Consider the following 72,089-nt stretch of genomic DNA (forward strand, 5'->3'; position numbering starts at 1 on the left):
TTTTCAGGGAGGGACTTCAGAGCATAAAAACCGGCTAACCTTTGCAAAAGCTGGCTCCCTGTGTGTGACACCAGGCGGGGAAAATCCGCAAAAGTACACCGGCCCAGTGGGGCTCAGCTGTGAAAGACTGTGAGTGTGACCTGTCTATGTCTGTCTACTGTCCTCTTGCGTGAAACTCTTGCGAGTGGGGCAAAAAGAGCCTCCAGAAACCTCGCTTGCCCAGACGCCATTTTCAGGGAGGGACTTCAGAGCATAAAAACCGGCTAACCTTTGCAAAAGCTGGCTCCCTGTGTGTGACACCAGGCGGGGAAAATCCGCAAAAGTACACCGGCCCAGTGGGGCTCAGCTGTGAAAGACTGTGAGTGTGACCTGTCTATGTCTGTCTACTGTCCTCTTGCGTGAAACTCTTGCGAGTGGGGCAAAAAGAGGCTCAGAGGAGCACGGACACGTAGCGAAGCTACGCGGCCGTGCACTCTTTCTAAGGAAAGAACTCCATTGCAACAAGAAGGAAAAATCACACTAAGAACGGCGCTATATCACAGAAGCAAACATTTCTCTCTGGACTGTCTTCTCTGTTGCATGCTCGGGCCTAAGATTTGACCCAGTGTGAGGCTTCATCCACGGAGGACTCCCCTCCCATAGAGGCAAGTCAGCCCAGCCAGAAAGGGAGGAGCCAGAGGAGTGTGCTGCCTACATCATATAGACAATGAATACCACTACAACATGTAGAAAAACCCACAATACAAGTGTGACAATGGGGAAACAACGCAGGCCAGCATCAGACATAGAGAATGAAGATGACAATTCTGAGGACCAGATAATGACTGAACAACTAATCAACCTCTCAGATAAGGACTTTAGACTAGCAATATGGAAGGTTCTCAACAGACTCCAAGAAACCATGGATCGAGTTGAACAGAACACTAATAAGAACCAAGAAAATATGAAGGCAGAAATGACAAAACTCCAAACTGAAATAACATGTCAACTAACAGGACTGAAAAAGTCAGTAAACGAAGTGAATGACAAAATGGATAAGCTCTGGTACAGGGTATCAGAAGCTGAGAATAGACTTGGTGCTGTGGAAGATGAGATACATAACAATTCCATACAGCAGGAGAGATTGGACAAAAAACTTAAAGCAAATGAGCAGACAATGGAAAAATTAGTCAAAGAATGGGAACAGACGAAAATAGAAGTCTATGATAAGATCAACAGAAACAACTTAAGAATCATTGGAGTCCCAGAGACCCAGGAAGAAAATTTCCAGGAAGAATCAATGGTCAAGAACATCATTAAAGAGAAACTTCCAGAGCTAAAGAATATAGGTGATCAAATCCTGCATGCCCGAAGAGTACCAACCAAAAGAGACCCCAGAAAAACCACCCCAAGACACATCCTAGTCACAATGACAAATCCCACAGATAGAGACAGAATTCTGAAAACAGCAAGATCAAAAGGGGAAATCATGTTCAAGCAAGCTTCCCTGAGATTTACAGCAGACCTGTCACCAGAAACGCTCAATGCCAGAAAGCAGTGGTGGGATATTGTGACAAGACTGAATGAAATGAATGCTTCACCCAGAATACTATACCCAGCAAAACTCACTTTCCGGTTTGATGGAAGAATACATGGTTTCACAGACAAAAAACAGCTCAGAAACTTCACAGACACAAAACCAGTCTTAAGAGAAAAACTGAAAGACCTAATCTAAGACAAGACTACCCAAAAGACACACCAAATTTTGAAATAAAGATGGCGTTAAATCCCAGGACAATTCTTTCTCTCAACGTCAATGGACTAAATGCACCAGTTAAGAGACACAGAGTGGCTAAATGGATCAAAAAACTCAATCCAACCTTCTGCTGCCTACAAGAAACGCACCTGAATAGTCAGAACAAACATAGACTCAAAATAAAAGGCTGGAGAAAAGTTATCCAAGCAAACAACACCCATAAAAAAGCTGGAGTGGCCATACTAATATCAGATAATGCAAACTTTATACTCAGGAAGGTTGTAAGGACAAAGACGACATTTTATATTAATCAAGGGGTACGTAGAGCAGGAAGAATTCACTCTCCTAAACATATATGCACCGAATGAGGGGCCAGCAAAATATTTAATACAACTGTTGACAAATCTGAAAAATAATATCAACAACAACACAATAATTGTGGGGGACCTTAACACGGCTTTGTCAACACTGGACAGGTCAACCAGACTGAAACCCAACAAGAATATACTAGACCTGAGGAGAGAAATGGAAGAAAGAGGCCTAGTGGATATATATAGGACACTCCATCCCCAGAAACCTGAATACACATTCTTCTCCAATGTACATGGGACATTCTCCAGGATAGACTACATGCTGGCACATAAAACATACCTCCATAAGATCAAGAGGATAGAAATTTTGCAGACTACCTTCGCTGACCACAAGGCTCTGAAATTATTTGTGAACTCCAAAGGGACTCAGAAGAAACACTTTAACACCTGGAAGTTAAACAGCCTCATGCTCAATAACCAGTGGGTCCGAGATGAAATCAAGGAGGAAATCAAAAGGTTCCTGGAAACAAATGACAATAAAGACACAAACTCTCAGAACTTATGGGACACAGCAAAAGCAGTACTGAGAGGAAAATTTATAGCTTTGCAAGCACACATCAGGAAGGAAGAAGGAGCTTACCTGAGTAGCTTAATGACACAGCTAATAGAACTAGAAAATGCTCAACAAAAGGACCCAAGAATAGGAAGACAGAAGGAAATAACAAAGCTGAGAGCAGAAATCAACGAAGTGGAAACTCAAAAAACAATCCGAAAGATCAACGAAAGCAGAAGTTGGTTCTTTGAAAAAATAAACAAGATTGATAGACCACTGGCAAACCTAACAAAGAAAGAGAGAGAGAGAAACTTAATAACTCGTATCAGGAATGAAAAAGGAGAGATCACTACTGATATGACAGAGATTCAAAGGGTAATCAGAAACTACTTTGAAAAACTCTACGCCACTAAAAATGAGAACCTGGAAGAAATGGATAAATTCTTGGACTCTTATAATCTTCCACGGTTGAAGGAAGAGGATGTAGCATATCTAAACACCCCCATTACCATTGATGAAATTAAAACAGTAATCAAATGTCTGCCGAAAAACAAAAGCCCAGGTCCAGATGGATTCACTAATGAATTCTATCAAACTTTCCAAGAGGAACTACTGCCAATCTTGGCAAGACTCTTTCATGAAATTGAACAAACAGAAACACTTCCAAATAGCTTTTATGAAGCCAACATCACCTTGATACCTAAACCAGACAGAGACGCTACCAAAAAAGAAAATTACAGACCAATATCACTGATGAATGCAGATGCAAAGATCCTCAACAAAATCCTGGCAAATAGGATTCAATGCCTTGTTAAGAAGATCATCCACTACGATCAAGTAGGTTTCATCCCAGGAATGCAAGGCTGGTTTAACATCCGTAAATCTATCAACATAATACACAACATCAATAACAAGAAAAATAAAAACCACATGATCATATCAATAGATGCAGAGAAAGCATTTGATAAGGTCCAACACCCATTCTTGATCAAAACTCTCAGCAAGATGGGAATGGAGGGAACCTTCCTCAATATAGTGAAGGCCATCTACCACAAGCCAGTGGCAAATATTATCCTCAATGGAGAAAAACTGAAAGCCTTTCCTCTAAATTCTGGCACAAGACAAGGCTGTCCTCTCTCACCACTCCTATTCAACATAGCACTGGAAGTACTTGCTATAGCGATTAGGCAAGAAAAGGATATAAAGGGAATCCAGATAGGAATGGAAGAAGTCAAGCTCTCACTGTTTGCAGATGACATGATAATTTACTTAGAAAACCCTAAAGACTCTATCAAAAAGCTTCTAGAAACAATAGACTCATATAGGCAAGGTGGGCAGGCTACAAAAATTAACACACAAAAATCAATGGCCTTTCTATATACCAATAGTAATAAGGATGAAATGGACATTAAGAAAACAACCCCATTCACAATAGTACCACACAAACTCAAATATCTTGGAATCAACTTGACTAAATATGTGAAGGACCTATACAAAGAAAACTATAAAACTCTGCTCCAAGAATTAAGAGAGGACACACGGAAATGGAAACACATACCCTGCTCATGGATTGGCAGGATTAACATCATCAAAATGTCAATACTCCCCAAGGCATTATACAGATTTAATGCCATCCCTCTAAAGATACCCATGACATTTCTTCAAAGAAGTGGATCAGACACTTTTGAAATTCATTTGGAAACAATAAACACCCTCGAATAGCTAAAGCAATCATTGGGAAAAAGAATATGGGAGGAATTACTTTTCCCAACTTTAAACTGTACTACAAAGCAACAGTTATCAAAACAGCATGGTATTGGAATAAGGATAGGTCCTCAGATCAGTGGAATAGGCTTGAATACTCAGAAAATGTTCCCCAGAGATACAACCATCTAATTTTTGATAAAGGAGCAGGAAATCCTAAATGGAGCAGGGAAAGCCTCTTCAACAAGTGGTGTTGGCACAATTGGATAGCCACTTGCAAAAAATTAAACTTAGACCCCCAGCTAACATCATGTACAAAGGTAAAATCCAAATGGATTAAAGACCTCGATATCAGCCCCAAAACCATAAGATATATAGAACAACACATAGGCAAAACACTACAGGACATTACAGGCATCTTCAAGGAGGAAACTGCACTCTCCAAGCAAGTGAAAGCAGAGATTAACAGATGGGAATATATTAAGCTGAGAAGCTTCTGCACCTCAAAGGAAAAAGTACCCAGGATACAAGAGCCACCCACTGAGTGGGAGAAACTATTCACCCAATACCCATCAGATAAGGGGCTAATCTCCAAAATATACAAGGCACTGACAGAACTTTACAAGAAAAAAACATCTAACCCCATCAAAAAATGGGGAGAAGAAATGAACAGACACTTTGACAAAGAAGAAATACGCATGGCCAAAAGACACATGAAAAAATGTTCCACATCACTAATCATCAGGGAGATGCAAATCAAAACAACGATGAGATACCACCTCACACCCCAGAGAATGGCACACATCACAAAGAATGAGAATAAACAGTGTTGGCGGGGGATGTGGAGAGAAAGGAACTCTTATCCACTGCTGATGGGAATGCTGTCTAGTTCAACCTTTATGGAAAGCGATATGGAGATTCCTCCAAAACTGGAAATCGAGCTCCCATACGATCCAGCTATACCACTCCTAGGAATATATCCTAGGAACACAAAAATACAATACAAAAACCCCTTCCTTACACCTATATTCATTGCAGCTCTATTTACCATAGCAAGACTCTGGAAACAACCAAGATGCCCTTCAACAGACGGAATGGCTAAAGAAACTGTGGTACATATACACAATGGAATATTATGCAGCTGTCAGGAGAGATGAAGTCATGAAATTTTCCTATACATGGATGTACATGGAATCTATTATGCTGAGTGAAATAAGTCAGAGAGAGAGAGAAAAACGCAGAATGGTCTCACTTATCTATGGGTTTTAAGAAAAATGAAAGACACCCTTGTAATAATAATTTTCAGACACAAATGAGAAAAGAGCTGGAAGTTCCAGCTCACCTCAGGAAGCTCACCACAAAGAGTGATGAGTTTAGTTAGAGAAATAACTACATTTTGAACTGTCCTAATATTGAGAATGTATGAGGGAAAATGTAGAGCCTGGTTTAGGGTACAGGCGGGGGGTTGGGGGGGAGGAGGGAGATTTGGGACTTGGGTGATGGGAATGTTGCACTGGTGATGGGTGGTGTTCCTTTTATGACTGAAACCCAAACACAATCATGTAATTAATCAAGGTGTTTAAATAAAAAAAATTATGCTTAAAAAAAAAAGATTCAGTTTTTTCCAATACCTGCAAAGGTTTTATAATTCATTACATAATTTTGATGTTTAATAGGAGGAAATGGCAATATCTAAATTTTTGTATTCATTTCTATGTATTGCATTTAGTGATGATGTAATGTTTATTTTCTACCGATTATTTATATGTGTGATAGTGAATAAATTCCTCTGTAAAAATAAAAAAAAATTATTTATGATGAACATGGGTTTCCTTTGGGGATATGGAGTTTAAGTTTCAGGTTTCTTTATGTGTAAAAACATCACGTTTCACCAGATCTTAATGAAAGTGGACCATCTTGAACAACCAGAGGATTTGATAGACATATAATACTGTTTTTACTGTACTGAAGAAGTTCGTACTTCTTCAAAGATACCTTCACTGAAATTAGTTTCTGAATATTATGGAGTTCTTCTTTTCTTCTTTCTTTCTTTCTCTTTCTTTCTTTCTTTCTTTCTTTCTTTCTTCTTTCTTTCTTCTTTCTTTCTTTCTCTTTCTTTTCTCTTTCTTTCTTCTTTCTTTCTTTCTTTCTTTCTTTCTTTCTTTCTTTCTTTCTTTCTTTCTTTCTTTCTTCTTTCTTTCTTTTCTTTCTTTCTTTCTTTCTTTCTTTCTTTCTTTCTTTCTTTCTTTCTTTTTCTTTCTTTCTTTCTTTCTTTCTTTCTTTCTTTCTTTCTTTCTTTTCTTTCTTTCTTTCTTTCTTTCTTTTTTCTTTCTTTCTTTCTCTTTCTTTCTTTCTTTCTTTCTTTTCTTTCTTTCTTTCTTTCTTTCTTTTTCTCTTTCTTTTCTTCTCTTTCTTTCTTTCTTTCTTTCTTTCTTTCTTTCTTTCTTTCTTTCTTCTTTCTTTCTCTCTTTCTTTCTCTGTTTCTTTCTTTCTTCTTTCTTCTTCCTTCCTTCCTTCCTTCCTTCCTTCCTTCCTTCCTTCCTTCCTTCCTTCCTTCCTTCCTCCTTCCTTCCTTCCTTTTATTTATTATTTATTCCTTTTATTTATTTATTTATTATTCCTTCCTTTTATTGTTTTTTGGGGGCCACATCTAGTGACGCTCAGGGGCTACTCCTAGCTATGCACTAAGAAATTGCTGTCGTTTGGGGGACCATCTAGGATGCCGGAGTTAGAACCGCTGTCCTCCTAGGCTAGTGCTTGCAAGGCAGACACCTTAACATTTGTGTCACTGTCCAGGCCCCTCTGAATATCTTTAAAAAACACACATTTAATACAGAATAGGATTCATTGTAGATTTCAGCTATGAATGTACCCACAGCCACAATCTACATATAATATTGAAAAAAATGCTTGAATGTTTTTTTTATGTTTTTCTACATATCCAGACAAATGATCTGAAATTGATTATTCAGTAATTCACATTTATGAGCAAAAACAGGCATATAATTGGGCAAATGCCTTCCAAAAACTTTTTTATTTAAGATTGCATAATAAATATTTTTATGATTACAAGGTATACTCAAAACTGAAACAATTTAATTTATCAGAAACCTTTTATTCATCAAAAGTTCATTCTAAATATTTTCCTTTTATTTTTTGCTATGATGTTGCATCATCACTACCTTATCCCACTTTATATGATTAGTAGCTATTTTTATTATAGGAATTTCATAAATTAAAAATACAATACAAAACATTTCTTTATTATTTTGCACATTCATTTCATCATGTTTTCCTATTGCAGAACAAATTAAAATTTAATATTTTATACATATAGCAAAATGTTATAAATATTTTAGTAAACATTTCCACTGTAATGCCAAATATATCAGGAAAGCAAACACTGTATAACTCAAATTGTATTAATTTTTGTTAATTTTAGTTTCCTTTCAAAATTTTAAAACTTTCTTTTCATCCTAATAATATTACCTGTTTATGAAAATTTAAATATATCAAAGGCTTACTAATTTGAGTCTGTTAATATAATCTTGTAGAAAATGCAAAGCAAGAGTACTAATATTTATTGTATTTATAGATAAACAATCTTAAAAGTAGTTTAAGTACAAACAAAATTTCATAGATATTATTTACTTTTTTAATAGCAGGGATTTTTAGTCACAGCCTGATTTTCTGTGTTTATTAAGAAAGATTTTTATCTCTACATTACTAAAAATAAGGTTTCTGCTCTGCTATATCTTATTAGTATAGTACATTATGATACCTTTGTATATGCAACAAAAGGCTCTTCTTCTTAGCATTGTGTAATTTATTCTTCTGTACATATAGAATATGTACCTCTTAACACACATGAATTTGCAAAAAATTGAGTCTTTTTTATTAATGAAATAAAACTTACCCATATACCTTATATATCTATATATAAATGTTATACCTAAACACTATTGGGATATATATTAACATTATGCCTTACATTATATCTAAAAACCAAATAAAATAATGTATGATAAAATTCAACTAGATAAATATAAAATATAAATAACCTGATTTAAAGAGCTATAAATTTATATTTAATCATGTAGATATCAATTAATCAAAGTAATTACCTAATCTAATAAGGTAAAAATAACAAGTCATAGTTATATTTACTTCACATATAAGGGAAGGTAAAACAAGTTATTAGTGAACTGATTAGTCTCTGAAGTGCCTTTGAGGTAATTTTTTGATTACTTTTCTTTATTTAAACATCTTGATTACAAATATCATTGTGATTAGGTTTCAGTCATGTAAAGAACACCCCCCTACACCAGTGCAACATTCCCACCACCAATGTCCCAAATCTCCCTCCATCCCACCCCACCCCCACCTGTACTTTAGACAGGCTTTCCAGTTTCCTCATTTATTCACATGATTATGGTTGTTCTCAGTGTAGTTATTTCTATAACTGCACTCACCAGTCTTTGTGGTGAGCTTCATGAAGAGAGCTGGAAGTTCCAGCCCTCCTCTCATTGTCTCTGAGGATTGTTGCAAAAATAATTTTTATTTTTCTTAAAACCCATAGATGAGTGAGACTATTGTGCATCTCTCTCTCTCTCTCTCCCTATGACTTATTTCACTCAGCCTGATAGATGCCATGTACATCTGTATAGGAAAATTTCATGACTTCATCTCTCCTGACGGCTGCATAATATTCCATTGTGTATATGTACCACAGTTTCTTTAGCTATTCATCTGGTGAAGGGCATCTTGGTTGTTTTCAGAGCCTGGCTATTGTGAATAGTGCTTCAATAAATATAGGTGTGAGGAAGGGGTTTTTGTATTGTGTTCTTGTGTTCTTAGGGTATATCCCTAGGAGTGGAATGGTTGAGTCAAATGGGAGCTAAATTTCCAGATTTTGGAGGAATTTCTATATTGCTTTCCATAAAGGTTGAACTAGATGGCATTCCCACCAGCAGTGAATAAGAGTTCCTTTCTCTCCACATCCCCGCCAGCACTGATTGTTCTCATTCTTTGTGATGTGCGCCAATCTCTGTGGTGTGAGGTGGTATCTCATCGTTGTTTTGATTTGCATCTCCTGATGATTAGTGATGAGGAGCATTTTTTCATGTACCTTATAGCCATTTGTACTTTTTTTTTTTATCAAAGTGTCTGTTCATTTCTTCTTCCCATTTTTTGATGGGATTAGATTTTTTTTTTCTTGTAAAGTTCTGTCAGTGCCCTGTATATTTTGGATTTTAGCCTCTTATCTGAAGGGTGTTGAGTGAATAGTTTCTCCCACACGGTGGGTGGCTTTTGTATCCTGGGCACTATTTCTTTTGAGGTGCAGAAGCTTCTCAGCTTAATGTATTCTCATCTGTTGGTCTCTGCTTCCACTTGTTCAGAAAGTGCAGTTTCCTCCTTGAAAATGCCTTTAGTCTCAATGTCATGGATTGTTTTACTGATGTGTTGTTCTATATACCTTATGGTATCAGGTTTAATATCAAGGTCTTTAATCCATTTGGATTTTACCTTCATACATGATGTTAACTGGGGGTCTATGTTTGCTTTTTTGCAATTGGCTAACCAGTTTTGCCAGCACCACTTGTTGAAGAGATTTTCCCTGCTTCACTTAGGATTTCTTGCTCATTTGTCAGGAATTAGGTGATTTTATGCCTGGTGAACATTGTCGGAGAACTCAAGACTATTCCACTGATCTGAGGGTCTGTCTTTATTTCAATACCATGCTGTTTTGATAACTATTGCTTTGTATTACAGTTTAAGGCTGGGGAAAATAATGTCTCCCATTTTCCTTTTCCCTAGGAGTGCTTTAGCTCTTCAAGAGTGTTTATTGTACTAGATGAACTTCATAAGTGTTTGATCACTTCTTTGAAGAATGTAATGGGTATTTTAAGGGGATCACATTAAATCTGTACAATGCTTTGGGGGAGTATTGCCATTTTAATAATTTTAATCCTACCAATCCATGAGCAGGGTATGTGTTTCCATTTCCATGTATCCTCTCTTATTTCTTGGAGCAGGGCTTTATAGTTTTCTTTGTATAGGTCCTTCACATCTTTGGTCAAGTTGACTCCAAGATATTTGAGTTTGTGTGGCAATAATGTGAATGGGATTGTCTTCTTTACGTCCATCTCTTCCCTACAATTATTGGTGTATAAAAAGGCCATTGATTTCTGTGTGTTAGTTTTGTAGCCTGCCACCTTGCTATATGAATCTATTGTTTCTAGAAGCTTTTGGTAGAGTCTTTAGAGTTTTCTAAGTAGAGTATCATGTAATTTGCAAACAGTGAGTGCTTGACTTCTTCCTTTCCTATCTGGATTTTCTTGATATCTTTTTCTTGCCTGATCGCTATAGCAAGCACTTCCAGTACTTATGTTTAAGAGGTGTGGTGAGAGCGGACAGCCTTGTCTTGTACCAGAATTTAATTTTATTCAATTAGGATAATTTTTGTCATTGGCTTGTGGTAGATTGCTTCAACTAGATTGAGAAAGGTTCCTTCCATTCTCATCTTGCTGAGAGTTTTGATCAAGAATGGGTGTTGGACCTTATCAAATGCTTTCTCTGCATCTATTGATATGATCATGCGATTTTTATTTTTCTTGTTGTTGATGTTCTGTATGATGTTGATAGATTTACGATGTTATACCATCCTTGCATTCCTGGGATGGAACCTACTTGGTCGTAGTGTATGATCTTCTTGATGATGCATTGGATCCTATTTGCCAGAATTTTGTTGAAGATCTTTACATCTGCTTTCATCAGGGATATTGGTAAATTTTTTGGCGGCATGTCTGTCTGGTTTTGATATCAAGGTGATATTGGCTTCATAAATGCTGTTTGGGAGTGTTTCCATTTTCTCCATTGCAAGAAAGAGCCTGGCTAGGATTGATAGTAACTGCTCTTGAAAGGTTTGAAGGAATTCATTAGTAAATCCATCTGGGCATGGGCTTTTCTTTTTGGGCAGATATTTGGTTAAAGTTCAATTTCCTCAATAGTGATGGGGGTGTTTAGATATACTACTTACTTAACTGTGGAAGGTTATAAGTGTCCAAGAATTTACCCATTTCTTTTAGATTCTCATGTTTAGTAGCATAAAGTTTCTCAAAGTAGTCTCTGATTACCCTTTGGATCTCTACAATATCTGTCGTGATCTCTCCCTTTTCATTTCTAATATGTTTTATCATATTTTTCTCTCTCTCTTTCTTTGTGAGTTTTGCCAATGGTCTATCAATCTTGTTTATTTTTTCAAAGAATCGACTTCTGCTTTTGTTGATCTTTTGGATTTTTTTTTGTTTTCCACTTCATTGATTTCTTCTTTCAGCTTTGTTATTTTCTTATGTCTCCCTATTTTTGATTCCTTTTGTTGGTCATTTTTTAATTTTATGAGCTGTGTCATTAAGTTATTCAGGTATGTCCCTTCTTCCTGATGTGTGCTTGCGTGCTTGCAAAGCTATAAATTTTCCTCTCAGGACCGCTTTTGCTATGTCCCATAGATTCTGGCAGTTTATGTCTTCATTATCATTTGTTTTCAGGAACATATTGATTTCTTTTTGATTTCATCTCGGACCCACTGGTTGTTCAGTAGCAGGCTGTTTAATTTCCAATTGTTAAAGTTTTTTTCTGTGAGCCTTTGTAGTTCACATCTAAGTTCAGAGTCTTGTGATCAGTAAAGGTAGCCTGCAAGAGTTCTAGCCTCTTTTTTTTATGAGGATATGTTTTATGTGTCAGCATGTAGTCTATCCTGGAGAACGACCCATGTACATTGGAGTAGAATGTGTATCCAGGTTTTTGGGGTGGAGTGTCCTATATATATCTACTAGTCCTCTTTCTTCCATTACTCTTTTTAGGGCTAGTATGTTTTTGTTGGGTTTTAGTCTGGTTGACCTATCAAGTGTTGACAGGGCCGTGTTGAGGTCTCCCACAATTACTGTGTTACTATTGATGTCTTCTTTCAGATTTGTCAGTAATTGTATTAGATAATTTGCTGGTATCTCATTGAGTGCATATATGTTTAATAGTCTATTTCTTCCTGTTGCACATATCCCTTGATTAGTACATAGTGTCCATCTTTGTCCCTTACAACTGTTCTGAGTATAACGTTGGTGTCATCAGATATTAAGATGGCCACCCCAGTTTTTATAAGGATGTTGTTTGCTTGGATTATTTTCCTCCAGCCTTTGATTTTGACTCTATGTTTGTTCTGACTATTTAGGTGTGTTTCTTGTAGGCAGCAGAAGTTTGGATTCATCTTTTTGACCCATTTTGCCACTCTGTCTTTTAATTGGTGAATTTAGTCAACTGACATTGAGGGAGATGATTGTCATAGGATTTAATGTCATCTTTGTAGGTAGGTTTGCTGTGTTTGTGGGTCTCTCTTGTCTTAAAGTAGACCTTTCAGTTTTTCTTTTAAGGCTTGTTTTTCATCTGTGAAGTTTTTGAGCTGCTGTTTATCCACGAATCTATGTATCCTTCCTTCAAGCCTAAATGTGAGATGGGCTGGGTGCAGTATTCTCGGCATCCATTTCATTCAGTCTTGTCACAATATCCCACCACTGTCTTCTGGCCTTGAGAGTTTCTTGTGACATGTTTTCTGTAAGTCTTAGGGATGCTCCTTTGAATGTAATTTCCCTTTTTGATCTTGATTCTTTCAGTATTCTATTTATATCTGTGGGATTTGTCATTGCAATGAGGATGTATCTTGGGGTGTTTTTCTTTCTTTTTTTTTTTCATTTTCCACATATATATTTATTGATTGTATTTTTGACTCTTTATTTTGGTATAGATATTGAAGTTGATGTCTTCTTTTTTATTTATTTATTTATTTTTATTTAAACACCTTGATTACATACATGATTGTGTTTGGGTTTCAGTCATATAAAGAACACCACCCATCACCAGTGCAACATTCCCATCACCAATATCCCAAGTCTCCCTCCTCCCCACCCTACCCCCGCCTGTACTCTAAATAGGCTCTCCATTTCCCTCATACATTCTCATTATTAGGACAGTTCAAAATGTAGTTATTTCTCTAACTAAACTCATCACTCTTTGTGGTGAGCTTCCTGAGGTGAGCTGTAACTTCCAGCTCTTTTCTCTTTGGTGTCTGAAAATTATTATTGCAAGAATGCCTTTCATTTTTCTTAAAACCCATAAATGAGTGAGACCATTCTGCGTTGTTCTCTCTCTCTCTGACTTATTTCACTCAGCATAATAGATTCCGTGTACATCCATGTATAGGAAAATTTCATGACTTCATCTCTCCTGCAGCTGCATAATCTTCCATTGTGTATATGTACCACAGTTTCTTTAGCCATTCGTCTGTGGAAGGGCATCTTGGTTGTTTCCAGAGTCTTGCTATGGTAAATAGTGCTGCAATGAATATAGGTGTAAGGAAGGGGTTTTTGTATAGTATTTTTGTGTTCCTAGGGTATATTCCTAGGAGTGGTATATCTGGATCATATGGGAGCTCGATTTCCAGTTTTTGGAGGAATCTCTGTATCACCTTCCATAGAGTTTGGAATAGATGGCATTCCCACCAGCAGTGGATAAGAGTTCCTTTCTCTCCACATCCCCGCCAACACTGTTTATTCTCATTCTTTGTGATGTGTGCCATTCTCTGGGGTGTGAGGTGGTACCTCAGAGTTGTTTTGATTTGCATCTCCCTGATGATTAGTGATGTGGAGCATTTTTTCATCTGTCTCTTGGCCATGTGTATTTCTTCTTTGTCAAAGTGTCTGTTCATTTCTTCTCCCCATTTTTTGATGGGGTTAGATGTTTTTTTCTTGTAAATTTCTCTCAGTGCCTTGTATATTTTGGAGATTAGCCCCTTCTCTGATGGATATTGGGTGAATAGTTTCTCCCACTCAGTGGGTGGCTCTTGTATCCTGGTCACTATTTCCTTTGAGGTGCAGAAGCTTCTCAGCTTAATAAATTCCCATCTGTTGGTCTCTGCTTTCACTTGCTTGGAGAGTGCAGTTTCCTCCTTGAAGATGCCTGTAATGTCCTGGAGTGTTTTGCCTATGTGCTGTTCTATATATCTTATGGTTTTGGGGCTGGTACTGAGGTCTTTACTCCATTTGGATTTTACCTTCGTACATGATGTTAGCTGGGGGTCTAAGTTCAATTTTTTGCAAGTGGCTATCCAATTGTGCCAACACCACTTATTGAAGAGGCTTTCCCTGTTACATTTAGGATTTCCTGCTCCTTTATCAAAAATTAGGTGATTGTATGCCTGGGGAACATATTCTGAGTATTCAAGCCTATTCCACTGATCTGAATTTAGAGAGAAGGCTTTTAGTTTTTCTCCATTGAGGATAATATTTGCCCCTGGCTTGTGGTAGATGGCCTTAACTATATTGAGAAAGGTTCCTTCCATTCCCATCTTGCTGAGAGTTTTGATAAAGAATGGGTGTTGGATCTTATCAAATGCTTTCTCTGCATTTATTGATATGATCATGTGGTTTTTATTTTTCTTGTTATTGATGTTGTGTATTATGTTGATAGATTTACGAATGTTAAACCATCCTTGCATTCCTGGATGAAACCTACTTGATCATAGTGGATGATCTTAATGAGGCATTGAATCCTATTTGCCAGGATTTTGTTGAGGATCTTTGCATCTGCATTCATCAGCAATATTGGTCTGTAATTTTCTTTTTTTGTAGCGTCTCTGTCTGGTTTAGGTATCAAGGTGATGTTGGCTTCATAAAAGCTATTTGGAAGTGTTTTCGTTTGTTCAATTTCATGAAAGAATCTTGCCAGGAGTGGTAGTATTTCCTCTTGGAAAGTTTGAAAGAATTCATTAGTGAATCCATCTGGGCCTGGGCTTTTGTTTTTCGGCAGACATTTGATTACCGTTTTAATTTCATCAATGGTGATGGGGGTGTTTAGATATGCTACATCCTCTTCCTTCAACCGTGGAAGATTATAAGAGTTCAAGAATTTATCCATTTCTTCCAGGTTCTCATTTTTAGTGGCGTAGAGTTTCTCAAAGTAGTTTCTGATTACCCTTTATCTCTGTCATTTCAGTAGTGATCTCTCCTTTTTCATTCTAATATGAGTTATCAAGTTTCTCTCTCTCTCTCTCTCTCTCTCTCTCTCTCTCTTTGTTAGGTTTGCCAGTGGTCTATCAATCTTGTTTATTTTTTCAAAGAACCAACTTCTGCTTTTGTTGATCTTTCGGATTGTTTTTTGGGTTTCCACTTCATTTGTTTCTGCTCTCAGCTTTGTTATTTCCTTCTGTCTTCCTATTTTTGGGTCCTTTTGTTGAGCACTTTCTAGTTCTTTTAGCTGTGTCATTAAGCTACTCAGGTAAGCTCCTTCTTCCTTCCTGATGTGTGCTTGCAAAGCTATAAATTTTCCTCTCAGTACTGCTTTTGCTGTGTCCCATAAGTTCTGAGAGTTTGTGTCTTTATTGTCATTTGTTTCCAGGAACCTTTTGATTTCCTCCTTGATTTCATCTCGGACCCACTGGTTATTGAGTATGAGGTTGTTTAACATCCAGGTGTTAAAGTTTTTCTTCTGAGTCCCTTTGGAATTCACAAATAATTTCAGAGCCTTGTGGTCAGCGAAGGTAGTCTGCAAAATTTCTATCCTCTTGATCTTATGGAGGTATGTTTTATTTGCCAGCATGTAGTCTATCCTGGAGAATGTCCCATGTACATTGGAGAAGAATGTGTATCCAGGTTTCTGGGGATGGAGTGTCCTATATATATCCACTAGGTCTCTTTCTTCCATTTCTCTCCTCAGGTCTAGTATATTCTTGTTGGGTTTCAGTCTGGTTGACCTATCCAGTGTTGACAAAGCCATGTTAAGGTCCCCCACAATTATTGTGTTCTTATTGATATTATTTTTCAGATTTGTCAACAGTTGTAATAAATATTTTGCTGGCCCCTCATTCGGTGCATATATGTTTAGGAGAGTTATTTCTTCCTGCTCTACACACCCTTGATTAATATAAAATGTCCATCTTTGTCCCTTACAACCTTCCTGAGTATAAAGTTTGCATTATCTGATATTAGTATGGCCACTCCAGCTTTTTTATGGGTGTTGTTTGCTTGGATAGTTTTCCTGCAGCCTTTTATTTTGAGTCTATGTTTGTTCTGACTATTCAGGTGCATTTCTTGTAGGCAGCAGAAGGTTGGATTGAATTCTTTGATCCATTTAGCCACTCTGTGTCTCTTGACTGGTGCATTTAGTCCATTGACCTTGAGAGAAAGAATTGTCCTGGGATTTAATGCCATCTTTATATCGAAATTTGGTGTGTCTTTTGGTTAGTCTTGTCTTAAATTAGGTCTTTCATTTTTTCTCTTAAGACTGGTTTTGTGTCTGTAAAGTTTCTGAGCTGTTTTTTGTCTGTGAAACCATGTATTCTTCCGTCAAATCGGAAAGTGAGTTTTGCTGGGTATAGTATTCTGGGTGAAGCATTCATTTCATTCAGTCTTGTCACAATATCCCACCACTGCTTTCTGGCATAGAGTGTTTCTTGTGACAGGTCTGCTGTAAATCTCAAGGATGCTTGCTTGAACGTAATTTCCTCTTTTGATCTTGCTGTTTTCAGAATTCTGTCTCTATCTGTGGGATTTGTCATTGTGACTAGGATGTGTCTTGGGGTGGTTTTTCTGGGGTCTCTTTTGGTTGGTACTCTTCGAGCATGCAGGATTTGATCACCTATATTCTTTAGCTCTGGAAGTTTCTCTTTAATGATGTTCTTGACCGTTGATTCTTCCTGGAAATTTTCTTTCTGGGTCTCTGGGACTCCAATGATTCTTAAGTTGTTTTTGTTGATCTTATCATATACTTCTATTTCCATCTGTTCCCATTCTTTGACTAATTTTTCCATTGTCTGCTCATTTGCTTTAAGTTTTTTTTTCCAATCTCTCCTGCTGTATGAAATTGTTATGTATCTCATCTTCCACAGCACCAAGTCTATTCTCAGCTTCTGATACCCTGTCCCAGAGCTTATCCATTTTGTCATTCACTTCATTTACAGACTTTTTCAGGCCTGTTAGTTGACATGTTATTTCAGTTTGGAGTTTTGTGATTTCTGTCTTCATATTTTCTTGGTTCTTATTAGTCTTCTGTTCAACTCGATCCATGGTTTCTTTGAGTCCGTTGAGCATCTTCCATATTGCTAGTCTAAAGTCCTTATCTGAGAGGTTGATTAGTTGGTTGGTCATTATCTGGTCATCAGAATTGTCATCTTCATTCTCTATGTCTGATGCTGGCCTGCATTGTTTCCCCATTGTCACACTTGTATTGTGGGTTTTTCTATGTGTTGTGGTGGTATTCATTGGCTATATGATGCAGGCAGCACACTCCTCTGGCTCCACCCTTTCTGGATGGGCTGACTTGCCTCTAAGGGAGGGGTGTCCTCTGTGGATGAAGCCTCACTCTGGATCAAATCTTAGGCTCGAGCATGCAACAGAGAAGACAGGTCAGAGAGAAATGCTTGCTTCTGTGATATAGCACAGTTCTTAGTGTGACTTTTTCTTCTTGTTGCGATGGTGTTCTTTTCTTAGAAAGAGTGCATGGCTGTGTAGTGAATTGAAGCAACCGTGCTCTGCTGGAACCTCTTTTTGGCCCACTCCCAAGAGTTTCACTCAAGAGTACAGTAGACAGACCTACACAGGTAGCACTCACAGTTTTTCACAGTTGGCCCCCACTGGGCAGGCGTAGTTACATGGATTTTCTGAGCCTGATGTGACAAACAGGGGACCCAGCTTCTGCAAAAGCTAGCCAGTTTTTATGTTCTGTTGTCCTGCCCTGAAAATGGCCTCTGGGAGAGCGAGTTGTATGGAGCCTCTTTTCGGCCTACTGCCAAGAGTTTCACGCAAGAGGACAGTAGACAGACCTACACAGGTAGCACTCACAGTTTTTCACTGTTGGGCCCCACTGGGCAGGTGTAGTTTTGTGGATTTTCCGAGCCTGATGTCACAAACAGGGGACCCGGCTTCTGCAAAAGCTAGCCATTTTTTATGTTCTGGAGTCTTGGGGTGTTTTTCTTCAGGTCTCTTTTAGCTGGTACTCTTCGGGCATGCAGGATTTGATTACATGTAGTCTTTAATTCTGGGAGTATCTCTTTGATAATGTCTTTGACAGTTTATTCTTCCTAGAGATCTCCTACCTGGGCCTCTGGGACTCCAATGATTCTTATGTTGTTCTGTTGATTTTATCAAAGACTTCTATTTTCATCTGTTCACATTCCTTGAGTACTTTTTCCATTGCCTGATTATTTGTCTTAAGGTTCTTTTCCAGTGACTTCTGCTGTGTTGATTTTTGCTGCATCTCATCTTCCAGCATGCCAATTCTGTCCTCAGCTGCTATTACCCTTCTGTAGAGGCCATCCACTGAGTTTTTCAATAGAGCTACTGTGTTTTTCAGATCTGTTATTGCAGTTTGGAATTTTCTGATTTCTGTCTTTATGTTCTGTTCAGATCGATCTATGCTTTCTTTGATTTCTACAAACTTCTTCCATATTTCTATTCTAAACTCCTTATCTGAAAGGTTAATTAGATGGTTGGAATTTTTTATGTCATCTGAGCTATTGTCTTTATTCTCAGTGCATGGTTTTTGCCTGCAAGGTTTCCTCATTGTCACACTTGTAGTGTGTTTTTTTCTGCATGTTATGGTGGGTTTCATTGGTTAGAGTGTGTGGCCAGGAAGCAGAGCAGCCATCCTCTTCTGTGGCCTCTAGGTGACAGTTTTTTTGGGGGTGCGCTCCCTAGGCCTCTGAGGAGAGCATCCAGTATTCAGGAAAGACAGACCGGCACAGCAAAGATTTTCCTTGAAGTCCCCCGAGTCCTTTGAGGTAATTTTTAAGCTAGTATTTAGAATTTTTAGAGCTGGCCAAATCAGGTTTTATTTTCCAGATAACACATGGTTTTCTAAACACAGATATGAATGATTCCTGGCACAGATCAAAGAATAAGCTTTGAGAACAAGTTGCTCCCGATCTAGAAAACAACAACAAAGTCCAACTTGCTAACTTTACCTCTTCAATGTTCATTGCTCACTATCAACTGACAAGATAAAATGTCTGAATAATTAAATTGCTTAAGTAATGGAGAAACTAAATGAAACAAAATAATAAGAATTAAAGATAGGGATTAGAGAGATAGCATGGAGGTAGGGCATTTGCCTTGTATGCAGAAGGACAGAGGTTTGAATCCCAGCATCCCATATAATCCACTGAGCCTATCGGGAGCGATTTCTGAGCATAGAGCCAGAAGTAACCCCTGAACACTGTCAGGTGTGATCCAGAAACAAAAAAAACCAACCAAATAAAAAAAGAACAAAAGATAGAATAAGGTATTTTCAAAATGAATTAATTGTGTATAAAACTTCAAAGAATAAAATAATCAAAATTATTATTATGTCAATAGATTGTTGTGTATAAACATATAAATATTTTATTAATATGGCAGTTATCATTAATAAATAACATTATGTGAGTTAATAAAAAATAAAGTATGAGGACTAATCAGAATATCTTTAAAGTAGTAATTTTTTCCTATAGAGGAACGATTTTCCTCTGTGAAAACTATAATAAAAAATTTTACTCAAATAAAATTTTGACTCAAGTGCTATATCAATGTAAAAGTTAATTCTAATACAGTTTATTGCTTATGTTTACATACTAATGCATACATACATACTAATATTTTCATCCAAAAATTAATCCAGAATTTAATGTATCAGTCAAGTTTCCAGTTTTATAGGTAAGTGTTCTCATGAATAAAGACAAAACTAAGCAAACAGCAAAATAGCACAAACCAGGGGCCTGAGAGATAACACAGTGGGGAGGGCTTTTGCCTTGAAGGTGGCCTACCTGGGTTCCATCTTCAGCAACCCTAAGGTTCCCTGAGACAGCCAGGAGTAATTTCTCAGCTCAGAGCCTGGAGTAACCTCTGAGAACCAAAGGATGTAATCAAAGAAGAAAAAAATAAAAATAATTAATAAAGAAAGAAATATATAAATAAATAAAAAAAGAAAAAAAGAAAGAAAGAAAAAAGAAAGAAAGAAAAAAGAAAGAAGGAAAGAAATAAAAAGAAAAAAGAAAGAAGGAAAGAAATAAAAAGAAAAGTGAGAAGAAAGAAGAGAGAAAGAAAGGAAGAAAAAGAAACAGAAAGAACAAGAAGAAAGGAAAGAAAAAGAGAAAAAGTAAAGAAAAAGAAAGAAAATGAAAAAGAAAGAAGGAAAGAAGAAAGAAGAAACAAAGAAACAAAGGAAAAGAAAGAAAGGAACAAGAAAGAAAGAAGGAAGAAAAAGAAGAAAGAGAAAAAAAGAAAAGGAATGAGAAAGAAAGAAAAATAAACCCAAAGTGTTCAGATGTGAGAAATGCTGCTCCAGAAACTCAGACTATTCTGAAATAGAGACTGGCTGTTGTCTATGTGGCAATTAGAGAGAACTTTAGGAATAGTTTCTTCGATGTCATTACTTCCCATTTTCTCACTTGAACCAATTCATATGAAATATTTTAGAGTCATGTAAGATAATTATAATGTATGAACTTACAATGTTTTTTTCTTTTGTCTTGTAGATTTTATTCCAGTAACAGGGAAAACAGAGGGAAAAAAAAGAAATAGAACTACATCAAACTGAAAAGCAAAAGGAAACAACCTACTGCCCATTGGCTCATAATTTATTTTTAAGATTTATAGAACTTATTGATGAAGAGTATAATGGAAGGAATAACAAATAAATCTTTGAATTTTAGGTTGTGCAAAGGTAGCCTATTCAATTTGATTAAATATAATAGTGAGTCCAATAAATACAGTACTTATAATTTTTTAAGAAAATCTACATAAACACACCGTCCAGAATATAGTGAAAGAAATTGAGTGGAGGAGAAAGATGTGAAATAATGGAAAACAGGGGCCAAGGCAATTCAGGGGCATTGGTGATATTAAGGAAGGACAGAACTAAAAATACAAACCACAGCGTCAATGACAAACTTTTAACAACTGAAGTTAAACAGATGCATATTATGATGTCAAATGGAGTGGTTTGGGGTGGTTTGTGGAAGCATGGATTAGAATCTGGGACATTGGCTTAGGGCGTTGACACCAGTGGTGGGATTGATGCTGAAACATGTATGTCTAGAAGTTAGCTATAAATAACTTTGTAAATTACAATGCTTTTAAAAAAATAAAAATCTATCTAAATTGCAGCTTCACTCATTACTATTCTCTCTTTCACAAAGACTGTCTAGAGCAGACTTGTTTTCTTCTTTCAACATGGCTTTTTGTTTCAAACTAAGGCTTTGGGTCCATGGTTGAAGTTCCAGTTAAGGTTGGGGAATGGAGTGTTTCCAGCAATACTAAACTCAACAATCAAGTCTTATTTGTCAGCAATGGTCACAATGAGACATGAATTCCTACATGTAGCTATTTTTATTTGGTTTTCAAAGTATTTCTGCTCTGATTTTCCACACTACTTAATATTAAAGAAAGGAAAATCTGTGAGAAACATATATATATATCACTTTGTATTAGAATTATACATTGGATAAAATTTCTGAAAAATAAATATATACATATATAATAATTTATGAACTGGTGAGTTTAAAAGAATTTTGTGTAAAAAAGGTCTACTAGCACAGACATCCTTTGGTTTGACTAAAAACATTGTTCTATGATTTTTAGGGGATTATTTTATTGTATTCAAAATCTATTTTTGCCCTTTCAAATCTGTAAATATTTCACTATTTTTACGTGAGTGGTTTCTGAAGATAAGCATATCTAATTTTATAGTTATTCTATGATGGTGTTTTTACCTTTAAAATTTTGTTTGTTTGCTAAAGTTTGAAGAGGAAATATCTAGATAAACTTATGGGAAATAATCTACTGTGGTATTCTACAAACTGCGTTTACATAAAATTTGACATTAATTTGAGAAAATTCTTATTTATAGTTGTGTTAAGTGTTTATTGTGTTATTTTCTCTCTTCTCCTTTATTTATATTACAGGTACACAATAATTTTTGTAATTTTTCCATAATTCTTGAATATATTGTTCTATTTTAAAATTGTTAATCTCAGATTTAGAATTTTTAAAAGGGAGACTTTCAAATTTTAAGAATCTGATCTGTTAAAGAAATATGTCATAGTAAGTTCATTCAAGTAATTCTTTAATTCCATTTCAGCGATTTTTATCTCTTGCATTTCTTTTTGAACTTTAGTATTTCTATGACTATATATTTTATTTATTTTTGAAACAACTGAAAATACTCAGGAATTAGTTCTGCTCTGTACTCAGGAATCTCTTCTTGTTGAACTTGGGGAACATATGGGATATTTGGAATTAAAATTCATTTGGCTTCATATGGGGAAACCACCACATCTTCTGTACTGTATCTCTGGCCTCTGGGATTTTTATGTTTATGTTTGCTTTTCCAAATCTGATATGTTATGCTTTTTATCAGTTATGAAATTGAGTATAGTAATACAAGTTATGTAAGCTTACCTATTAGATAATGAATTTACTATAGCTTCCAAATGTAGTTTTTATTCTTATGTTTCTTAAGAAAAATAAATCACTTGTTTCTTTTTAGTTTTTATTTTTTCTCGGTAGCTACACATAATGTGCTGGGTTAGAGAAGCCATCATGAAATGATTTTTGGTGAAGTGAAAGAGAGGGCAACAGTGGTGTCAAGTGGTGTCACTGATGAAAGGGGTGTACTTTTTAAGACTGAAACCCAACTACAAAAATGTTTGTAATCATGGTGCTTCAATAAAGATATTATAATAAAAACAAGATGTAAGGAAAGCATAAGAGAAACAGAAAGAAAAATTATCTTGGGAGGCATCAATTAAATTATTATACATATTTTTTCTGAAATTGCTTCACCTAATTGCAGAAGTAAAAAAATACAAGTCACTAGTTTTTTGTTTTTTTTTTTTCTTTTTTGAGTCAGAAATGCACTTACTTCCATTGGAGTTCTGAATATAAGACACAGAAAAGTTCATCCTAAATGAATTTCTTGGTAACCTTTTAAGCACAGGAATATTTTATAAAAGGAGAAACCAGAGTTCTAGGCTGTGAAATGGCTGCAAAAAAAGTGGCCATTCATTGGCCAGAATACTACATAGTGATATAAATGAAACTAGAACTAAGAGAATTGGGAGGTAATAAAATTTTTATTCGATTGGCATAATATGATTTATATTACAAGGTTTTGTCACTTTCTGGCAAAGTACCTTTGCATAAATTATTTAACCTTATTGAGTAAAACCTTGACTTATAGAATTGAACAGCCACATAGCTGATTCAATCAATTAAGAATCTTTTGAAAGTTGTTACCTAATTTCTACTATACTTTATTTATTGTCACCACTACAAATATCTGGATTGACTATTATTCTACAAAGAATGAGCAGAGAAAAAACACAAAGAAGAGGATGGGGCCAGACTCAGGCAGTCAATTTAGAAACCATTAGTTTGCATATGTGATAGGACTGGTCATTCTCCAGACATTGTTTGCATAAAGGTAGATAGCATCATTATTAGTATGCTGGATATGACTGGTCACTCACAATACCTTATACCTCTTTTCTTGTTTTATTTTTGGGCCACACCTGACAGCACTCAAGGTTACTCCTGACTTAGCCCTGAAATGACTCCTTGAGGTCTCCGGAGACCATATGGGATACTGGGGATGGAACCAGGGTCGGCCACATGCAAGGCAAATGCCTTGTCCACTGTGCTATTGCTCCAACCCAACTCCAACGTATACTTTAATTGCAACTAGCTTGTTTATTGAGATGAGAGCATAATAAATAGTGTAAACAACTTAAAGGCAGGAACATATATGCAATCACAGGTAACTCTTGGATGTCCACTATTCGTCACCATCTTTAATAATGATGCTGCTAACCATATTACTTACCTTGTCTGTACAAATTTGAGCTGCTAAATTAGAGTTAAAAATTGGAAACCTGTTGTGGTTGGCATGGCATATCTTATATGTGACTGAAAGAACCAAGTGCAGATTACTGCATGCTCCAACATGATTACCAAATCGGTAGCTCTTCAGCCATTTTCATGAAAAAATGAAAGGGTAATATACATTTTATCAAAGAATGTTGAATAAGGCTGCTATTAATTTTTATTTCTAAATATTTTTTCTTAGAAAATATAAAAAATGCTCACATTTGGGACAAACTAGACAAGTAAATTTGATTTTTATTTGATGTCTTTCTCTTCCATATATTTAACCAAAATACCCACCCCCCTTATCAAAATGACTTCCCAATCAATTTCAGACAGAACTACGTTGGTCAAAGTCAGTAGTGCATTTTAACCATCAATTATTTTACATCTAAACTGAGTTTTTTCATTGGAATTAATGAATCATACATTAAACTCTTGTAGAATGAGTATTTACTGTTCAAAATGCCACTTTACTTACTGCTGTATTAAACTGAATGAATACATAATTTCAAATATCCTTTCCTGTTGATGTTCGGCAGTTGAACTTGGATTTGCCCCTTGTATAACCACCGCTTTAATAACAATTTAACCTGATGGACACACCCTTGGATATGCCCCCTTGTTATGCTGGGTATAGATGGAAAATCTTGGACTTTTGTGGGTGGGGGCAGGATAGTGACCAGAGCAGAGTCTACTGTCCATGGGGGCCAGAGATAAAGTATCAGAGAGATGCTACCTGCTTTGTATCTATTCCTTTCTCTTTCTTTTTTTGTACCAGTTTCTCAATGACCACCTCTGGCTGGTGAATTTCCATCTATCTCTCCCTCTCTCTCTCAGAAACCCCTGGGCAGTGGAGGCAGGTCTCAGCCTCTAGGAGGAAAAAAAGGTTTACTTTGCTTCTCTTTTTTCCTTTGCTCTCTCAGTTTTGGGTGTGCAGTCACTACATGTTGGCATCCCTGGGCCCAGCAGCTGGGCTCAATGGGCCTCAGTGAGCCTTGTAGCACCCGGCCCTTTCAGCCTTGAGCCTCTGCAGCATGCAGCTCCTGCAGCCCTGCAGCCCTGCAGCCGTGGCAGCCTTTGCACTTTCCTTCTGAGAATACTTCAGATGTTTTCTGATAATTGTAAAACGTACTACTTCATGAAATCAAATTTAATAAGTGGAGTTGTATAAATTAATACATATGCCAACATTTATATTGGTCATCAACTTTTAAATAATGTTACCTATTAGTTTAATGTAATAACGTATTTTATATGTACATAAATTACATTTTTATTTTAACATTTCATAATTAGTACATTTTAAATTATGATGTTTTAAGGGCTAGGGATATAGGAGAGAGGGTAAAGCAGTTGCCTTGGTTGTGACCAATCCAGGTTCTATATCCAGCACCATATATGGTCCTAGTTTCTGTCCTAAATAATCCCTGAGTGAAGAGCCAGGAAGAAACTCTGAGCACTATTGGATGGGCCTTCCTGAAGAAAAAAGCAAATACCGAAAACCAAAAAAGATTGTGTTTTAATCTGTTATTGTTTATACTTTAAATTTAAAAATTTATAATTGTTTTACGAGCAATTATATTTATTTCAATGTAGAATCATTACATTTAGTGATTATTTTTCATGATTTGCACTTCAGGCTTCGTTTTTACAAGATCTGCTGTAATTAAAACATAGATAATTAGAAAAAGTAGAGGTCTGACAAAGAGCTAAGGATTTCATTAGCGATTATGGCACCTTATAAATCATCAGCTAGAAAAATTGCTGAAAAATACCAGTCTTAGTAGAATATTGATCTATTAATGCACTACATCCTCTCAATAATAGTTTCCTTAAACATACAAATTAAATGAGGGAGGAAAGAAAAGCAATCTTTGGTTTTCTGAATAGAATTGGAGTTGTATAATTGTTTTCTTCCAAAGCTTTAATAGATACTAGAAGAATTCATTTGTGATGATCAAGATAACTCTAATAGAGCTTCACAATTCATTAACCTCAATAGTTAATTTCCACAAATTAACCAATTACTCAATTTTATGTCAGTTAACAATTATCCTTTAATTTATAAAACCCTCAAGTCAATGCATTTATTTGGATGTCTTTAGACTGTTACTTTAATGAAATTAAATCAGTTAAGTCAATTGAATTAGTCAGAATAAAATTTATTTCAAAATATTAAACTGTTATAATTTATTTAAAATTATTAAAATGTTATAATTTTTACACATTGAAGGGATTTTTCTTTTAAATATATAATGGAATAATTTTAAAAGGAAATTACACAGATCTCAACTTTAAAATTGCTGTTACATATTATGTGGTAAAGGTAATTAACAATCAAACACTTTACCATTTGTCTCCATCAGAGCTTGAAGAGAAAAAGTAAAGATGGCAATATTTAAATTCTCAAATCCTGTCATCTTTGCCCTTTTCAGGAAGAAAGAGGAAACATGAAGACAGATTAATTTAAGAAAATTAAGAGAAAACATGATCTAGAGACTAGGTGGAAAATGAAATAAACTTTATGGCTGATTATACATTAGGAGAGCATATTCACTTACAAATAAATATACAGAACGACATGGGGATGGAGCTGTGACACTAGAGGTAAGGCATCTGCCTTGCAAGCGCTGGCCTAGAATGAACCACAGTTTGATCCCCTGGAGTACCATATGGTTCCCCCAAGCCAGGAGCGATTTCTGAGTGTATAGCCAGGAGTAATCTCTGAGCGTCAATGGATGTACCCCCCCCCAAACAAAACAAAACAAAACAAAACAAATAAATATATAGAAAGACAGACTAGACTATACAATATCATTATTTTCAACCCTATACTTTTACACATATATTTTCTCTACAGAGTTAAAGTTCTCTTAGGCACAATTTTAAAATATAATAGAATTCATGTGAAAATCCACATATATGTTAATGGATATCTTAGCATTTATTGGATTTAATAGGTATCTCCAAGATTAGAAAGAACACATTTTAAAACATTAAACTATATTCAATTATAAGTGAAATAATTTGTGATTTTCGAGGATTTTGAAGAGCTACTACAGTCAATAACTATTTTCCTTCCATTCGATCTGGGCTTAATTCCCGGCACCATCTGTGGTCCTACAGCCTCACTAGGAATCATCCTTCAGTACACTCAGGAACACAAGTGAGTATAAACCTCACAAGTAAAAGCCAATAGAAATGAGCTATTGAAAATAATAACCATGAGAAAAGATGGACATGAAATTATATGACTTTTATATGTCTAATATTGAAACTGAGAGTGGTTACAAAATTATTTATTATCACTATAAAGTACTGAAAGATTGTTAAGAAGTGTTGGTGTATATTTGCCCAAGTATTTTTTAACTTTCAAATGCCACAGAATATTTAGGAAGTCTGAATTCATTATTCACTTTAGCTTCAATATATGCTTAGTTTTTGGTTAAGTGATACTTCTAGCATGATTGTATCAAATGAAGCATCAAATTGTAAAATGCAGCAGAAGGAATGTTTATTGAATGAGCCTACATTTGTGATTGCAGTTTCTCAAAGCATTCTTGTCATGTTTCTTCTAGTGTAGATAAGAACAGATTCTCTGCAAAGTCAAGAAATTTTCTGATAGATTTATTTCATTGACAATTTTCTCTGTATTTTCTGTTTGACTTCTTTGCTCTGTAGATCCCTGAGGTCTGGCCAGGCACATAATTATTTCTTCAAGGTCCTGGGTCTATCGTCTAGTCATAATTAAGTAATATAACTTTGTTTAATGTTGGTGAGGTCACTGCCATATTCCTAAAACGTACCTGTACCTTACTGTTTGACAGAATAATATAAGGTCAGGGTACAACAAAGCTGACATTGTCACTGAAATTCAAACATGTTGCCAAAACCTGTTACACTTTCCAACTATTTAGTATAGTTTTCAAATATTAAAACATCACGAATTTTTTCATATCAACTTCTTTTCATAAATCTCATACTTTGGAGAAAAATAGATAACTACATCTCTCCTGTCCCTTGTGGTCAGATTACTTAATTTTCTCTTTTTCTTTTAAACTTTTCTGGTATAAATAACCATGATTTATAAAGTATTTGATAGTTGCATTTTAGACATACTATATTTCAACCCCAACCCCAACCCCAAACCAGTGTCAACTCCCATCATTAGCATTCTCCTACTTTGTCCACTTTGGCCCACCATCTTGATATGCACATTACAAAGTTTGGTGGTTGCAACTTAGATCTCATGTTTTCTGTGTTGTTGAGTTTGCTTTAGGTTTAAGAAACACAATTCTAATTTTCTTCATGTTTTCCAGTTATTCCTATTAGATCCCTAAAACTGATATATTGACAAGCCATAAATACAAAATCTCAACTTAATATTGTTTTGTTTTATATCAAGGTTTTATTTGGAATTTTCTATTTAATTACATCCTAAGAAGCATTCTGTAAATACATTTGTATTCATAAGTATTGGCTTATTTCTCTTAGTTCAAGTCAAATTATCTTCAATCAATAAAAATCATATTTTCAATATAAGATACAAGTTTAAATAGCATATTACTGAAATTAAGTTACTAAAACCATTTTGGTGTAGACACTACAACTTAATGTAGTTCTCTTACAAATAAAATAAAAGTGGTGAAGGGTAGTGTTTCTTTTTTTATAACTGAAACCCAACTACAAACATGTTTATAATCATGATAAATAAAGATAATAATATAATAAATAATAATGAATAAATGAAAGTAGGATGATGAATTCTGGGCAAACAATATTTTACTCTATATTTTTATTATTTTTTTTACAAAAATCTTATATTTAGTTTTGACTAGATTTATGTCTATATTCTATAATGTAGGATTAACAACATTTTTCTAAGATATTTTTTCTAAGATATTAAAAAGTATGGTATTCTATTAAGGAAGAATAATCTCTAAGCAGTAGATGGTAAATGAAAATGACAAAGCAGTTATTTTTCATAAGTATTTTCTATATTAAAAGTGAAAAACTGTGTCTAAAATATTTTCAAAAAATTATTCAGCCAATTGTTCAACATTTTATGGATTTAAACAAAACTTTTATTAATATTATAATGAGTTATTAATAATTTCAGAAACATAACTCTGAAATATACAGCATTTTAGTTTTATTCAATTACTACTTTTAACAGTCAACAAGATAGAATGTAGAGATATTACTTTTCAGACATAGAAACAATATTTTATGAAATAAATCAAATGTCAAATAAGTGGCACAAGGTTGAGAAGTTTGACTTCAAAATCATTTGTTTAAACTTGAAACAAGCTATCTTGACATTCTACATTTAAAAAAATCATAGATGTTTATCTATAGCTGTTTTAACTATACATTATGTGTGTTTTGATATTTTGATTAGCATTGATGGCAATTTTATTCTGAGTTATTTTATACATTTTCTGGATCAAAATTTTCACAAATACTTCTCAAACCTACTTTGATGTAGTTTATTATAGCCAAAGTGGAGAGTTTCCTTCCCCATTAACAGTTCTTCAAGGGTTTGGGAAAATGGGAATAAAATCATTCACTATAAGGTATTACTTTCAAATAGAGCAAGGAAAGATCCTGAGCTTTGTACAAGTACGAAGTGTCAATGTATTTATTATCTAAAGAGAAAAAAATTTTACCTAGAGGAAACACATGTCACAACATTCAGTAAAATTGCTCATAAAAGATACATTTTGGTGCCAGAGCAGTGGTGCAAGTGGTAGGGCACCTGCCTTGCACATGCTAACTTACGACGGACCACAGTTAGATCCCTTGACATCCATCTGTTCTCCCAAGGCAGGAGCGATTTCTTAGTTCATACCCAGGAGTAACCCCTGAGCATCACTGGGTGTGGCCCAAAAATGAAAAAAAAAAGATGCATTTTAAGATGTGACAGATTGAAAATGAATAGTAACCATGTAGCTTATATGATAACATAGGGGGAGATATAAATAGATAACATGAGGGAATAACAGGCAGAAATTAACTGGCAAACAGGATTGCTTTTGGTAAGACTCACTCAAGGATGGAGAAATAAATACTTAAAGGAAGAAGATAGAAAATTATTTTAGAGGAAGAAAATACAGTAAATAAGTATTATAGTCAGATCCTCAAATGAAAAATGAAAAAAAAAAAAGAAACAAAAAACAAACAAAAAAACCCTCAAAAAACCTTAGATCTCTATATTTTCAGAAAAATGGAGAGGGAGAGGATAAGCAAGAGGAGAGAATGAATGATGGGAGAATTTTAAGAAAAATAGAAACATTTAGTCAAAACAGTATTTTGAATGTTCTAATTCATACTTCTTATAAATTGAAAAATTATATTTTTGTAGGCCTTATAGATTCTACCTTCTGTTGTAGTTGTGAATATGTTAGGATATATTGGCCAAGATATTTTCTGATAAAAGAAAGATAAGATTATTGAGATAGGGAAATGGGATTCATAAGAAGTCCTGTAGTGAAAGAGGAGGACAGGAGTGTCATAGAAAGACGAGACATTCATTTAATTTGAAACCAGAAGAATGACATCGAGTCAAGAAATGTAGATGCATTTTGAAGGAAGCTAGACAGTGAATTCTTTCCTACAGCTACTCAAGAAGCAAGAGGTTTCTTGAAACTATAGGCTTCTGAAAACCAAGAGTAAAATCCATGTTGGACATCTGGCTTCCAGAACCATGAGAATATATTTGTGCTAGATTAAGTTACTGAGTTTGGTGAAATTGTAGTAGCAGAAAACCATTAGAAATTATTAAGAAGCTGACATGATAGCTTTCTGTAGAGGAAAGAACTGACTCCCATACAGCTCATGGTGCTCAATTTAAAATATAATGAGGGGCCAGAGTGATAGCACAGCGGTTAGGTGTTTGCATTGTATGCAGCCTACTGTGGACAGACACAGGAGAGATCCCTGGCATCCCCTATGGTCCCTTACCTTACCAGGAGTAATTTCTGAGTGAAGAGCCAGGAGTAATTCCTGAGCACTACCAGGTGTAATCCAAACCCCCCTAAATATAATAAATTCAGAATTATTAACTGTATACAGTGCTAAAACTGAAACTTCATGTTAGAATAAGAATGACAACCAGAAATTTAGGCAATTTTTAAAAACTGTTATTTTGAGATAACAATGATTTGTCTTTATTTTTTAATTAATATATTTGTTTTCATTGAATTATCATGAGAAACAGTTACAAATTGGTTCATGATTGAGAGCTTCAGTTGCATGATATTCCAAAACTTATCCCTTCACCAGTGCATGTTTCCTGCCACCAGTAGTTCTAATTTCCTTCCTATCCTCACCCAGCCTGCATTAAATGTGTCCTACATGGATGATACAGAGAGTATTAGGGTGAGTAAAAGGAGTTAGAGGGAGAGTAGATATACAATCATTCCACTCAATTGTGGGATTGATGTAAGATTTTTCTTGTCAATTATGATAACCTATATGTGCACGTGCATTTACCACAATTGATATAATCATATTTTGGGGGGAAAGGACTTCTAATACTGTATTCAGAAATAATGGAGAAAGTAGGAAATTTGGACACTTATAAAAAAATAAGAATTGATTTTCCTTATGACTCAGAAATGAAAGTTCTTGCCATCAGTCCCAAGTGTGGAAAAGACATTTGCACTTTACTGAAAAGACAATTGTTCCCCAATGGCTACTATCGCACTATTTACAATACATAAGGTATAAAATAACCCAACTTTTTAGGCAGTAATGACTGGGTAAGGAAACTGAATTATATGTGTATAGTGGGATATTAACTATCTGTAAGAAAACATGAAATCAAGATATTTGCCTCGCGTGGAGGAAAGTATAGTTGGATGCTGAGGAAATTCAGAAGGGGAGAAGTATCTAGAGAATATTCCCTTTCATAAATGACATGAAAAGAAGTTTAGTAAGGGATTATAAATGGTCAAAAGAAACTGAAACTGTTTCTGGCCTATAAAACTAAGCACATCTGGTTGTAAGTGATGGATGACAATTATCCTTGTGATCTTGGTTGAGGAAAGAAGACTTATTGGTGGGTTTGTTGTTGACAGGTTGTACATACTGAAATTCATCCTTAATAATATAGCAAACCATTGTGACTTAATATGTTAACTTTCTTTTCTTTATACCACTTGCCAAGTTACTTTTGGTGTATTCTGCATAATCATTTCTTTCCTCCACACAATTTGACTTTTCCTGAGTGACAATACCTCCAATTTTTGTTCCGTTTCCCTCAGGAGGACACAGTTCACCCTGATGCTTCACTTTCATCAGATTTCCATGCAGAATAAGAATCTATGTTTCATTCTACTGTTAAATGATAAATAGAGACTACTAGGAAGCCAGAGGAGGAAAATAATCTGAACATTTGAACTTAGACGAAGAGTTTAGGATAAGCATGTACTCTCATGATATCAGGTGATGTATATAGGACTGACGATAACATCTTATAATAGATTCTTTATTTTTTTAATTTTGGACCACACCCAGCTGCTCAGGGGTTACTCCTGGCTGTGCGCTCAGAAATCGCTCCTGGTTTGGAAGACCATATTGGATGCAGGGGACAGAACCCGTGTCTGTCCTGTCCTGTCCTGTCCTGTCCTGTCCTGTCCTGTCCTGTCCTGAGTCAGCCGTGTGCAAGGCAAATGCCCTATCACTGTGCTACCACTCTGGCCCCATTTAGATGAACTGTAAAATAGTATCTCTACTGAAAAACTGTACATTCTTACTGTAAGTGCATTCTCGGGGCAATAAGAGAAAAACCATAAAAATACTCATTATGTAGTCATTAAAATTACAATACAGTGATAATTCAAAAGTATCTCTGAAAATACTTGAGTTTTAGTTATGCATCATTTAATAACAATATAAGTCCTGAATCTGTTCAAGAAATTTTTGCATCTGTCTTACTTCCAACATGTTTGGACATGCCCTCTCAGTTTTTGTTCTCTTGGTTGGACTACAATTTTCCCCCCATCTTTGTATATCATGAATCGTGTGTTCTGGCTCTTCCTTAGAATGGAATTCTCATCATTTTACATACTATTTAAAAGAGTGGAATGTAAAAATGCAAATAAACAACAACAAACAAAACAGTTAGACTTCAAGTAAATAGTTTCTCAATTTACTATTCTACTGATAAATGTAGCTGCCATTTTATCATTTATTATTTTTGCTTAAATACTGTGGTCACAAGGCTCAAAATACAGTTTTTTTCCACAGATAAAGTTGTTCATGATTGAGCTATAGTCATACAGTGTACAATAACATTTACCAGTGTACATTTCTTGGCACCAATGTTCCCAGTTTCCTTTTCACCCTCCACAAAGCCCTCTCTCCTTTATGTTACTGGAACATATATTTTTCTTCTCTCTCTCTCTCTCTCTTTCTTCTTCTTCTTCTTCTTCTTCTTCTTCTTCTTCTTCTTCTTCTTCTTCTTCTTCTTCTTCTTCTTCTTCTTCTTCTTCTTCTTCTTCTTCTTCTTCTTCTTTTTTCTTCCTTTAATTATTTTAAACACTTTGGTTTGCATTACAGTACACATTTCCCTCCATCAATTTTCCCATTTTCCCTCTCATCCACTCTTCCCACCTGCCTCTGGGGCAGGTATTTTACTTGTCTCTCTCTTGATCTCTCTCTTTTCTCTTTTGATGCTGAGGTTTGAATTATTGTTGAATTAAGGGGTAAGAGGTGTATCACTTTATGCACTTTCAGCACTCAGTTCTTGTGAGAGTGATAGTTCCAACTATCACTGTCACTGTGGACTGTTCACTACCCTAACTGCAATTTTTGTGACAAGTTTCCGAACATGGACTGGTCCTCCTACTTCTCATCTCTATCATCTCTGGAAATTATTACCATACTGTCTATTACTTACTGCCCCACAAATGAATTCTAGTAATCTGTTTCTCTCACTTTCCTACTGACTCATTTCACTCAGCATAATACTCTCATATCCATCTATGTATAAGCAAAATTTCATGACTTCATTTTTCCTAACAGTTGTGCAGTATTACATTGCATAGATGTACTGCAATGTCTTTAGCCACTAATCTATCTTGTGCACCTGGATTGTTTCCAGATTCTGGCTATTCTAATACTACTGTAATGGACATAAGAATGCAGAGGGTTTTTCTGCATGGTGTTTTTGGATTTCTAGGATATATCCCTAAGAGTGATATTAATAGATCATTGGAAGCTCACTTTCTAGTTTTCTAAGGAATATCCACATTAGTTTCCATAAAAGCTGGACCAGTCTAGATTCCCTTAGCACATTTATGTCAGCAAAGATCACTCTTCATTATTTTTTTGTGATGTGTACCGATCTTTGTGGTGAGGGATAATATATGTATATATATATATAAAGTGTATATACATATATATAAAGTGTATATATATATATAAAGCCATTCTCTTCAATTTCTTTGGTCAATGCCAGTGTATCCTTGTTAAATTTTAGCTTGATAATCCATCACAAGGTGACAGCTATGTTGAAATCTCTTACTATTGTGTTGCAATTTAAATTTTTATTTAAGTTTATTGACAATTGTTTTAAGCTTTTTGTTGGCCTTCATTGTGTGCATATATATTTGGGAGTGTGATTTCTTCCTGGGGTACACATTCTTGATTATTAAGAAATTTGAGCTCCCATACGATCCAGATATTCCACTCCTAGGAATATACCCTAGGAACACAAAAATACAATACAAAAACCCCTTCCTTACACCTATATTCATTGCAGCACTATTTACCATAGCAAGACTCTGGAAACAACCAAGATGCCCTTCAACAGACGAATGGCTAAAGAAACTGTGGTACATATACACAATGGAATATTATGCAGCTGTCAGGAGAGATGAAGTCATGAAATTTTCTTATACATGGATGTACACGGAATCTATTATGCTGAGTAAAATAAGTCAGAGAGAGAGAGAAAAACGCAGAATGGTCTCACTCATCTATGGGTTTTAAGAAAAATGAAAGACACCCTTGTAATAATAATTTTCAGACACAAAAGAGAAAAGAGCTGGAAGTTCCAGCTCACCTCAGGAAGCTCACCACAAAGAGTGATGAGTTTAGTTAGAGAAATAACTACATTTTGAACTGTCCTAATAACGAGAATGTATGAGGAAAATGGAGAGCCTGTCTAGAGTACAGGCGGGGGTCGGGTGGGGAGGAGGGAGACTTGGGACATTGGTGATGGGAATGTTGCACTGGTGATGGGTGGTGTTCTTTACATGACTGAAACCCAAACACAATCATGTATGTAATCAAGGTGTTTAAATTAAAAAAAAAGAAAAGAAAAAAAAGAAATTCCTATGATTATCTCATAACCTTTTAAAGCCTAATGTTTGTGTCATCTTATATTAATTTGGCTACCCCAACTTATTAAAGTTATTTGCTTGAATATTTGACTTTGAGTTGTTGATTAATCTGACTATACAGACGTGTTTCTTGTGGGCAAAAAAATATTGAATTTAATTTCTGATCTATTTTGGTAAGTCTGTGTTTCTTAATTGGTGCATTTAGTTCATTGATGCTAAGAGAAATTATTGTCATGGCATTGTGTGCCATCCTTTTATGGAAGTTTGTTATGTTCCTTGGGTCTGCATTGCTTTAAATAGATCCTTTAGTTCTTTTAAGGTTGATTTTGAGTTTGTGAAGTTTCTGAGCCTTGTTTATCTGTGAAGCTCTGTATTTTTTCCCCAAACATAAAGTAAAATCAGACTGTATGAAATTTTCTTGGTCAAGAATTCATTTTGTTGAGATTTTTCACTATATCCCACCACTGCTTCAGGCCTGGAGGGTTGCTTGGATAAATTTGCCCTAAGTCTTAAGTTGTGTCTTTTTGGATTTTTTTTTATTTAATTTCCCTTTTTGATCTTGCTGCTTTCAGTATTCTATCTCTATCTGTGGTTTTATTCATTGTGACTAAAATATGCCTTGAGGTGCTTTAATTGGATCTCTTAATTGGTACTCTTCGGGGAGCAGAGTATGGGTATTTTTCATATTTGAAAACTTCTCTGGAATGGTATATTTGATTACTTCTTCTCTATTGAGGGTTTCTTCCTGACTCTCTAGGACCACAAATATTCTTATGTTGTTTCTGTTAAATTTATCCCAAAAGTCTTTTGTTGGTTGTTGATTTATTTTAAGTATCTTTTCCATCTTCATCTTAGTTTAACACTTCTGCAATTTATTCTGCTGAATGGAAGTATTATGTAGCTCATCTTCCAGCTCACTGATTCTGTCCTCAACAGCAGTTACTCTGCTGGTGAGGGCTTCCAATGAGGATTTCATTTCACTTACCATATTTTTCTGCCCTGATATTTCTGTTTGGTGTTTTATCATTTCCACTCTCATCATTTTGAGTCTTATGACCTGTCTGTTCCATGATCTCTTAGGATTCTTTAACATTCTTTAACATTCTTTAGCAACTTTAACATTTCCTCTCTAATGTCCTGATCAGAAAGATTGTGTGGGTGGCTGTTGTTGTTTGGGTCTTCAAAACTAGTACATTTAATCATATTGTGTGGGGTTCTTTTCTCATTGAGATTTTTGTAGTTTTGTGCTGTTTTTTTATGGCAGAGCTCCTTGAGTAGAAGAAATGTGCAGTTGTTGCATGAAGCAGTGTAGCATTGTCATTGGCTGGGCTCACATACCTCAGTTTAGTTCAAAATGGTGCTTTTTTTAGTCCAATCTCTGGCATTGCCTACACTATTCCCACTGGGCTCACACAAATGAATTCAATCATATTTTTCAATTCATTTTATTACTTCTTTCTTCTATACTAAGAATTTTATAGATATTGAGAATTGAATTAGAAGATAACCATTTATATGTATAATTGTTTATATGTTATATTTTCAGTTGGATGAAATATTTCAATTTTATAATTATATTCAAGTATAGGATTGGAGAGATAGTACATTCAGTCGAGTGTGCCTTACACAAATCAAACTAGATTTGATCCCTGACATTCCTTATGGAATGTCATCCCTGAGCTTTCTATGAGTGAATACTGAGTGAAGAGTCAAGATTATGTTCTGAGCACACTAGGTGTAGCCACTAACACCCCCCAATTCAACATATTTAAGCATAGCTAAGCTTGCTATATGTAAGTGAATATGCTATTGATTGCATTAATATTAACTACATTAAATTACACCAATAACATATTAAGACCAAATTATATGAATGTTAATAAAATATATTAATCTGAAAGAAGAGATAAAGGTATGTACTTATGATGGTTACCATATGTTAAACATAAAATCTTGGCAATATTTCGAGAAATAATCAATAAGATTTTTAAAATAATGATAGTGTGCAAATTTGATTTTGCGGTTGACAGAATCAATTGCTAATATAAAATTGGGCAAAAACATATTCTTTTGGATTTTGAGCTACACCCAACATTGTGTGGTGAGTGTGCAGAGGGCCATATATGTGATCAGGGATGAAAATAACTTAGTCAATAACTATTCTTTACCCACTCAAGAAAGATATTATTTTCTATAGTTGTTACAGACATGCCACACTGTTTAATAATCTTTTCAGGAACCTAGTAGTGCTACCTCACCACACAAGATAAATGTTAGACTCTGTCATAGTCTTTCTCTAAAGAAAGTTAATATCTGAAGAAACATTAGAGACTATGATATTAGGATCTGGAAAACACACGGTTTTGTGAGTTAAATACTAAAATCTGAGGCTTAGTTCACATATTCCTACCAATGAGCTCTGGGGTAAAAAAATGCAGATGGAATCTCTTCTGGAATGTACATGTAGATGATAAGTGATATGACATTTAAAGCCAGATAAAAATAGCTGAAGAATTGATGAGAACCCTAATGAACCAGAAACAAATAAAATTTGGGAGATAAACAGCTAGCAAACCTAGAGCATACCGAGATGCAATCTGCATAACTATATCTTTATTAGTTCAAGAAATAAAAATACGGTTATTCACAGGTAATAACCAAAACAGTAAGAGAAAAATTTAACATTTACTATTAAAAAAATTAAGAACCACCATAATGTCAAAGAAAACAAAATGATACAGACTAAGATACATTAGTAGAATGCTCTTTTGAAGCATGATAAAGATGATAAATATTAAGATTAATTAATATTTTATATAAAATAAATATTAACAAATAATTAAAGTCATGAAAATTACTTTTAGCTATTTAAAGCAAGTTTTAGGAGTATTAACGTAATGGCTATTATTAGAAAAATGATAAGCTAATGTTAGTATATAAAGTGCAATGCATTGAATTATAATTACAACTATATACATAAATAAATAGTCTTAGAGAATACATGGCGGAGAAAAGTGATCTCTCTGTTGGAGAATATGGGATTGGAACATTGGAAACATGAAAATCCCTTTCACTGACAGTATTATAAGCTATAGTTCTTCAAATAAAATTATAAAAATTAACTCTAATAATAATAATAAATAAATAAATGCCCACTCTTGTTAGTGAGCTAATATCATTGACTCCTGTTCTTTATAAGCTTACTTTTTTAGGTTTCTTTTTGATTTTGAGCTACACCTTAGGGTACTTTAGGAGCTCTGAACTCAGGGATCCCTTTTGGTGGTTTATAGGCAACATCTGTAGATTAAACCAGGGTGTTTCATTGGAGTAAATTTTTTAATCTCAGTATTATCTATGTGATAAATTTTATTATATAAAATTCCATGACATATATTATAATAATATGAATTTTGTATTCTTTTAAAATTTCAATGTAATATAAATGTTTTATAGAAGAGGAAAATTCATTGAAGTATTCATGTACTCATACTGTTAGACAGTTTTAAAGCATAGTTTATATTTAGAAAATTTAATTAAGCCCTACACAGGAATTTAATTTAAATATAAAAATAAGTATATATAAATAGTCTATATTATATGGATATTACATATACATTTATACATGTTATTCATAAGTACATATTAAATAAGCTTTAATATATGAATATATGGTGAGAAAGGAAGTTGTTACAATCTGAACAGCCACCCACAAATGAAAACTTCACAGACAGAAATATTTTTGGATATTTGAAGAGTATTCAATTGTTTTCTCTATCTTTCAAAATCAATAGAATTATTTTAAAAGTTTGCTTGCGTGACTTTACGAAGCATAAATATGAAGTAATGTAAAAACTTTGGTGGAAAATAAGAGGAAAGCTTTTACACTTTTTAAAATAAAATGACTTGAGTGAATAATATAATTAATAAGTAGGAGGATGGTGTGGGTGGAAGAAATGAGAGAAAGCACAGAGAAATGAGAAAGAGAAAAGTGCAATTATTAAAACTATGAATCATGCAATCAGAGTGCATGGTTACTAATGCCATCCTGTCACTTTCTGTTTGCGAAGTCCTATGAAAATTACTATGTCCACCTCTTTATTTGTCAGTCTTTTAAATAGCAACAAAATGTAGGTGCATCTTTGGTGGTGAATGTGGGGTGGGGATATTATATCTGTACACACTTGTAAACGAGTAAAACTCTATTCTAAGAAACCTCATGATTTCTATAAAGATGGAATAAGTCATTCATTAATATTTCTATAAAATAGGTATTATGCCATTTACAATAACTATCTCATCTTAATTGCAATATAATGTTATGTAAAATGATGTATAACATAATAGATTATTAATCTGGTACAATTTTATTTATTTTTGTTCTCTTTTAATGAACTTACTGTCTTTATCTCATCTTTAAGGTCATAATTAAAGTTTGTATTTTAAAAGAATTGTGTTTCTAATGGCAGGGTAGAGACAAGATGGCTAAATAGAGACAACTTGTTTTTGCATCCTATTATTGTCACAGCAAATTGACCAAAATTTTGAGTTGATCTAGACAAAAAATGGACTTAAAACCTAACAAAGAGGGTAAGCTTTGTAATAAGAGACTTAAGGAGAACTCCCTGTGTCAAAGAGAGATTTCTCAAAGGCTTTGCATGCAGGTTTTATCCTGGTACCCCACAATCTCCAGAGTAACATCTGAAGCTTCCCTTGAATGCTGATTATAATGGGTTTAGCTCCTCAAAGCAAAAGCTATAAAGTTCTTTGTTTCTATTCACACAACAGACCCATGGGCTGCCTAAACAGGACTTCAAAGCAACATTCCTTAATGATTCTCACTAACATGAGAAATCAATGAAACAGAACTGGGGCCAAAAATGAAAGATAATTTGATAGTTTCAAATAAAACGATATAAAGATTAGTTATTTGAATTTTAAAAATAAAATAAAGGGACTCAATAGAAGATTGAATGAATCAAAAAATTTAAATCAGTAAACTCCAAGGTAAAATAGAAAACCTACCAGCACCACCAACAACAGTATACCCGCAAGCACACACCCACAATCACACCCACAAACACACACACAAACACACCAGAATAGCCATGGGATAATCTCACTTATTTGTTGTATGTAAGGGGAAATAGAGATAGTTTAGTAATTATATCCAGAGACAGGAAGATGAAGACCAGGAAGAACAGTCCATGGTAGGAAGCTTGTCACAAATAGTAGAGCAGTGAATTTAAGGTAAAAAAGTGACTGTCATGATGATATTTGGAAATGATCAGTCTGGACAAGAACTGGGTGCTAAAAGGAGATAAAGTGATCTGTAAGGTTAATGAAGGGTACTTCATCAACACTAGTGCAAATCACAGTTCTAAAATAATTAAAAGGGAGGGAGAGAGAGAGAGGAAGAGAGAGAGAGAAAGAGAAATGTCTGTCCTTAGGAGGTAGGAAAATTGTGCATGGATGGTGGGAAATATTCATTGGTTAAGGGTGCTACACTGTAAGACTGAAACTCAATTATGAACAATTTTATAACCATGGCGCTTAAATAAAAGAAAACGTTAAACTTAAAAAAGAAACAATGAACTGCATCCTAAAGAGAATAATTCTTATCATAGGTTAAAAAAATAAACAGTGTACATCACTGATCAGAAGAAGAGGAGAAATAAAGAAGCAAAATTCATGTTTGAAATACTAATACCAAATAACTTTTTCAAGATTATAAAATAGTTTTATGTCCATATCTAGAAAATCAAGAATTTTAAACAAAGCAAACCAAAATAGACACATAACCCACACATTATGGAATATTATGATTAAAAATGGCACAGTTAAAAGATAAAGAGAAAAATTGTAAAATTAGCCAGAGAAACGTAGAATTACATGTAAGTGAATCACATTAGACTACCAGTAAATCACCACCAGGATCACTTAGAAGTGAGTGGTATGATATCCAAAGTGCTGAATGAAAGCTTTTCAACCAAAAATTCTCTTTCAAGTTAGGTTATCAATTATATTTGAAAGAGGAATAAAAAACTCTTCAGGCAAAAAATAGTTCAGGGAATCAACAGACTCTGAAGAAGTTATCCAAGACATACTAACGGTTCTTATTAAAAAAAAAAAAGACCCCCCTACTTGGATGTAGTAGAATATCTAAAAATGATAAAATGTGGGGGAGAAAAAAGTAATAATGGAGACTCTTTCTAATTATTTTCTTTGTATTTCCAGTCTTTTGAGTTTAAAGAATTAAACATTTTAGGGATCTTAACTTTTAGTTATGAAATATGCTTATTTAAAAAATTGGTATCCCAATTAATTGATTTTATTTTGCATATATTAATGGTATATTTTATACTTCATAATTAGATATAGTTATTACAGAAATAAATATAGTTGTAATTTTATTTTGTTTCTAATTCAACATTAGGCTCAAATTAAGCTTGACCAATATCATTTGTTTTTTCATCTGAGAATAGGTCATGTTGAAATCTGTTTTGTTGTTATTTTCAAAGAAATGAATGCAAGTATAATAAAAGTGTTTAAAATGCTGACTAGAATAAAATAAAACATAATAAAAATGTATTATGAAACATATATAAAATTATTACTGAGATAAATGAGCATACTGGAATGAAATAATGACTTGGAATTTCACAATAGCTATGTTCCAGGAATAAAATAAACAATATTAGACAGAAGGGAATCGTAAATTGGGAAATAAGAAAATAGCAGTAAGTTAAAGGAAGTTAAGAAAAAGGGGCATTGACTCAAAGGAAGATATAATTAAAAGTCTAAACTAGGAAAAACAAACTCGCAACCTGAGAGGCTCAAAGTTAGCTATGAGCCTTTTCTTGGCAACTTGATGAATGGTTGTAAAGGGAGTTGATTATAAAAATATTTAAAATTCATGCACTAGCTGAAGTAAGCTAATATAATAAAGTCTATATTTATTAAATCTATGTTAATAAGATAATAAATCCAAAATTGAAAGACGCATAAAAATTAGCCTTTTCTGAGATCCTAATGATAGGAATATCTCACTTGTTGAGAAGGAAAAAAATATCAAGCATCTAACCAACATCCTGGCCTATCACAGGATTTAAAAACCTAGAACACTGTTTCAGCACAAAATTGCCAATATTGTAATGATTAAGAGATAATGCAATAGGTGGAGAGTTTGGGAGGGAAACAACAGTGTGTACTAAAAAATTAGAAGCCTATTCTTAATTTTTTAATAATAGGACCGTGATCAATATTATTAAAAGGAAAGAATTTTATATATGTTTCATTATGAATCCAGACTTTTTACTGGTAGTAGTATTTAAAACTACATCTGAAGATGAACAAATAACTGCATGTGTGTTTATTGAAGTATGTAAAATTAAGACAGCAGTTTTTTTTTATCAGTAAATGTGTTATTTTTCAATAGATCAACAGTATAACCTAGAACTCATTAATTTCCTTGTATGGCCTAATGGGAAAATAAAAACCAAAGAGCAGAGAACTACATATTCATGCTAATTTTACAGATTGATGCTTATTTAAAAAGCAATGCTTTATTCTGAATAATTAAAAAATTTCAGACAATGCAAAAGTGGTGTTTCTTTTCTTTTTTTTTTTCCTATACCTAATTAGAAGTGCATCTATGAATATGGCCTACCGAGTGGGCCTGCAAGAGTGGCCTAACAAGAAATGGGCTTAAGGGTGGGTACAAATCCTTGGTGGACATGGACAATGCAGTGGTCAGTGAGACAGCTCTAACAATAAAGGTATATGGTAGGTGAAGATCTCCAATTAGCCTGGTGGAGTACCTGTGAGTGTGGTCCCAAAATAAAAGGTACTTGTAGCCTGCCCATGCACACAGATCAGAGGCCATGATCTCCCAAATGGGCAAAGTGTACACAGCCAGAGATTATCTCTCATCCACATAAACTCCATTGAGACTTTCTTTGCAGGGGGTGGGCACACAGTAACATTGAAGGAAGCCTGGTGGGTGAGGCTTGCAATCCTGCAGACCCAATCATACTAATTGCCTATATAGCTCTCTGAAGTGTAGCTCAGAGTAAAAATGCTTAGGATTTTTAGGAGTCCCAAAGAAACAATGCAATGCAATGGTGATAAAACACAGGAGTATATGAGAGCAGGAATAACAATAACAACAATAATAATAATTATAAGAAGAAGAAGGGGGAGGAGGATATTATGTAACTGAAACACAATTAGGATAATCTTTGTTACCGTATCTCACTTTGATTCAATATGAACTTAAAATTATTTTAATGTAAATAAAATATTCATAAAAAGAATTGCATCTCTGTTGTGGACAAAAAAATTATGTGTGATGAAATGATTAACTCCTCTCCCTAAAATTGTTGAGCTAAATAAGGATATCATATAATTAACTCCAGAATAGTAGTGACCCTTTTCTGTTGTCAAAAAACTGTGTATCACTGGGGACAAGCAGTGGCGCAAGCAGTAGGGCTTTTGCCTTGCAAGTGTTACAGACCATGGTTCGAACCCAGGGGTCCTAAATGGCCCCCCAAGCCAGGAGAGATTTCTGAACGCATAGCCAGGAGTAACCCCTGAGCATCAACAAATCCAAAAAATTTGGCCCCAAATCCAAAAAAATAAAAGAAGTGTGGATCACTGACAATAATGGTACCAGGAATACTAAGCCTAAGAAGAAATTAAGACTTCATAATAAATAATAAAAATAATATTTTTATATAAATAAAAGGGCTAAGTATTCTTACTAAACATATAAATATAAAGGTAGTATATGCTTAGATAAAAAGGTAATAATAATAATAATAATAATAATAATAATAATAATGAAAAGGTAGAATAAGCCTAAAATAAAATGTTAGAATTTCCACTTTCCTATCTTATATAAAGAATTCATAACTTTCCATTTTAGTCTATTAATAAAAATCAAAATGCAAAGGAAAATTAACATGTACTCTTCAATGTTTCAGAGATCTGAGGTCATAGAACAAAGTGTTAGATTAAAAATTAGGGAAAAAAGTCAAATTGAGCAAAGCACAGCTCACTGAAGCTGAGTCCACAATAGAATTGATATAGAAACCGGTGCCCCAGTTAGGAAAAAGAGAACTGTTTCTGAAAAAATTCTGGAGGCTCAATGCAGAAAAATCTCAGTGTTTTAAAAAAAAACAACCCTAGGTTATCAACAATCACTTTTCAAAAGAGAAACATAGCCCATTGCCCTTTTCTGCACTTCCTTAGCCCTTTCTCTCAGGCAAATTGGGTTTATTAATGAATTAATTTTTTATTACTTGTCAGTGTCAAAGCCAATGACTCCTTTGTGAGTTCTTTGCAGCCAAACTGGACCAGGTTCTAACACAGACTTTGAAAACTACTTGCTGCTTCATGTATGGAGGGCAATGACAGTTATTTCTAGATACTTTGTGATCAAGGTTGCTCTTTGGAGAAAGTCAGAGTCAAAGCCTAAACTAAGGGATATATCACAGCCTAACTACCTAATACAGGGGGATGCCCCACTCCTTACTTTTCTGGTCATTGTGTTTTATGGAAATAGAAAGGTGAGGTCCAGAGCCCTTGATAAAATTCATAGTCTAGAACTCCAGATCTATACCTGACTTCTTCAAAAGTAAAGAATACCCACACCATTTTCTTCACAAATTTCCTGAAGATTTTGTTTTTACAGAAGTTCATTTTTATTTCATTAATATCTGACTAGCCAGAAAAAATGTCACGTAAAAGCAAAAATCAAACTATGAAAAGAAAGAAAGGTAGAGAAATTTCAGAACAAGGTCAGGAAAGTTGGAACTCTCAGATCGAAAATTCAAAGAAACTGTGAGTAATAAACTAACATTTCTAATATACAAAGAGCATTCAAACGTAAGAGTGAGCACGTCACTGAAGAAAAAGAAACTTTGAGAATTACGAGCAGTCATAAGAAACTATTTTGATCAATTATATCTCAATTTGGTTAGCCTACAGAAGACGTATAAGTTCTCAGTAGGATGTAAACTACCAAGATAGAATGATGATGACATGGAAAAATTAACAGATTGGAAACAAGACATTAAATTCACCAACACAAAGAAAACTCTCACTTTTCTGATAATTGTCGTCTTGGATTAATTATATATGTCATATCTATATTTTAAAGGAAAACCAGCACTTCTAAAACTCGCACTAAAATTTAACTTTTAAAAATATCATAAGAAATAAAATTTCATAAGAGCTATCATTTTAACACCAATTCAAATATATCATAAAAAATAAAAAGCTAAAAACATATCATGAATAGACAATTATCTCTGGTTCAAAACCAAAAAATTTTTACGATGCTATTGAATTCTATTAAATTATATTTTATTGACTATTTTAACATATGTATACATTTGTTTTATGGACGACATGCGGTGATTCTCAGAGCTATTCCTAATTGTGCTCAGGGGAACCCAATTTTTCTCATTACAAAAAAAAACGAATGCAAAAACTTTCCTTTCAGCAATCTTTTGAAATATTATACTATAAGTAGTAGATAATTAAATCATGTATGAAAGGAAATAAAAGGCAAGCAGATAGTGAAGGAAGGGCTAAAAGTGCTTTGTTCACCGATGCCAAGATTTTCTATGCAGCAAATGAAAGAAAAAAATGGGTGAATGAAGAATCAGTTCTGTCTAGACTGCAGCGTAAGAAGTTAACAAAGAAAGTCAATCCCTGTTCTACATAATAACAATGAAAAATGATTGTGAGATTAAAAAATCATAAATTTATACCTTATATCCCCCCCAACAATACGGTATAATCTAACAAAATATGTATGAGAATTTTGAAGAGAAATACAGAACTTTGGTTCAAAACTCAAAGTAGTAGTAAATAATTCAATCAATATATTAATAAAAATTCAATAATAATGTGTAAAAATTATTACAATATAGTTCTTCCCAAGTTGATTCATAAAGTCATTACAATTTCACTCAATTTTAGAAAGTTATTCCATATTTATTATAAACTGTTAAAAATCAAGATGAATGGAACAAGAGTCCAGGGACAAATTCCATGGTTATAATTATTATTATTTTGAAATACAGTTTTTAAGGAAAAGTTGTTAAAGGTTGTTCATAAGACATTTTTTTGACAGTTACAAAATTGTTCACGATTGAATTTCAGCTAGTCAATGTATAGTCTTCACCAGTACATACTGTCACCAATGTCCCCAATTTTCCTCCTACCTTACACCCTGCCTGGGACTTTTTTTTTTCTCTCCCCTGACTTTTTCCTCCCTTTTTTACCTTTTAGATACTATAGTTTGTAATATTTTTACTGAAGTGTATCATGTATATCACTTTAACTTCTTTAAGCATCCAGTTCTTGTCCAGAGTGATTCTTTCCAAATATCATTGTCATAATGGCCTCTTCTCTGCCCCAATTGCACTCTCTTGCTCTTTGTGGCAAACTTCCTACTATGGATTTGTCCTTCTAGCTCTCATCTCTATTGTTTCTGTTATTATTACCCTACTATATATATTTTATAGCCCACATATATGTGAGTATTCTATGTCTTTCCCTCTTCCTTTGACTCTTGTTTAGATTATTAATTTATTTTCAACAAAAAATAGTCAAAAAGCAGCAAAGGTAGCCCTTTTAACAAATAATGGAATAACTAGACATTAACAGGCAAAAATAATTTTAGACATAAACTTTAAATTCTTCAGAACACTAACATCAAAATAAATCACAAACCTATTTACAAAAATATAAAGCTATAAGATTTTGGTACATAAAAGAAGACCTATACCTTCTTCATTTTTGTAATGATTTTATGAACATTGAACAATGAAATAAGTAATTAATGTACTTCATGACAATTTAATATTTTCCTTTGTAAAAATATAGTAGACAACGAAGCGGACAGTAGCAAATTCTAAGAAAGTATTTACAAAATATTGTTTCAGAGAAAACTGTTAGCAAATAAATACACATATCTTTTAAATACACATAACTCTTAATAGCTTTACCATAAGAAACCAAAGAAAAAGAAAATTGTATCCAAGATCTTAAAAGAGAGCTCACCAAGAAGATTACAAAGGGTGTCCTGAATAGTGTTATCAGGAATGTATTATCAGGAAATAAAAACATACTTATTATTCAGGAATGACCAAGAAAAACTGATACTGACAAGTGCTGGAGAGTTTCAGCAACAGAAATCTACATTTCTTGTAGGGAATGCAGAACAAAGCAGGCACTCGCGCCATTTTGGCCATTTTGATTCCTCTCTTACATCTCTGAAAAACATGGTTTTACTCAATTGCCCAGCAATAAACAAACTCTCCTCTTGAATTTTTATCGAGGTATGTTTTATGGCACATACATGTGGTCCTATTTTTGGAGTATGTTTCCATGTGCACAATGGTTCCCTCCAAAAATGTATCAAGGTTCCTTTCCATCACCTCTGGCACTCATTCTTTGGTAAGCTCAATTTTGTAGACCAACTCATGGAGTTTGATCCCACTATTTATTTGATGTTCCATTCCTATTTTTTTCTTTATATTCCACATGTCAGAGTTTATTTTATATTTTTCATACTTTTGACTGACTTAACTCAGCATGAAATGCTGTAGCTCAATCCATTTAGCAGCAGGTTACATGGCTATATTTTTCTAATATATAAGTAGCAGTCCATTGTGTATAGACCAAAACTTTCTTTATTCTGTCATCTATTCTTATGCAGTTGGGTTATTTAATTTCACTGTTTGTTATAAATAGTATTGTAGGGAACCTATGAGGACAGATCTATTTTTGGTTTGTTTGTTTTGTTTTTTAAACTTTCTGACCAGATTTTGCTGTGTTTGGGGGTTTATTCTTGGATCTGTATTCAACTTCACTCAAGTTTGGGGTACCATATCGTATCGTAAGGATCTAACCCGGGTCAGCGTACGTGACAAGCATCCCACTTACTGTACTATTATCCTGGCCCAGGAGTATAAATGTCTTTTAAACAAAGGCCATTAAAAAAGGAGGAGAGAAAAAAAAATTTTTTGTTGTTTTTGGGTTTACACCCGGCAGTGCTCAGGGGTTACTCCTGGCTCCAGGCTCAGATTTTGCTCCTGCAGGCTCAGGGGTCCAGATGGGATGGCCGGGGTTTCAAACCACAGACCTTCTGCATGCAAGGCAAACACCTTACCTCCATGCTATCTCTCTGGCCTGGGGAGAGAAAAATTTAACAGAATCTTTTTTTGAAAAGTATATATAACTGATAGTTATATGAAAAGTGATCTTCATCACTTATCAAGACAAATAAAATAAAATAATGGGATATAACATCATACCTGTAACCTTAGCACACATAAAAAAATAAAAAATACTTGTAGGACAATGAGGAAAATAGTTTTCATTTCTATTGATTTCATTTCTAGCGATAGGAATGTCATCGACTACTACTCTATTGAAAATAGAATGTTCCCGTGAATCTCCAAGTGTCACCTCCAACCAAACCAAAAGAGCAAAAGCAATACAGAAAACATTCTGGTCATCAAGTCTTTAAACAATAGTATGGAGACATCTCATAAAAAAACAAAAGTGATATTCCTTGTGACACAGAGATTCTACTTTTTGGCATTTATTTACAATAGCACAAAATATGTATATATTTTTACTCTCTACTACATATATTTTATAATTTATATAGAAAAATTTTAATTCCTAAAGCACTTCTAATTTCTTTTTTTTGGTTTTTGGTTTTTGGTCACATCCCAGCAATGCTCAGGGGGTTACTCCTGGCTGTCTGCTCAGAAATAGCTCCTGGCAGGCACGGGGGACCATATGGGACACCAGGATTCGAACCAACCACCTTAGGTTCTGGATGGGCTGCTTGCAAGGCAAACACCGCTGTGCTATCTCTCTGGGCCCAGCACTTCTAATTTCTAACTTGATCCCATTTCTTGTAAAAACATGTCATTATACACAAAGGCAAGGGCAATGTCTCATGAAAATTAGACCTATTTTATGGTATTTTAAAATATGCATTCCTATTTCTTTATAGTTTGTGTATTGTTGTTTTAAGATCTTAAATATTCTGAATTTGATTTGACTTCTTAGCTTTGGATTTTAGTAACAAACTGAGAATAAGACTCTGAGATTACAAAATTGAGTGTAGCATTCTCAAAAATATCTTTTTTGCTGTATCTTGGATAGTCATGAATCTTTTTATTTTCTTGCAATTTCTTTAATGTTTGTTTGAAATGCATTGTCTCTGTTTTTGTTTTGTTCTCCTCTTCCTATCCTCTTCTTATCCTTCCTATCTTCCTCCTCCTCCTATCCTCCTTTTTCTTCTCTTTTCCTCCTCCTCCACTTCCTCCTCCTCCACCTTCTTCTCCTCCACCACCATCTTCTTCTTCTTCTTCTTCTTCTTCTTCTTCTTCTTCTTCTTCTTCTTCTTCTTCTTCTTCTTCTTCTTCTTCTTCTTCTTCTTCTTCTTCTTCTTCTTCTCCTTCTCCTTCTCCTTCTTCTTCTTCTTCTTCTTCTTCTTCTTCTTCTTCTTCTTCTTCTTCTTCTTCTTCTTCTTCTTCTTCTTCTTCTTCTTCTTCTTCTCCTTCTCCTTCTCTTCTCCTTCTTCTTCTTCTTCTTCTTCTTCTTCTTCTTCTTCTTCTTCTTCTTCTTCTTCTTCTTCTTCTTCTTCTCTTCTTCTTCTTCTTCTTCTTCTTCTTCTACTTTTTGAGGAAAGGCTGTATTTTAACAGCAGACCTAGGGTTGACAAGCTGTGTCAACAAGAGGTGGGAAAATAAACAGGGGATGCTAGGTGACACTTTTCATTCTGTAATTTATCTAACTTGATAGTGAATTTTAGAATCTCTTCAGTACATAAGAGTAACTTTTTATGTCTTCTAAATTTTAAAGTTGTAATAATATTTGTCTACTCAGGATTAAAAATGAAAAGTAGACATTTGTTTTCTGTCAGTTCAACACTGGGGTAGTTAATATTTTTCTGCAAAAGCCCATTTTGATATTTATAGAAAAAATGTTGATAGTACATTAGAAGCAGAAAGGCAACAAACTACAGAAGAGTAGCCTATGTGTTCATCCAGTCATTCTCTATTGTACTTTAAAAAAATGCAGAAAATAGGGTCCAGAGCAATAGTACAGACTGGTAGGGTACTTGCCTTGCATGCAGCCAACAGTAGTTTTACCTCTGGCATCCTGTATGGTCACCTGAACTCTACCAGAGTGGTCATTGAGTGATGAACTAGGAATGATCCTATGCATTTCTAGGTGTCACCTCCAAATCAAAAAAAGACCAAAAACAATACAGTAAACGTTCTGGTCATCATGTCTTTAAACAAGTCTTCAACAACATAAGCTTAGTCATATTAGGCCTTTACCAGATTTATATTTTTATGATTTGGGGGAAAAAGGATTGGAGAACACCTGTTCTTATACCTGATTCTTTGCTCATAGTTCACTTCTGGTATAGTTCAGGAGACTATAAGTGGTGCTGAGTTAACTTCATTTAACCTGGGTTATCTGTGTGCATAAAAGTGCCTTAGTGCTGCACTATTTCCCTGGTTCCCTATAATCTTTTTCTTAAATATCACACGTGGTGTGGGTGGGATAAAGAAATATGAATTTAAGAAATATGTAATACTAAATTATTTTATTATGAACATGTCTTCAAAAAACAAACAATATTTACTTTGTTTTTCTGCAATAAACTAACACTTCTTATGGAAATTTAAAGCTCTGAATGCTGGTCTACTAAATTTTAAAACATGCCTCAAATATGCTAGTTATTTTCTGAACATTAGTGTAAAATCCCTGGTTACACATAAACAATCGACGTTCATATAAAAAATAAAACATAAAGGGAGAACTCCTCACTATACATTTCATTGAATTCTCATCACTACAACAGATCCTGAAATACTTAACTTGAGGTCAGTATGGGAAACTGAGTGACATTAAATAACCAAAGAAGTAAATGATGTTATCAATATATGTATTTTTTCCTATACTGTCAGATTTATGTTAAAAAGTTGACAGAAACTGGGGCCGGAGAGGTGGTGCTAGAGGTAAGGTGTCTGCCTTGCAAGCACTAGCCAAGGGAGGATCACGGTTCGATCCCCCCAAGCCAGGGGCAATTTCTGAGCGCTTAGTCAGGAGTAACCCCAGAGCATCAAACGGGTGTGGCCCAAAAAAAAACAAAAAACAAAAAAAAGTTGACAGAACCTATAATCATTTATGTAACTAATGAAAATAAGATGTGGGAGTGGTCTAGTTGCAAGGTGTTATTCCACTGATTTCCAGGATAGATTCATCTGATCTGGCTAGCAAGGTGTAAATCACTCCCCCTTTTCTTTATCTCTTCATGTATGTATCCCCCACAGCTAAAAGTCCAGTTCAAGAGGATACCCTTCTCTGCAATGAGTTCAAACAATATTTGGTAGAAAGTATGAGAATAGCTTTGCTATCCCCTAGAACTTATAAAAATGCTCTTAGGTCTTGAAAGAGAGAAAGATAGAAAAAGTGAAAGAGAAAAAAAAAAGAAAAAAGAGAGAGAAAGAAAAATAATATAAAAGAATTAAAAATAAAGAAAGTGATAAAGATGGAGAACTAATGAAAGAAAGAGAAAGCAAAGGGGATATGGTAAAAAGAAGAGTGGAAGAAAGAAAGGGAGAGTAAGAAAAAGAAAGTAAGAAGGGCCAGCTGTAGGGAGTCTGCCTGGCATGTGCTAGTGAGGATGGACAGTGGTTCGATTACTGGCATCCTATATGGCCCTTCAAGCCAGGAGTGATTTCTGATCACATAGCCTGAGCATCACTGGGTGTTGCCCAAAAACGAAAGAAAGAAAGAAAAGAAAGAAAGAAAGAAAGAAAGAAAGAAAGAAAGAAAGAAAGAAAGAAAGAAAGAAAGAAAGAAAGAAAGAAAGAAAGAAAGAAAGAAAGAAAGAAAGAAAGAAAGAAAGAAAAGAAAGAAAGAAAGAAAGAAAGAAAAAGAAAGAAAGAAAGAAAAAGAAAGAAAAAGAAAGAAAGAAAGAAAAAGAAAAAGAAAGAAAGAAAGAAAGAAAAAAAAGAAAGAAAGAAAGAAAGAAAGAAAAAGAAAGAAGGAAAGAAAGAAAGTTAGAAAGTTGAAAGAAGAAAGAAAAAAAATGAAAAGAAAAGGAAAGAAAGTTAGAAAGAAGAAAAGAAAGAAAAAGAAAGGAAGGAAGAAACTAACAATGAAATATTATGCTTAAAAATGGTCTCATTCCACAACCAGGAGTAAAACAAGTACTTGTGTTTATATAATTCAAAAGTATGAGAACAAAGAAAAAGTGGTCATTCTATAAAACAATAAATGATAGTATAACTGGAAATGTTGAATAGTACCTTAGTCATTGCTCTAGAAAGCAGCAACAATCAGAAATCCTAACTCTTGTGTTCTGTGTCCTGGCTAGCTCTTAGGACTTCAGGCAATCTAAGATAAAACCTGTCTTAATCTTCATTAATACTCCCTTGCTTACCAGTCTTTATAAAACATTATTCTCATGCTTTCTTCTTTGAGATGGTTCTCATTAATAAATGTTGTCCCTATTGCAACTGCCTGAGCAAAGTTATCTCCCTAATTCTCTACTGAATTTCATCTTTGACAACAGAAAGATTTAACTTAGAGAGTAGAGCAAAAGAGTATTATTTTCTATGACAAGTGACTATGATGAAAGAAGAAACTTAGGTATTTATAAAATTACATATAAAATACCAAAAGAAAACAATTCCACTGCAGTCTTACATGAGTGAAGATTAGTAATCTGTATTATTAAACTGAAATACTTTCAATATTATAACATAAGAAAGAGGAAAATCAAAGTGAGTTATGTGACAGGGTATAACAACCCCAACAGAGTTTCAATATCTAAATAATGTGAGTTCGGTAAGAAAGTTTTGAAATGGAAAAAATCAAATTATTGATCGTTGAAACACTGGGAGTACTGAGAGGAAACAGGTTTTCAGATAAAAAAGATTACTGAGTGCCAGAGTAATATATTTGGAGAGAGAAAAAAGGTTTCACATCCAGAAGTACGGGAGTGAAATTTCTATGCTCCAATAAAAAAATCTTTAAACCATTTAAAGTGGAAACTTTTGAAAAGATTACTTGCAAATTGTCAAGACAAAACCATATCAGCTCCTCCAAATGCATGAAACAGCAGCTCCCTGGGCCTGTCCTCAGGGTTTCTGACTCTCCAGTTGAGCACACAGGAATGAAAATTAGCATGCTGCAGGGCTTCCAGATAATACTTATGCTATTCTTTCTCACTAAACCTTGCACAACTAGAGATTCCTATTGAAAGAAAGAACTTCCATTTCCTTTGCCAGCTGATGTGAGCAGTTTTGACTCCCTCTGTCCAAGATTTTTAACGTTTTGAAAAATTCCTGAAACAAACAAACAAACAAACATACAACAACAGCAACAACAACAAAACAACCAGTTGACAGCTTTCCCAACTCATCGATTCTGCTCCAGACCCCAGGCTGTCTGAAACTAAGAAATAATGAAGAATATCCAAAACCCAGAGACAAAGAGATGATCCAAAAGTTGTGAAGTGAGTCAGTCCAAACTGTATCATCCTTCTATTTACTCTACACATCTTGTCAATTGTTAAGTACAACAATGGCCCCGTTTTCCTATAAAAACTTCATGGAAAGAGCCTTACTTTGTCCTCTCCTAAGTTCTTCCACAACTGAGGGTCGCAAGGCTTTCTTTTCTTTTCTTTTCCCTTCACTTCCTTATAAACCTTTCTATTTCAACTTCTATTTCACATCGTTATCACTTGGAATTTTTGTTCTGGAAAATACTGGAGACCCAGGGAACACACATTCTGAACACAGAAATCTAACATTAGAGATTCAGCAGCACTATAAAAACACATGGCAACCCTTTTTTTGTTTGTTTTGTTGTGTTTTGGGACCACACCCGGTGACTTACAGGAGTTACTCCTGGGTATGCGCAATTTCAGAAATTGCTCCTGGCTTGGGGACCATATGGGACTCCGAGGGATAGAACTACAGTCCATCCTGGGTCAGTCACATGCAAGAAAAAAGCCCTATCACTATGCTATCACTCTGGCTCCAACGTTTTTATTTAAACTTGTCTCTGAAAGACTTCAACCTCAAAGAAGTCATCTGAGATAAAGAAAACACACACAAACAAACTTAGCTGTATCTATCTTCTCTCTTCCTTTTTTGAATCAAATCATTGTCTGTAAAATCACCCCATGAACAATATATCTGGGCCATGCATTAAATAATCCAAACCAGGCTGAGGATGAAACACATACTGTCTGACAATCTTCTACCTTCTATCTCCAGCAAGCTGCTTACCAGAACTGTTTTTATTGAGTACAGAAACAACCCCAGGTTGTGGAGGTAAGGACATAGTAAGGGCAAATAGCTCAGGTTACCCTGAGCCTGTTCCAACCAGATTTACATATAAGATGACCTTTGTTTTGGGTGAAACCTAGTTGTAAACAGGTTCACAGAAACCAGGGGTGATAATCATTTTAGGTAAAATGAAATCTAACCTAACGAATTCTGCTTCTTTGTTCACAAAATTGAGAGGGGGTACATAAGTTATGTTCTATTGTTCTCTGCAAGAGGTGGGAACCCTAGATCAGAACTTATAAAAGTGGTTGTTATTTTGCATGATTATCATTTTATGACTGGCTTGGTATTATTTCTTCCCTGCTATCCCACTTCTTCAAACCCATCTGCCTAAGGAAAAAAGGTCGTGGGGTGAGATCAGAACCTGTCTATTTTAGTTTACAATTGTCTTCATTTTAGGTTTCTTCCTTAACTTCTAGGTAGGGTTGTCTATCCTCCAAGAACAGAATAGTTCCCTGATTACTCTCTCATTTGGGTTTTTATTCTATCCTTGTTTTGTTCTTGGGAAGAAAAGGTCTCATCTATCTCCTTTGTTGATTGACATTTCTCATTCGTTTCCATGTTGTAGGTAGAAATTACCTTCTACAAAATCACAGAGAAGGTGCTTGACTTGCACCTGCAGTCCCAAGTTTGGTCCCTTGCACAGGTATAAGGTCCTCCAGGTGTCATGAAGAGTGATCCCGACACATACAGGTGTGGCTTCAAATGAACAATAAAACATTCTAAAGGTTTCTAATAATAATAAAAAAAAATCACACCTCTCCTTTGTGAAACCATGCATGCGTTTTGCATTATCTAGACAACATTGAACTTTGTATAAATCTTCTATGATTATCATTATGGAATTCTGAAGAATAGGTCTTATTTTTCTGGAGATTAGATTTCCAAGTCAAGGAATCAGTAGTGTTGATTTTTTGAGGTCTCCCTCTTTGCCATGAGGATTACTTCTTCTCCGTTTTCATGACCCTTTCTTTGTGTAAATGCATCTCCGATCTTTCTCTGACCACTCACGCCTCTTATAAAGACAAAGTCCACTAAGATTAGGATTCACTGTAAAATCCTCATTTTTTTTTTTTTTTTTGGTTTTTGGGCCACACCCGTTTGACGCTCAGGGGTTACTCCTGGCTATGTGCTCAGAAATCGCCCCTGGCTTGGGGGAACCATATGGGACGCCGGGGGATCGAACCGCTGTCCGTTCCTTGGCTAGCGCTTGTAAGGCAGGCACCTTACCTCCAGCGCCACCACCCGGCCCCGTAAAATCCTCATTTTAACTTAATCATACATCTGAAATCTATTTGCCAAATATAGTAACACTAGGAGGTCTTGAGGTTTAGGTTACCAGCAAATGACACAGTCTTTTTCAATCCTTTGCTGAATCTGGAGCTACAGAAGAGCAGATAAAGTGTTTCCCTTGCACATGGCCTGGCTGTCCTGGGTTTGATCTCTGGCATCCCATACAGTCCACCAAACCTGCCACAAATGATCCCTAAATACAGCAGGTGTGGCAAAACAAAACGAAACACAAAACAAAACAAAAGCAAAAAAACAACCTGCAAACCAATTAACAAGCTGTTTGTACTGAAGGTCTTAAAAATAAAATTATACTATGATGCTCCTTCTGGTATTTTTGCTATGATGCCTCAGTGCTGAGTATAAAGTATATGCCACATTTATTCCCCCAAAGGGTCTATTTTATAAAAATGAATCAGGACCTTAGAAAGTACTCATAATTTAGAGTTTTCCTCATTTTTAAATTATTTTAGCTTTTATTGCTGCAAAATGTCAAATGCTGTACATGGATACATGTAACTTTCTATCCCATAATTTGTAATGAGTTTATCTTAGAACTGCTAAATACTAACAGATATCATAACCACATTTTTGAAACTGTTTCTTAAATTATAGTTTAAAACAAGTTTTGTGTGTTTTTCCATCTGTTCTCTCCCCATGTATACTAACCTAATAAAATAAATATATAACACATACTTAATACATAAAGTTCTCTGTGTCGTCAGCTTAAAAAATAGCTTTTAGCCGAGGAGCAATTGTACAGTGGGGAGGGCATTTTCCTTGCATGTGGCTGACCTTATTCAACTCCAGCATCTCATGTTCCCCCAGATCTCTGGTAATAATCATCACTGAGTGAAGAGCTAAGATTAAGTTCTGAGCACTGCCAGATGCCCCGCCCCCAAATTAGTTTTCATTAATCCTTATTTTATAAACAATAATGTTTTGCTTAGGTAACTTTCCCAACCTTTTCATTAGTGTGGGATGTGTGTGTGTGTGTGTGTGTGTGTGTGTGTGTGTGTGTGTGTGTGTGTGTGTGATGTGGCAATGCTTAGGGGTTACTCGTGGCTCTGCATTCAAGTATTACTCCTAGCTCAAGGTATTCTGCAGATTAAACATGGGTCAGCTCTGTACCAGGAAAATGCCCTACTCACTCTATTCTCTCTCCAGCTCTGTCTTTTTCATCTTTAAGATCTGTATTTCCCCCTTCAATATATATCCAAGTAAAACCATCTCTTTCAAGTCATTTATTCATTCCCACTTTTGAATTTTTTGTATAATCATGAGTTAAGCATTTATGATACACGCCATACCTTAGGTCTGAATTGCATTAAATGTTTTTCATGTTAAAAGTAATGAATGTTTTATTTTCATATTTCACTTTATTATCATTGATGAATCTGAATGATAGTGAAGCATGAAATCATTGTATGACTCTGTTTAGTGAATGGGGCCCAGCATCTAACTAGCTAGTAAATGCTAGATTAACATCAAAAAAGAAACTACAAAATCACTATTATTGTATCATCAATATTGATTTGGTCTTCCAAACAATAGTCAGCATTTGGACTCTGTGAATTTTATTTTTCTTAGAATTGGAGGCCCCATACAAAATACAATAAAGAAAAACCTTTCTTGCTATATTCTTTCTTGAAGAACTACAAAATAACCATAATCTTTTTCGCATGTATTCAAAATTCTCTGCCAGAAACATACTTAAATTCTAGAAAACTTTATACTCATTTAAATTACAATGGCACTATTTTTTTTTGTGCTTGTCATTATCTTTCTTGGGTTTTGTCACTTCCATGGCAACGAATACTGTATTTTACTTAGTGTTTGAAAATTATTTATGCTGAGCGATAAACTACTTTTTATGAATATTCAACAATGCCTTCCAAATGGTGAAATGTTCAGAACCTTCTCTTAAATCCTTCCCACACACATCTTCCAAATTAATACTCTGAGGTACAGCCCTGATCCTGTCTCCCTCAGCTCACAAATCATCACTGACCTCCACAATTTGTTCTAGAAAGCCCACACACCTGCCTACTTAACAATTTTATTTTTTTATTACTTTATAATTTTAAAGGTCAGGTAATATGGTAACATTTACGGTTTTGATGTACAAAGCTACTGCGTCCTCACCACTACCGCTAAATGCCCAGCACACACTGCCGCTGTGCTTATATCACGTCTGGTGGACCTCCTTATCCTTCCCCTCTCCGATTCCCCCACGGCTACCTTCCTCTACTTAGCCTCCAACCAACAAATAACTAAAGCCTTAGAAGTGTTATAAACAGCAAATATATCATTACCGGAGAAAACAGGAAAACTGGATAGTATATAACAATGATTATTTTTGTTCCCATTCATTTTTGCAAAGTTTAGTGTGTCTGAGTGTGTGTGTGTGTGTGTGTGTGTGTGTGTGTCTGTGTGTCTGTGTCTGTGTCTGTGTCTGTGTGCGCTTGCAGCAATTGAGTTTATAGCACAGCTTGAATCAGGGTTTTGTAGCAGAGGTGGGTTGTGTGAGGGTTACCACTTACCAATGTCTTCAGCTTTCTCAGCCACTTGGGGCTCCAGTTCCAGTAGAAGGAGATTTTGTCAGGGAAACAAATTGCATCATTTTTTAAAAAAATATTCTTGGAGAAAAATGTGACTTACAAGTCTTACACAGTTGTATTTACACTACATGGTGACAGTGAAATAGGACCATTCTTACCACAAGTGTTGGTCCTCCCTCCACCACTCTTCCCAGCATGCCTCCCTTACCTCCACCCTTAAACCCCTGGATTGCTGATGTAACAGGTCCCTTTTGTGTATAGCTTGTTGTAGTTTGGGTATTTTGATTCTATTGCCTTTGACTTTGTTTCCCTTGAGAATTCATATATATATGTATATATGTATGTATTATATATATATCAGTGTTTTTCAACCCTTTTTGTGCAAAGACACTTTTTTCATGAACAAATTCTCAAGGCACACCACCATTAGAAAAAGTTAAGAAAATTTATTTTGTGCCTATATTGACTATATATAAAGTAATTCTCTTGGATAGGAATCAAATAAAAACAAAGAAATTATTTTATAATTTCTTTATTATGAAATAAAGTATTTTATAATTGTTCATATTTCTGTTCACTTAACTCAGCGTGATACCTGGGCCTGTTTGTTGAAACAAAGCTGATATCCTGGCAGGAATCGAAGAAAGACACACACACATAGCTCTTAGTCAACAGAAGAGCTCTCATGACATATCCACAACAGTCTCTCGGTCTTTAGATTTTATAGTTCACAACATGCACTTCAGCTCACCAAGAGACCAATCATGCCAGAGTAGCATGTTACGGATGAAACTGGAATTTTTTCCCACTGCACACCAGACAATATCTCATGGCACACGTGTGTGCCACGGCACAGTGGTTGAAAAACGCTGATATATATTAGCTCCCTTTAGGTTATCTCGTACAGAGGCAGAGTGGGGCAAAGCTATTGATTGCAAGAGTAAGCAGAATCTTCGCAGGACCTTCCAGCAAAGTTTACTAAAATCATAATACAGTGAATAAAAGAAGCAAGACTATCATAATTTTTTAAGTGGATGAAGAGATAGCTCCTGACTTAGGAGGATTCCAAATACGGAAAGTTCCCCACGGATGGCATGACTGCTCAGAGATGGAGCATGAAAATCAATATTAAATTACTGGAAGAGGAAATGGCTGTTCTGTAGAGAGCCAGAGGTGGCTTTCAAATCAAATCAGCTGGTAATTTGCAGTTAAAACCAAGGTTTAAGTTCATTTTGTGATGTGTGTCTCAACATGCAGTGAAAAACATTTTCTGAGATATGCCACATCTACTTTCCTAAATCTGTTCCTTTACCAGGCAATGCACTAGCTGATTCCACTTGTCTTCTCTGAGGCCCATATAAATGCCTCAAATTCTATCTATTACAAGACTGAGTTTAGTATTGGTCAAAGCAATTCCTATGTGAATCACTTCCAACAAGAAAATTCCCCTATGAGCTTATAGGGGCTAAATCTGGTATATTCACTACCATCTATGTACAACATTTATGTTCCACCTCTTTCACTCTCCTATGTGGTAATTTATATATTATTTCCTCTATTTTATTTGTGGTCATTTATATTCCTCCATATTAAACATAAGATATATTTGATATATCTTTTCATCAAATAATATTTCCCATTATCAAGTTTAAGTGTGATAAAATAGCCTATAAAAGTTAATTTTATAACAAAAGTTAATTGGAAGGGCAAGTGCTTGCTTTATTTGGTCACAACTGACAATATAAATGTAACAAAATCATATAAAATTAATTATATATTTCAAATAAGCGAAAGGAAGTAAATTCCTGCAGACATCTTTAGTTACATGCCATTTAATTAAAAGCATTATATACATAATATTTCTGAAAATATATGCATTGATGAATTATATATCTTTGTTCTTACAATATGTATTTTTGAATATATAATATATATGCATATGACTATCATTTATCTATCACCTGTCTTTCTCAGAGATGGAAGAGAATATTGAAGTGTCAATTTCATTGATGTATTGAGGGGAAAAATAAGCCTATATATATTTGACAGAGTAAGTCTTGAATTATTTAAAATTTGTTAGAGGTGCCACTCCTGGCCTAGGCAGTGCTTGGCCACAGGAATCTACCACCACTACAGCTGGCAGGGATAGTGCTGAGAAATGAATTTAAATTAGGCCTTCAACATACTAGATTTGATCCCTTTGAGATAATTTTAATGACTATGTTCTCTAGCATTGTTCTCTTGTTTTGAGATGTAATATTATTCCTTATAAATCTAGTGCAGAGAATTATTCACAGAGAGAAAATGTGAGGCTAGCCAAGTAATCTCCTGGTATTTTTTACGGGGAGTATTAATTACTTATGAACTACTTTAATTGATTTGAACTACACACTGGAATAAAACATAAAGGCTTTTGTAATAGATTTAGGGCATGAAGAATTTAATCTCATGAGTATAATAATAAATAATATTTTCCTATTATTCTTTTTCTGTAAGCATATCTTAAGAGATATTTGTGCAATGTCAATGTTTATAGTATTTTAAATGCCATGCAAAACTCAAATAATTAAGATTAATTTATGATGACATTAAATTATTGAAAGTTCATATATATTCACAAACCTGGGTATATCTGTACAGGATAGTTATTCTCTGATCATTGGTGCCCATTTTTCTTTGATAATTATGTAGTTTTAGTTGCTTTATTTTTTGTCCGTGATAATAAATAGTTCATTCTTACATTCTTATTTAAGTATATAGGCACTATACATAAAATTTTTAGTGATCTCAACAAGTCAGTGTAAATAAAATTATATATTATATGTTATAAGCTAATCATGCTTCAATTAGAATATAATTCCAATTTTTCAAGTTTAATTTGGCACTTAACAATTCACATGGGGCCCGAGTGGTGAAGCAAGCGGTAAGGTATCTGTGCGCCTTGCCGGCGCTAGCCTAGGACGAATCACGGTTCGATCCCCTGGAGTGAGTCCCATGTGCTCCCCCAAGCCAGGAGTGATTTCTGTGATCATAGCCAAAAAACAAAAGCAAAACAAAACAAAACAAAACAAAAAAATTGATATAACTCATGATTCTTTGCAAATTTTTTAATGATTTGAAAAATAGGTAAATATATTATCATCTTTTTCACAAATATTATCTTCCAAATAGTCACTCCAAGCACATGATCCAATAGCCATATCTAATATTTAACACTTTATTCACATTGTAATCATACAGGTATTTATGATATTTGATGGGTTTTATTTCTCATGAATTTTTGAATATTGCCATTGCTCCCTACATTCTCAGATAGTTCATGACTTAGTTTGTATTGCAGAATATCACTTTAGTAGAATCTCCAACTAGCAATAGAGACTCTGAACCTTTCTTGTCCCTGCTATATAAGAAACTAGGAATTCTTTAGATAAGACCAATTTGCTTCTTTGTGAATGCCTAGCACTTTTGGGATGGCTCTGCCAAATGTAGAGCATTATTTTATATTGACAATATTTGATGTAGAAAATACTCAACTATAAAATGAATTTGACCATGTCCTGTTACAACCCATGGTATAAAATTTGGTTTTGTTTTGTTTTGGGGCTACATCTTACCCTACTTAGGGGCTATTTCTGGGTCTCTGATTAGCATCACTCTTGACAGTGCTTAGAATATTTTATGAAATTCTGGGGATCAAACTGGGCTCAGGTTCATGTAAAGTAAAAACCTTAAGGACTGGTTTAGATGTTTTAAAGTTAACTTTGAGTCCCCCCCCCCCTGTCTTTGGGCAAGTTTTCAGAAAGATCTTTGTATTTTTCTTTTAATCTTAAATTATTTTGTAGCATAATTTTAACAGAATTTCATATGCTTAGATGAAATGCTTTAAATATGTGCTCAATTGTGGCATTTTGACTGAACTATATTTAGGTAAACCATTTACATCACAAGGCTATCCGAATATTAATGAACAAATTATACAGCTCATAGAATCTAAGAACCCAAGAAATTATGACAAAATCTGTGACTGGAAATTCAAGTTACATTTACCTCACCATTGCCAGTCAACGTTCCAGACTTATCTCCAATATTCTGAACACAGTATTGCTGCTTCTTTGGGGTATCAATTGCTCAAATGGTGGTTGGACTGGGATGTATTAGTGACATCAGTTGCAATAAGTATTCAGTTTTCCAACATAAAAGAGAAACCTATACTTGATAAGCTAATCTGAGTTTTTTGAATCTTTAATTCAATAACAAGAGGCTGCATGACTTACATTTTTAATTTAATAACATGTACTTTTCAGTGACATAGCAAAATTGTTTTGAATGAATGAATATCAAGTGGTTTGGCATTTGTTAGTCTGATTACAGACACTTCATTTTTATGTGTAGGTATATTTTCAAAACATTTTTATTTGAGATGACAATTATTTAAAGCACTCTATACATTAGGAATATAGTTTTACACCTCTTCACAAACACTTAGCAATAATGTTTACAGCACTTGTCAATAGAGTTCTAGTAACTCTCCACCAGTTTACCTTGAACTATCTCAACCTTTTGCATCTACATTTCCACAATTCTTTGATGACATTAGTGTTCCAATCAGAACTCAAGGATGTGTTTTGTTTTGCTCTGTTAGCTCCTTTTCGTTGTTTTCTTTTTCCCCATGTGGATGAGATCATACACTATTTCTATTTCTATTTCTGGCTTATTTTGCAAAACACATCCCGTCATGTTATATTCATATTATCACAAATGGCAAGATTTTAGATACATTTTTGATAGGTAGAAAATCTTCAACTTGATACTGTCCATTTGTTTATTTTTTATCCGCTTGCCTTTGAATTGACTTCTCACAAATCTATTAATTTAAAGTCATAGAGTGTTTTGTCTTGCTTTGACGTATTTTTATCATGCAAAATCTCATATTAAACTTTTAAATTGAATTTGAATTAATGCATGTATGCAGTATTAGATTATATTCTTATTTCTGGTTTCATTCCTTTGCCTATTGCTATTCAGTTTTCACAACGCCATTTGTTAAAATATTTTCCTTTCTTAATTGTTTTTTACCTTGTTCTTTTGTTGTTAATTGAGCAAACCATAGATACGTGAATTCACTTCTGTAATATCAGTTTTATTTTATTGGATGTATCCCTGTATTTTGAGTTTGAATTTAGGTAGCATCCTTTTTCTGTTCTTTTAAATTTGACTATGTATATATTTTGTGGTTCATAGATATCTGTTGCCTTCCTACTCACACTTACCTTTTCCCCAATAGAGGTAATGTCTTTACCCACCCCTTTTGAGATATAAAAGAACCATCTATGCTTGATTAGCATGAGATTGGTACTTTGGTTTGTTATGTCTGCCATTCCCCCATATGAATTGAACCTGAAGAATAACAATTGGAGGGGGAGGTTCATTTGTTGTGCTCTCAGTCCATTAAGCAGAAAGAACCCAGATCCCTATAATGTTTCTTTCTTATATGACTTATTAATATCTTGATTTATTAATTCTGAAGGAGACCCTGCTTCAACCCTGTTATTCTGGGGTGGAATAACAGAGAGTAGAGCATTTTCAGATATCTAATTTTTCTGTCTGTTTAATGGGAAATGCTATTTAAATTCTAGTAGTTATTTACTTGGACTTCTATATTGCTATGGTTAAGACGCCCATTTTTACAATGTTAAATTTTACAATCCATGAACATGGAACGTTTTCCCATGTACTTGTCATTCCTTCTTTAAAAATACCTTACAATGTTAGTGAAATGAATTTTACCCCCTTTGTTATGTTTATTCAAACCAAGGTCCATCCTAGATCAGCCACTTAGCTATTGCTCCAGCCCCTAGACTTTTGTCTTTTAAAAACTTTGATTACTTCAGTTATTTTACTTGCTATTGCTCCATTTACACTTTCAATTTCTTATTCATTTGTATGGGTATATTAGTATCAAAATTTATTTCTTTTAGATTACCCAAATTAATTTATTTCTTTTAGATTATCTAATCTATCAAAGACATATCTTGATAATATCCTCCTTTAATTCTTTGTATTTCTGTGGTGTTCCAACTTATCTTAAGTTTTGAAATATTACCTCACAGACAGTATTATTTAGATCACTTTATTAATACTATTTAATTACATTTAATTGGATATTGCCTTTTTATGGCTTTTGGTCCAGACCAGATGATACTCAGGGATTACTCTGAGATCACTCCTGTTCCTGATGCGTTTGGGGGACCATATGGAATGTCAGGAATCAAACCTGTGTTGGCTGAGTTCAATAAAACACTGTATATACTGTACTATCATTTTGACCCCTATATTCAAATTTTAAGTTCTCAGTTTCTTTTATCAAGTGATACATTCCAATATGTTGATTTAGTCTACAAAATTTTTCAAGATCATTTATAATGCTGTTAAACGAATATATTCTTTATAGTTTTTAATATAATTCTATAATAGTTTGCGAATAGTATGTGCCATATTCACTGAATTAATAAAATATTTCCTTATATTACCTGTTATTTATTTTTATATATATTTGTTCTTTTTATATAAAATTTAAATATTCTTCCTGATTAGAATAATTAGACATTACTTATATCTGTTGATTGCAAGGAATATGTTAGATTAACCCTCTTTTCAAATATAGGTAGTACAAGTGGGAAGTAAAATAAATATAGACCTTGAGACTAACTAGATGAAAACATGTCATTACTTTTCCTCATAATCAAAAGTTTCTGAACAAATTTACTTGTCACTGGTTAACATCATTAGCAGAATAAAAGTTAGACATATCATTAATAACTTCATCTCAACTGGTGATACATACACTCTACTTGCAAAACGTTTAGTGATCTTTTGGATAAAAGTTACTACAATAACAGGGACTGGTTAATTTAAAAATTAGCAAGCAAACAAACAAAATTGAAAAAATTACCATGGGGTCTGGTGTGGTGGCACAAGTGGTAGGGTGTTTACCTTGCATGTGCTAACCTAGGATGGACCTTGGTTTGATCCCTTGGAGTCCCATATGGTCCCCCGAGCCAAGAGCGATTTCTGAGCACCTAGCCAGGAGTAACCCCGGAGTGTCACCAGGTGTGGCCATAAAACAAAAACAAAAACAAAACAAAACAGAAACAAAAACAAAAAAAAAACCCACAAAGGTATAAAAGAAGAAAGAGAAAGATGCAAAAAGTGAAGCTGAAAGTGAGGTAGGTAGTTTTCTGAATCATGAAAAGAAGCTATAAACACAGCATTCAATTACACATATACAGAAAACACTGCAAAGCATAAATAAAAACATCTTAAAGGGGAAATGAATAGCTATTTAATTATTCTTACGTATATACACAATACATCAAAATGAACCATTTTTCAAAGAATTATATTTTATTTAAGAAAGACAGTAATATGTTTTGTAGATATGCAAATACGAGTAGTATGCTCACATGTTCAATAATTAATTGGATACATGGTTTAAATAGTAAATAAAAGAATTTGGTTCATTTTCTTGAATATGTTTATTCTTTAAATGTCCCAAGAGTCACACAATTTGCCACTCTTTCAAAACCTGCTTAATATTTAAGAAGAACTGAAAATAGAGGCTGTGTTCTATTCAGAAAAGTTATGGCCCTATTTCTTGAATATATTTCATGGGTTCTTCTCTGGTTCTCTGAAAATTTGGTTTGCACAATAGCATAGTAGTTTAGTAGAACCGGAAGGAATGGGGACTGGCCTTCTATATTTAATCAAACTTATTTTATCAGAGTCTAATTTGCTTATATATTAATTTTTTAAAATATAAATAAGATAAACTGTAACAAGCTAATCTGTGCTTAATTTTGCTTCAGTGGCTCCTAAGTTTGATATCTTTAAACATTTATGTTTATCCGCACTTACTCATTAAGATATTATTGCCAAACAATGCTTCGATTTAATGTGCACAATAAAATAATCTGTTATAATTTGTATAAAAAGCATCCCAGTTAGCTTAATTCACAACATAGCCATCACATCACAATTCATTTTCTTTTGTAGAGAATATAGTCAATATATATTTCCTTAGCAAATCTCATATGCAGTATAGCATTGTTATCAAGTCATAGTGTTTTATCTTAAATATATCAACTGATTCATATTATAACTTTATAACTGAAATTTTGTTCCCTTTTAATATCACTTACTTATCTTACTTTTCAGAAGTTGTGAAACTAAATTTATAAAGCTACTCTATGTTCTAAAATTTCATCAATTTTAGATGCCACATATCAATGATATGATTCAGTTTTGGTCTTAATCCATGTACCTTATTAATCTAAGTGATATCAAGTATCAACTATTTTAGTCTTTTTTGTTATCATAAATGGCAGCATTTCTTTTTAGGTTAAGAAAAAACAGGTTTTATTTTAAAAATAGGAAGGGAAGGGATAAGATAACAAAGAGAGATTGAGAGTAAGAGAACAATGGTTTTTCCAGAGGTGAAGAGAGTTTCAGTACACAACTCAGCCTGAAAGCAGGAAACTCCACATATCAAGAAGGAAGATGTGGTCGTACATATGTGAAGGGGCATATGTGTCTCTTTTGTCTTTTAAGCAGAATAACATCCCATTATTCAATTACATGGAATACAATGAAAATATTTAAATATATTTTATGTTAAAATAAAGCCATGTTGCATTTATTTTAAAATATTTATCTAATATAGATGATTTTTATTTCTCACATATTGTGAATAATGCTTAATTAATGTGGGAATGAAATATGTTTTTATATGGTAGTTTTTTCCTTTAGAAAATTTCTCATTGTGAGGTAGCCTCTTCACAAACATTTATTTTTTCTTTCTTCCTTATAATAAACACGAGCTAACATTTCATTGTTGTGGTTATTTTTGTTTGTTTGTAGTGGAGACAAACAGTATATGTATTTATTTTAACCACTAGATCCAAAGCTATTCTAAGCATTGGGATGTAAATTTAATTAAACTTAAAATAGTATCTGTCAATATGTTATTATTGTTATTGTTATTATTTTGGTGGGGTACACCCAGTGATGCTCAGGAGTTACTCCTGGCTATGTGCTCAGACATTGGTCCTGGCTTGGGGAACTATATGGGACACCAGAGGATTGAACCATGGTCTGTCTTAGGCTAGTCTGACCACTTGCGCCACCATTCTGGCCCCTAGATATCACTATTTAAAAATCTAAAAAGGTGAAAAAATATAGGGGATTCTGGATGCTGCTACTCTATCTCAAAAGTTAAGATTTATAGCATACTTTCTCTGGAGTTCATTGGCCTAAATAAAAAAAATTATAGTATATGTCAAAGAATCAGTTTTGTGGGACAAAGGATAAAAGGAAATATAGGGTCAGTGTTGGAGGGATGGATGAATGGGGCACCAGATGGAAGGATTGGAGGTGAGATTATTGTAAACATGAGAACATCTGGAGAACAACTGTAATTCACTTTATTTAACTACATTCTGTAGCCACAACTGCTAGGTTATAGGGTTTACTCCTAGCTCTGCCCTCAGGGCACTATACAGGGTTAAGGATCTAACCCATATGCAAAGTGGCAATCTAACTACTGCACAATTGTTCAAACCCCAAAGTAAAGCAATATTTTTAATGTAAAAAAATGTCATTTTGAAAAAAAAATAACATAACCACAAAGAAGTAACACAGCATCCTGAGAATTAGATTCAAATGAATAACGATCATAAAATGAGAAATGATACAAACTTAACTATTTAATTCGAATTAAATAACATTTTAATTAATATTTAATTAATATGAAAGAGAAAATAATTGCATTTGAATTAAATTAAAATTAAAGAGATAAAATCACATCAAGAGCTTATTCAGTAGTCTCTCCTCAGTATTTATTTGAATGAGCATATTTGTAGAAATGGTCAAATTTGAGTATTTAATTCAAATTAAATAACAGTGATAAAATGAAGAATGATGTAAACTTAAGCAAAAATTCAGGCACCATGATTTACAAAGCTGTTAAAAATAGAATTTCAGGAGTTAGGTGCTCCAAGTCCAAATCCATTACTGAACTCAGTGTTCTTTTAGTGATGAGCCAAGTTCCCATTCCTTCTCCCCCTCACTATCTCCTTAAAAAACTCATTTAAAATACAATTAATATAATTTTGATATCATGTTTACAATAGTGTTAAATTTAAGCATCATTTACTACTCCAATTATCACTAAATGTGTTGCAAATTTTGTGGACAAATGTTTAGGTTCTGTAACTTAAAAAGATCATTGAGGTTAGTAACAAATTAATCACTGCTCTCCAGAATAAAATAGCATGTAAATTATTTGTTCTTAATAGCAATTAAAGGCATTTTAATGGAAAAATGATGGCTTTTTTTATTAACTGATTTCTTTAGGCTGCAAAATAGGTCAACATTTGGAAGAACTAGGGTGCTGTTCTCAATAAATAGGATGATTAAGTTTAGTAGAATTATTTTGTAAAAATATTTAGGAAAGTGCAACAAATTAAAATTCTGTATAGACTTGAGTGAATTAATTGATTTTAAGTGATTTTTCCATAATTCAATATTTCTTTTGACCACATACACAAACACACACATACAAGAATGGAGGGAGAAATAAATATACCATTGAAAATATTAGTTCCTTTTATATATATATATATATATAATCATAAATTTTTACTGCTAATAGAAAATCTTCCTCTCAATTGAGGGATGGAGTTAACAGCCAAACAAATGAAATTCTACTCTCTATTGTCATGCCTAGTCTATATACTTGAATCCTCTGAAACATAGAAAATCACATAACCAAGCAAGGGACTATAAATATATTAGAGTAGTATTTACTGATTGCAAATATGTTTATAATATGTAGATTTAAAAAAATAGATGCAGGGGCTGGAATAGGGGAGCAAGCGGTAGGGCATTTGCCTTGCACATGCTAACCCAGGACATGCTAACCCTGGCATCCCATATGGTCCTCCAAGCCAGAAGCGATTTCTGAGGACACAGCCATGAGTAACCCGAGTGTCACCGAGTATGGCCATAAACAAACAAATAAACAAAAAGATGCAAACATATTTATATCTTAATTTTTCATATTTTCTTTAGATAAATAGGGAAAATTGCACAAAAATATCCTAATTATATGGATTAATAAATGAGTGAAATTTAGAAATTTTATTTTTCTATTTTTGTATTGAACATACATTACTTAATTTAAAATTAAACAAAATTATTATCCATTTGTTTAATTTTTATCCACTTTGTCTGTTCTTATTCATTCGGGAAAAAAAGCTTGCGATCTTAGTTTGACATTTTATGTATCAGGGACTGGAGCCCAAACCTTCAGCCACAACCTTTCTTGCTTATATCCTACATATTAATGCCATGTAGAGAAAGAAAAACGATGTTAAGTCAGACTATTGTGTAGTGTCTTCTCTTTGCTTCAATTCATTATTATTGCTGTTAGAAGCACATTTGGGAGGAACTAGTAATTTTTCCCATTAAGGTAGATCCTGACATTAATTAAATGATGTGTAATTCCAATTATTTTTAGTCTAAGCATGTTTCTGAGAAGGGGAAATGTAAACAACAGCACATCTTAATCATAAATAGCTATAGAATAGTGAGCAAGGAGGCATACATATCGCTGGCAACGTGAGTGATTGCAGCCATCATAATAGAAATACATTCAGAGAAATCATTATGTGCCAGACCTGTGATGACTGATTGACTTAGTTCTACTCTGGATTCTTAAATCACTCACAAGTCTAAAGTGGGATCTTTATCTTTTTCCCTCCCACTTTCCTTCACTTTTTGTCAGGACTGCTCCCAGAGAAGTCAATCCTCAAATTTGACAATTCCTGCAAATATGTTCATTCAATACTGAAGAGAGACTTCTGAATAAGCTCTTGACATTATCTTTTCTCCTTAGATTCTAGAAGACAGGGAGGGTGGCAAAGAACATATATGCAGGAGTGAGAGAATGTGAAACCACAGCATATTTTCATAATTAAATTAGTGGCTTTTTCATATTTAAGTTGAGAGTAATTTATTAACTGCCATTTATAGAAAAATGAATCCATGGGCTTCTCACCAAACCCTGAGGGCTGGTGTATGCACTGGGTCTTGATTTAGCCTTAGTTTTAATATAGTCTGACAACGGAATGGAATCAAAGCCTGCTTGGTCTGAACAGAGATTTTGGTCTATAGAAGCTATTCTGTAGAATAGAATATAGAATAGAAGCTATTCATCAAGTTCATCTCTGTAGTTACCAGACATTTTATTTTACAGTTGCTAACTACAATTGTAGAACTAAAGTTCAACAGGCCAGGGTGGTGGGTGGCCTATGGTTCGATGCTGCCAATGGCTAGTCCCATGATTTCATGTTAGAGTGAGCCTATCTTTGCTTTTGCTAATATAACTAATTAATATGTTTCTCTATATGTCTTAGCGCTACACTTAAGCAGGCATAAAAGGTAGTGAGGGAATGAAATCCCTGCTACACTGCGATAGGGTGACGTTGAGTTTGAGAAGGCCTTTTGGAAGTTCTGGCGTTGAGTTTGAGAAGCTGCCTTTTGGAAGTTCTGGCAATCAAAATTAATGGCACCCACATGTACTTACAACAGTGGATGTTAATGACTAAGAGGATTCAGACTTGTATGTGGTCAAACATACATGTGAGTCAGATTAACTCAGTCTTTTGGGGAGTAGGCTCATAGGTAGGAAATCTCTAGCGGCAGACTTGACAGGCTCCCATCTACCATGAGGTGATTCACACATTTGCCTTTCATCTTTTCTGCTTGCTGTTGTTTTTTGCCTGCCGCAGTGAGGTGGGCAGGATTGAGTTTGTTGGTTTGGCTAAACAGTACATCTAAGCTAAGAGATTGCTCTACTACTGTCATATGATGGACAATCCAATCCATCTGAGTTTAAGAGCTTGTCATCGCTCGATATTATTTATTTACTCTGTCCGTACATTGTGGATGAGTAAAGTCATTCAGAGTAGGACTAGAATAAGCATAAAGATGAAATTGAAGGGTTAGATAGAATACTTGCGGTGATGATCTATAGTAACTTTATACATTCACATCATAAATGTTAACTATTTTATAACCATGCTATCTAGACCATCATAAGATTAACAAAAAAATCAAAATAATGACAAACCCTAGTCAAATTGCTAGTGGCAGCAGACATTTATGCCAGC

Source organism: Suncus etruscus, chromosome 7 (assembly GCF_024139225.1).
Source record: "Suncus etruscus isolate mSunEtr1 chromosome 7, mSunEtr1.pri.cur, whole genome shotgun sequence".
NCBI classification, from domain to species: domain Eukaryota; kingdom Metazoa; phylum Chordata; class Mammalia; order Eulipotyphla; family Soricidae; genus Suncus; species Suncus etruscus.